The sequence below is a fragment of the Cyrtonyx montezumae genome, unplaced genomic scaffold (assembly GCF_038088225.1).
Source record: "Cyrtonyx montezumae isolate F1298 unplaced genomic scaffold, pur_monq_1.0 scaffold_25, whole genome shotgun sequence".
NCBI classification, from domain to species: domain Eukaryota; kingdom Metazoa; phylum Chordata; class Aves; order Galliformes; family Odontophoridae; genus Cyrtonyx; species Cyrtonyx montezumae.
The window spans coordinates 10,937,627-10,997,858 of record NW_027071992.1 but is presented as its reverse complement, the minus strand read 5'-3'; the positions used below and the strand labels follow the sequence as shown (position 1 = coordinate 10,997,858).

The 60,232-nt window shown below is 39.2% G+C and overlaps 2 protein-coding genes across 5 annotated transcripts; one reads left to right on the top strand and one right to left on the bottom strand.

Moving 5' to 3' along the window:
* The first annotated feature begins 625 nt into the window (after window positions 1-625).
* Window positions 626-22,180, top strand: C7 (complement C7). Its single transcript, XM_065739934.1, has 18 exons — window positions 626-1,261; window positions 1,561-1,616; window positions 2,295-2,370; window positions 3,298-3,439; window positions 4,246-4,387; window positions 5,202-5,340; window positions 6,471-6,605; window positions 7,489-7,732; window positions 8,351-8,464; window positions 8,859-9,025; window positions 9,993-10,221; window positions 10,799-10,970; window positions 11,346-11,433; window positions 12,782-12,914; window positions 13,769-13,960; window positions 15,010-15,106; window positions 20,253-20,437; window positions 21,882-22,180. Exons 1-18 carry the CDS (start codon window positions 1,256-1,258, stop codon window positions 22,067-22,069), a joined length of 2,505 nt encoding a protein of 834 aa, XP_065596006.1. The 5' UTR covers window positions 626-1,255; the 3' UTR covers window positions 22,070-22,180.
* C6 (complement C6) lies at window positions 21,968-52,710 on the bottom strand. Of its 4 annotated transcripts, XR_010622428.1 has the most exons (19): window positions 52,559-52,691; window positions 51,726-51,882; window positions 49,908-50,052; window positions 49,094-49,235; window positions 48,211-48,349; window positions 47,439-47,639; window positions 43,357-43,597; window positions 42,199-42,321; window positions 40,151-40,317; window positions 39,697-39,922; window positions 38,199-38,370; window positions 37,086-37,197; window positions 36,584-36,716; window positions 35,319-35,510; window positions 34,737-34,827; window positions 33,619-33,860; window positions 27,515-27,602; window positions 24,823-24,925; window positions 21,968-22,047 (listed from the first exon to the last, which is right to left on the bottom strand). XR_010622428.1 is itself a non-coding variant. In XM_065739933.1 (17 exons), the coding sequence occupies exons 1-17, from the start codon at window positions 52,699-52,701 to the stop codon at window positions 31,522-31,524; spliced, it is 2,808 nt and encodes a 935-aa protein (XP_065596005.1). In that variant the 5' UTR covers window positions 52,702-52,710; the 3' UTR covers window positions 31,214-31,521. The 4 variants fall into 4 exon arrangements, 1 of the variants encoding a protein (XP_065596005.1); XR_010622429.1 differs by lacking the exon at window positions 24,823-24,925 and having other exon boundaries at window positions 21,971-22,047; XR_010622430.1 differs by lacking the exons at window positions 21,968-22,047; window positions 24,823-24,925 and adding an exon at window positions 26,643-26,923.
* Between the last annotated feature and the right edge of the window lie 7,522 nt (window positions 52,711-60,232).

The following is a 60,232-nucleotide window of genomic DNA, read 5'->3' as shown; positions in this document are numbered from 1 at the left end:
CTGAACTCGGTTTTAATCATTCCTTACCAAGGCAAATGAACCCTAATAATGTTGCACAAATCAGCAACTTAACAGGAACATGAGGATTTCAACTGGAAGCAATAAAATATATTTAGAAATGAAGAAAGCATATAAATCACAGTACAAAAGAGATTCATAGTTAACAAAAATGGAAAGTATCAAATATAGCCTCTGCTTTATCTAAATGAGCTCTGTGGTTCCCAGCTTCTGAAAAATGGGCACAGTGCCTCTGACACGGATGGAGTAACTTGACTGAAGGTCTGGGCATCTTCTCAAAGAAAACAGACCATGCCAAAGGAGTGCAGGATTTAAAAGTGTCCGTAGAGGAATAATACGATGTGAAACATTTTTTGTGAAAACTGTGCTAAACAGTGCAAAACAGATGTAGTACCTGAGATGTAGTATCTGAAGATATTTCAAATAGAGGAGCTGCTTTTCCATGAGGACCTCGTGCAGGCTCTGCTAGGATAAATTCACACAAAGTTTTGTGTTGTTCTGTTAATAGTTTAATATTTTTAATTTAAAAAATTAAAAATAATTTTTAAATAATTCTTGAAAATGAAAAAAAAAAATCAAATGAAAAAGAAAATAAGAGAGGATAGCAAGGTGAGGAAACAAAAAACAGCTGTTGATGTGGTGGGGATACCAGTGGCTTTCACAGCAGTACTATAATAAAAACAGGATAAAACTGTATTCATATCCATTAGCTGATTTTCAGTATGAGAACCAATACACAGAAATCGGCATGACTGCAGAAGAGGACTGAATGTTCATGATCAGAATTAAACTTTGGCAACACCAGCTTAAATCCAAAGCATCTCTTCCTGTTAGAGGCAGGGACCAGCTGTGATCCAGTGTATGTGACACCAGGACTGGCCTGAAAAGTCTCCTTCAGAGGAAAGAAACGATGATAGAGAAGATAAAGGCATTCTTCCAGTAAGCACTCCTCACAACTCTCTGCCAGCCCCATTCTGCCCAGCCAAGCCTTGATTTATGTGTCTTAAAAACACTGAGGAGCTCCAAGAGCAGGCTGTATCCCTAGAGAGCACTAGCTGAATTAAGATAAAATTCCTCAGCAGTGCTTAGCCTTTGGGGAGAAAGAAAAGCTGAACAGAAAACCAGAATGAGGAGAGACATACAGTAGCAGACAGACTGACTGACTCCTTCAGCTGTTGAGCTGAGTGGATGTGCATTTTCCGTGGTAATTGCTGGATGTCTGAGTACTTCATCTAACATGAAGGTAAGACAATTGCTTACTTAATTTGTACTGATGAAGTGAATATGGCAAATGCAATGAAATATTAATGTATATGGAAAGATTCTTGGCTGAAAATGTGACTGGGCAGTATTGGAAGAAAGATGAAAACTGAAAAATAGTACTTTGCACAACAAAGCTGAGGAAAATCAGTGCACCATTCTCCCTTACTTCTCCAGAGAAGTGTAAAGACTGCAAAGAAAGTTGGAATAGCTGCATGAAGTATTGGAAAAATTAGGAAAAGAAACAAGTAAGTTTGATTTGCTCCTTTTTTTTTTTTTCAGATGCTGGGGATTTTTCTGCTGCTGGAAGTTTCAGGCTTCTTTCCCATTTTTTCTAGGTGAATATTTTTTTAGAAAATAGCATGGTACAAACTAGGCATGGATAATTTAACAGACAATGACCGTTGCATGTCATAGTGCTGGGTTTAAAGATGTTTTCAGATGAATTTCCTGACATAGAATACACTGTTGGGTGTCAGCACTGCCACTACTGTCCATGGTGACAGGAAGAAATTATGGTGTCCCTTATCTCTCTGTTCAGTGGAGAAAGAGCAAGCAGTGGTGTGAATCTGCAAACCACAGCTGCCCAGAGCCAGCCCCGTGTGGGCAGGTCAAACTGTCACACTGCTATGCTTCCTGCTTATCCTGGAGGTATTGCAGCCCTGACTGGTGCCCAGACACCTTTGAACATGGTCTGCATGCTCTCTACTTCGCAATGTGGAGCTGACCTTTGAAGTTAGCAATAGATTCCCAGAGCCTTACTGACCTTACTGACCTTCAGGACAAGAGAACATGCCAAGTTTCTTCCTGATCAGTGACTAGACAGGTTGAGTATGAACTGATACTCTTATACATGAAAAGCAAATCTCAGAAGTTTTAGAAGGAACCTGATGGCTCCCCTCATTTTCTTTGGAGGTCTGCTTTGCTGTTTAAGGATGTTTTCGCTGATGCTTTTGAATGGAAATTGACAATACTTCACTTTTGCTTTTATAATGCAAAAAACTCTCCCGGGACAGCCCTTCCCATCCTGTCAATTGCCGTTGGAATTCCTTTGGCCCTTGGTCTGAGTGTGATGGCTGTACCCAAAAACAGGTATAATCAGACACACTTTTAGGTATGCATGATTTCACAAACATTTTTTTTTTTCCATAGTAGTGAATAATCTGTTCTATCTTTACACCAAAACAAGTTTCAAACCTGAAGTGCCTTTCCACAGAAGAGCAAGAAAGTTAGCTGGACCCTAGAGAAAGGAATTCTCTGGTCTGTCTCCTCTTCGCACTCTTTCAAAGCTGTAGTATTTGTGTTGTAAAATAATCTGTGCTGTTTTTGTTTTGGTGAAGGTTCCAAGAAGCTTGACTGAAGCATTTAGTGCACCAAACCATTCCTCAGCTGATGCTGACTTGTACCGCTTCCATTCATTTTTCATCAGAGGGGTTATATGTCAAGGGAAGAAAACTTTGTTGCAAAATATTACACAAAATGAAAATGAGTTGATGATTTTCACTGTATAATTCTATTGGTGCTACCTTTCTTTTTCATTTACTTTTAAGTTGCATTAGTTAGGGAGGTATTGGTCAAGATTAAAGACACGCTATGGGACTGTACTTAGGCTTTTTAAAATCCAAAGGAAACCCACTTGATGCTAGATTTTGTTATATTTCTCAATAGCATCTTCATTTGGAAGAACTCTAGCAAATTCATATCAGGTATGAGTAGCCCTATTAATAATATTAAACAAAACTGAAATCTGTTCAGCACTTTTCTCCTTTCAGTTTATTGTGTCAGATTATTGAACAGACCAACTGAGTTTATGGCTCAGTCTAAAGACCACCTAGTTTTCTTCTTATTAACTTGTGGGTTTGTTACCATATTGTGGGAATATGAAGTGTAGTTAGTCTTAGAAAAAATAGTGAATGCCTCATTCTTTACAGCAGTAGAGCATCATCCATGTCTTGACACCAGTAAACTGTTTCTGCTTTGCCTTTTGATTTTCTAAGATGTCTCTTGATTTGCATTCAGATACGGAGACGGACAGTAGCAGTTTATGGGCAGTATGGGGGAAACCCCTGCTCTGGTGATGCCTTTGAAACAAGACCCTGCACCCCAACAAGGGGATGCCCAACAGAGGATGGCTGTGGTGATCGGTTCAGGTGCTCTTCAGGTACCATCCAAGAACTTTTACACCATTTTCTGGACTTTGAAGTTAAGAAATGTAACTTTGTTGTCTTTGAAGTTTATAAATGAGCCATGCCACTGGAGAAAACTTGACCTACAAATACATTTAATTTAGCAGGAAGTTCTTTTTTGTTTGTTTGTTTGTTTGTTTTTATCAGCCTCTGATGTGCTTGATTTTAATTTTCAATTTACTGAATTGCATCAGAGTATGGGTGGGTTTTTTTTGTTGTTTGTTTGTTTTTTTTCCATTTAATTAATAAAAGGCAATTAAGGAATGCAACCTTAGATGACACTGGTCGGAACTCTTCTGGCTATATTCAAATGTCTTAGAAAATCACCTGGATCCTGGACGCTGAGGGACCCCAAACTAACATTAGCATCCAAACAACTTCTGTTGCTTTCACAAAAAGACACACAACCTCAGTAGGTAGATATTTATCCTAGAGAAATATGATAAAACTTGTTTTGGTGCTATCAGAGAGATAATAAGATGTAATCACATGTGATAGGGCCAAAAGATGAAAGTGTAGAAAGTAAACTTAGAAATAAACTGTTTTATTAATGTATCATAGGACTTGATTGGCTGTGGTTTTCTTGCACAGTACTATGCACAGTTTTTTTGTGTCTACATTTACTGTGGTTTCACAATCCCTCCTGAGCACAGATAGTCCACAGTGGGAATGGCAAACTAATTAACATCATAGGTAAGTGGAGCAGACACATTGATTTTAGATGATATTTAATTTTAAACAAACATTTTATCTTTCCCCATGCATTTTTATTTTCTCTTAGGTCAGTGTATTAGCAGATCTCTTGTGTGCAATGGAGATCAGGATTGTGAGGAAGATGGTACTGATGAAGATCAGTGTGAAGAGAAGCTGACTGTATGTGATACTGATAAAACACCTCCAAATTCAGAACTTACAGGAAAAGGGTAATGTACTGTTCGGACCTCAGTAGTACTAGTGCCAAATGCTTTCATATTTTTTTCATATTTACAAGCTCCTGCTATACAGACAGAATTCCTGAGACAATGGTAGAGCATCCAATGTGGAAAAGTGTTCCTTACAGCTGCTTCCATCATCCTAGTGGTCAGTGCAACTGAAATGTACTAGCTATTCTATTTGAAGCAAATAATAAAGCTTTCAATTCTACTATTTAAATATATCTTCTAATATGTGAAATAAAATGTAAGCCACTAAACTATCAGAATGGAAAAAAATGAGCCAGCAACATTCATTATGTTTGTTTGTAGTTTTTTTTTGTTTAGTACTGTGGATCTGTATCTATTTCTAGATGTGCAGTCTACCTGCAACCTAACAGAATAATTATCTCATGTTTCTTTAGCATAGTTTTATCACTTGGAATGTGATAATATTCACCTGTAATATAAAAACATTTTTCAATTAGTGTCCTTTTGTCACAGTTTCACATCAATTGCTGGAAAAATAAAAATAAAATCACTTGTGATAGACATAAAATATCTTAATCAATGTGTATTTTTGTTGAAAAATTTTTTGTGCATTTTTGTTGAAAAATTGAGAACATTTTTTTCTTGTGCTTATGTGTTCCTGTTGTTCTACAGATGAAGGGTTCTGTGAGTCAAGTTCCCCTTCTCTTGGTAAATTAGATTATGAGCCTAGCTGCAGATAAAGCGTTAAGTTATGACAGGTTGGTAATTTTTAACTCCTGTATAGGAATTTTCTGCCTCTCTATCTTAATGATTTTTCATGCTTTTATTCTTATAGCTTTGATGCAGTCACTGGAGAGACTAGGGGAAGAGTTATTCATACAAAAAACTTTGGAGGACAATGCAGAAAAGTCTTCAGTGGTGATGGGAGAGAATACTACAGGCTGAGTGAAAGTGTTCTTGCTTATACCTTCCAGGTATGTTTCTATTAAGTACAGCTTTATATTTAGGGTAATGATCATAATGGGGAGAATGAGAAAACTTGCAGGGTCCCTTGGCAGTTAGGCTTCCCTAAATGCAGTTGAGTTAGGCCTGTTCCCTCTCTGCAGAAACCCCAGTAACTGTGGCTGTACTTCAACTCTCACAGAATTAAAGGTAGAGGGAAGAATCCTGTGCCACTCTATAGGGCTGTCTGCTGCCTGGAGTTATATCAAGCTAAAACTACTGCCAATAGCAAAAAGTTTCAGTGTCACCACAGTGTTGTGGGTCACATGAGACCAGATGCTCTGTGAACATTGTGTCAGTTCATGCTAGAAGAATGTGGTATATTAAAAGCTAAAATAAATAAATTAGGGCATGTAACTATTTTAAAGGTGCATACATAAGCTTATTATTTTGAAATAAGCTAGCTTGCTAAAATGGAAAGAAAAAGAATTAATTTCTTAGATATGATTTCAAATTCTATCACAGTTAGAACATAAAACTATCTCTTTAGAATAAGTTGCAACTTGAATTACCTTAGGAAATATGATGTACAACTGGCTTTGGAATACTCTGAGGAGATCTTCCATTGAGATGCTTTATTTCAAATCACTGTCTCAGGGATTTGGTTTATCTCCTTGTATGCCAATCAATCATTTATGTACTTTACTATGTAACATAAATACTTTATATAAAAACTTATATGCATATACATAGACAGAGGGATGTCATAGAATCATATAATTATTAAAGTTGGAAAAGATCACTAAGATCATCTAGCCCAACCATCAACCCATCACCACCATGCCTGTTAAACCATGTCCTTTAGTACTATGTCTACATGTTTCTTGAACACCTCCAGGGACAGTAACTCTACCATCTCCCTAGGCAGCATGGTACCATGCATTACCACACCCTAATATCCATTATGAACCTCCCCTGGTGCAACATGAGGCCACTGTGTCTCATCCTATATGTAATGCACTTTCCAGTAGTTTTCACTACACTTTGTGAAATCTGAAAGCCTCAGATTTTTTTGTATCAGGAAGGACTAGCTCTACTCTATACCATTTTTAACATCCTTCGTGAAGCTCTTTCTTGCAGAATTCTATCTTCCATTTTCTAGGTTAAAATTCAGAATGATTTCAGTTATGAATTTTTCAACAGTAGCTGGTCATATATGAAACACACAGAAAAGAAGAAAAACTCAAACAGTGGACATAGTTATTCAGAGAAGAAAAATGAGCAACACAGTCATAAGGTATGTATGTATTGTTGGTGTAATGGTATTTTGCATAAATATTTCAGTCATTTTTTTTTCATGCACATTAATAGAGAGAGGCACAAATTCATTCTACTCAGATATTTTTGGCAGAAAGGGCATGGCAGAAAGGAAATCCCTTAAAATCTTTTTCAAGAGATCAATGGTTTGTTTGCCAATTAAGATGGTTTGGCTGCTGTTTTTTTTTCTTTCTCCTTTTTACCTCTTTAACAGTAATCAGTTTATTTACTAGTTATTTTTCTCTATATTTGAGGAAGAAAAGCATCAGCTTCTTGCCATAATCAATTAATCTTTTCCATTTTCTTCTGCACGTTCTTTCAACTATCTTTGTGATAATGCTGTGATTAAATTATTTTATAATATCTTTTCCTGTAATAGCACTCCATTAAGAGAGAACTTTCCTTTGTCATATATAAAATGAAGCATTTGATAAGTAATTTGCAAGTGGCTCTTGATTAAGAAGTAAAACTTTTATCTTATAGAAAATAAAATCAAACAACAAATATATAAATTTTATAGCCTCCATACTGACAGAAGATAAGCTTGTGTTACTGCTCTAACAGTGCATTCTGAGATTTAATCTAAGAAAATTCAAAAATAACTATGGGAGGCTGAGGTGGCGATTACTGTGGAAGCATATAGAGTTTTACTTTCAGTATCGTCTTCAAAATGGTCATAGCACCGTAGAAGGCTCCTCTAGATAAAATCAGAGTGCAAAGGAAAATTGTTCTGGTGCCTCCAATTTGCTTTCAACAATTCTGTAAAGCTTTGCTTGGTATCTGATATCATGTCCTCATCATCTGGCTGGTAGAAAACATCCTGTTAGTAATGAAGCGTGACTGATTTATTTTCCTTTCCCCAGAGTAGACAGATGATGGTTGTTGAGAACACTGTCGAAGTTGCTCAGTTTATTAACAACAACCCAGAGTTTCTTAGTCTTGCGGAACCATTCTGGAAAGAACTTGCCAACCTTCCTGTTTTCTATGAGTACAATGCCTACCGAAGATTTATTGAGAATTTTGGGACTCATTTCCTACACTCTGGATCTCTAGGAGGACAATACAAAGTTATATTTTACATGGATACTGACAAAATGAAAGCAGAAGGTAGAGTAACAAGTGTTTGTTACCGGAAACAAAGCGAACACACTAGAATAAAAATTTCTTTGGATGTTCTTCCTGCTAATATCTAAAATCTAGAAGGAGACCTGTACTTGTCACCACATTCTCTTCATGGGCAAATGACAGATGATAAAAAGTTTTGAACTGCAATGTTTAGTCAAAAATGTGCCTCTGTGGCCCAAGGTGCTCGGGGGAGCCAGGTTATCCCAATTGTTTCAAGACCTGACCAGGCAAAAACAGAGTTGTAGGGCCAATCTGAATATCAATTAATGTTAATGCTTAAAAGTTGCTTAACAGTGGAGGCTGGGTAAAATATAAAAAGCAGAATAAACAGAGCAAACACTGGAGTGACATCATGCTCCATGAGGAGCAATATTGTGTTATTAGAGATTGCTGAGAAAAAGAGAGAAGCAATAAGCCTTTTCCAGGTATGCCTCTCATCTATAGACTCTATGAACATGTGGACCTTCCGACATAACCTGCTTTTTAGCTGCCTTCTTATCCTTTTCTTTCTAAAACACATTTGAAGTCAATAGACAAGTCAGAAATGACCCCAACACACTCTCTGTGTGTATTATTGTTAATGGATGGATTTATCTGCAGATATGAGCATAACAGACATGTATCAGTGCACTACATCAGGCTGGAACTTATTCATAGTGAAAAAGAAGAAGACAAAGTGCTCCAAGCTGGATGAACTGCTACAGACTTCTTCAGGTAAGTGTTCAAAAGTGACTTGTACAGTAATGTCTACAGCTTCCATGTCCCCTTAAATATCTGTCAAAATGAGAAGCAGGTGTTGAGCGCTTGTTGAACTGCATCTTGATGTGTTGAACTCAGATCCAAATGTCCAGTTTAAAAGGCTCCCCAGTGCCAGTAAAATGTAGCTAATGCTTTCCCAATAGCTATTAATTTATCTGGACACATGCAAAACCAGGTATTTCTTGTATATTATCCATGTAGGACTGCTTGATGCAGGCACAGATGGTTGATCTGCATCAATGAGTCCTTTGACTACTTGTTAGTACAGATTTTGCATGTATCATTTCTATTTCCATTTGCAAATATCACAACAATGGTGTTTTCTTTATTTTTCATCCCAAATCTTCAGGAAGGAGTAGCAATAAGATTAGAGGAGATCCCTACATAGAAGGAGGAAGCCCAAGTGCTGTTGCTGCCCTTAGTTATCTAGACCTGGATGATCCTGCTGGGAACAGTCAGAGATACTCCTCTTGGGCCAGATCTGTGACAGATTATCCCAGAGTAATTAAACAAAAGGTAAGGATAGTTTCCTGAAGTGGAGTTGAGCAGATGGGATTACCCCAAGGGGAGAAATGATTAAGCTGTAGCTGGTGATTAATCAGGCAATAGTCTGAAATCATTTTGTATTCCAATTAATTTATAAACTAAATAAAAATTCACAGGAAATAAATTCCATGAAGTTAACATGAAATGATATCTGTATCATCAGCCCAGCCTTTGGCAAGTCAGTACTTAAACTTCTAAAAGCCTTCAGTAACTTTAGTAGAGTTCTACCTAGGGATAAGGGATCTCCCTAACACCGGAAAAAGCCCTGTTTTCTGATAGCCCCATTTCTGAAATGCATATTGGCAGGTTTGTGCAGCTTCCACTCAGCTTGTTGGCTTCTCTGTATCATTTTTATCCCTCTTCCTTTTCTCTGCATGCAGAAATTTCATATAACAGGGTATTCTGGTACCCAAACACACAAAGTTGATCATGACCATTCTCACCACTACCTTGTTTAAACTCCTTTTGGAAGCAGTCCATATAATGAGGAAAGGTATGATACTAGTGGAATTGTCAGGGGATTTTCAGTTAATGCAAAATGTTTTTGCTTATTGTTGCCTTCAGTCATTGCTCAGTGTAATTAAATGATATCCAGGCTTTTGGGCTGGGAATAGTTTGGTGAGGATTAGCGTTTTTGTACCTTGGTGATCTGTTTTATGGTACACATTTATCTCAACTGTAATATCTCAAATACTTATAAACATGTCTAAGGTAACTAGTAGCTCTAAGGGATGTCGTTTCAGAAAAAAAAAATCCAGAAAAAAAGGTTAACATTAAATATTAATATAAGAATTTATATACATAGGAAATTAGAGCATCTTTCAAGTCACATGAGCAGGAACATACGTCACCAACTGTCTTACATGACAAAATATGCTTATACACTCTTCTATCTCTAGTATAGCTATTAATATAAATGTTTCTCTATTGTGTGCAGCTAACACCATTATATGAGCTGGTAAAGGAAGTGCCCTGCTCCTCAGTCAAAAAGCATCATTTAAAACAATCCATTGAAGAATATATGGCTGAAAATGATCCCTGCAAATGTCAGCCGTGCCAGAATGGGGGTGAGGTGGCTGTGGAAGGAACTCAGTGCACATGCTACTGCAAGCCTTACACCTTTGGAGTAGCCTGTGAGCTGGGAACTCTCGTGCAAGATCAGCCAGGTCAGCACTTCTAAGCTTATGGGAGTTCAGAATTGGCATGTGTTCTCTTGCTTCTTGAGTTTCTCTCTCCGGCTGCATGAACCACTGCTGCCCAGCATTCAGCACAGGAGGGTCTTCACATGAGCCTGAGGCTTGCTTAGCACGTCCAAGCAGTACTTCACAAATAATTGATTGTGTTATTATTGTTAAATTCAGTGGACAATATTAATTACTCAAAATGCAACCTTCTAAAAGTAAATAAATAAATAGTAAGGAATATTAACATAAATAGGAAGGAATATATTCTGAATGACCAGGTATCAGTAACGTTTAAAAATTGTGTTCTTTAATTATTTTACATAGCTGTAGCTGTCTTTATGTTGTCTTAGATGGGTAAGTAATTTCAAGACCATGGAATTACAGTTACAGAAATGGTGAGTTCAGAAGAAATTAGATCGTTGCTGTCTGGACCTTTCTGTAAGGTCATACTGTGACTCATTGTTAGCTTGTTGTTTTGTTTATTTGTTTGTTTGTTTGTTTTTAAGGACAACAACTCAATTGAGCCATTTAATGTGAAACATTCTCAAATGTTACATAGGTGTTGTTGATGGACACTGGAGCTGCTGGTCTTCCTGGAGCTCTTGTTCAGGGGAAAGGAAAACCAGGAGCAGAACCTGCAGCAACCCCCCCCCAAGTGGTGGAGGGAAGGATTGTGTAGGAGAACAGCATGACAGCAAGCCCTGTGAGGATGAAGAGCTGCAGCACTTTCGGTAAGCAGAAAAGGAACATGTGGAGCATGAATACAGGGAGCATTAAAAAAATCCAAAATCTAACCCAAAACACCAAGTAAGCTATTGAATTCAGGGAGAAGATCACTTGTTGGGCTTTCACGTTTAAGCTGAAACAAATGAAATCCAGAAGTCACTATTCTGATAGAAAGTATGAATAGAAAATGGGGTAAAAACCAGTAAATGGGACAGCATTCTGTCCAGTACTCTCTCAGACATCTGGGCAGTGCCTGCTTTATGTATAATCATGATGTAAATGGAACATATGGCAGTCTTGAAATTAGGCTTCTTTGGAATGGTAGCATTTTGGAAGGAAAGCCGAACTCAAACTTAACCATACTTTTGTTTACTTTATAGCTTTATTGAGCCACATTGTTTTGATACATCCATAACTCCTACAGGCTTCTGTTCACCTCCTCCTCTCTTGGCAAATGGATTTGTTCGAGTAAGTTATATCAACTACTCCATTATTTGTGCTATCCCTGCCAGCTGTGTTTCAACTTCAGTAACTGCAGAGATCCACTTGCAACTATGTGTTTATCCTGGTAAGCTCAGTATCGCAAATACTGCGTAGCAGCTTTCTCAGTAGTTTTCCTTGGCTGAAATTTACAAGACATTTGCCAAGACTTTTTATTAAGAATAAAAGCAAACCAGAAAGTCATCCAGAAAACAGAAAATCTGTTTTCAGTAGCATGCTGCCTATAGAATAAAGACATCTACTTGTACCATATTCTAAAGACAGATTAAAAAACATCTCCGCCTTGTGAATTACATATTAATATAGAGAAAATAAGAGAGAAAACAGCACAGAGACTATGCAAGGTCATCCAGCAAGCCCACAGCAAAATTGTAAGCAGATTTTAGGAACCTTCAGTTTATACCCTGTGATTCACCATACATTTTCTTATTCTCTGTTGAAATTATGATCTGTAAAGGTATTTGTGCTGGTTAAATTGGGACTGTATATCAAGGGGAAAAAAATTATTCGGAGTATGGATTACCTCTTCTTTATTTCTGCTCAATAAATAGATAGAAGTATTCGTTACAAACCCATTAGTTGTCTTTGCACAACTGCAACCTGAGGCAAGTTCCTAAATTTTGTGCTCTTTCTTTTGCTAGTGATTTTTTTCTGTAATCAACAGTTGTCTCCCATATCAGTACTTTTGGTTCAAAAGTTTTGCACTTTGACATGTAGTCTCATTTTTTTGTAACAGGGAGATTTTTCACATAGTGGAGGGATATATAAAATGACAAATGATGTGTGTCCTGAAATTCAGCTTTTATGAGTGACTGTTATCACATTTACCTTGAAGGAACTGATAATACATCTTCCTAAGAATTAGCAAAGCCATATATTGTTTACTGATCCACTTGTAAGGCTGGCTGTTTAGGAGTTTGTATTCCTCCTCTAATGCTTGATGATAGGTATATTTGCAGACAGCTTACACACTAGCATGATAGCACTGTTCATTACTGATGTGTCACTATCAGATCCCTGCAAAAAGTGCTCTCAAACCTAATGCTATTTTAATTTGATAAATTAAGATAGCTGGAATACTCTGTATTTTGCTGATTTTTTTTTTTTTTTTTTTTTTGCAACATCTCCATTTTGATCACATCTTCTTACTATTGATAACCAACACTGCCCAGAGTATTCCAGAGACTCTCAGTAGTATGCTGTGGAATAACATTAATCCTTCTCATCCTCAGCATTCCAGGATCAGGTGAAGTTCAATGCTGCTGATGGTTTTTAGATTATATATGTTAAATGACATCTATTTATTTTCTCGCAGAATGCTGAAAACTCATATCCTGTTGGGAAAAGCATTGTTTATGCTTGCAGACATGGATATTCTCTCATTGGTAATCCTGTTGCTAAGTGTGGCAGTAATTTGGAGTGGCAAGTTGGAGACAGATATTGCCAGGGTATGCCTGTTTCTCTTTTTGAAATACAACTTAATTTTTGAGTGGCAGTGAAACTTATCTGACTGTCTTCTTTCCAGTAGTAACAGGGGAAATGCATACTTGTATTTCCTAGGTCCCTAGTAAGAGTTTGGTCTATGTAAAACATACACAACCACATTTATCGTGTATAATAGAAACACGTTCATGAAGTCTGGATTTAAGGAAGGCGGGAAGTGAAACAAGGAGAAAAGTCGAGTCCAAGGATTGCTATCTGAGGGAAAAACTTCAGCACTGGACAACCACAAAGCTCTCAAGTAACCAACTTGTCAGGAAAGCACAGTTCCAGGGATTACTTTACATCCTGTACAGTCTCCTCACTCCTCTCTTTTTCTCTTAACCAGACAGTCATCCTTAGGGTTTCTTTTTGCCACAAGCATTTTTTATGATTCACTATTGAGTGGGATTAGATACTTTCTTCCTTCCTTTCCCCCTTCCAACTGTAACTGACTGCCACAAAGGCTAGTCCACATTGATTGAACACCACCTAACTGTGCATCAGAACTAAGTCCTTGGGAAGTTCCAGGGCCCTGTTTATATGACCTTTCTGTACTATTGTTACTCACTCGTATGAATACTCAGCAGAAGCGTGGGCCAGACCTGCAGGTAGCAGAAGATATCATCATTGGATCCTTGGTACTGCACATACACTTTCCTGGTGTGATGAGTTAATAGCTCATGCTAACACGACCAGTATTTACCTACAGGAGCATCAGCTAATCTTATGATTCAATTTCTTAAGATATTTAGGAGGAGATAAAACCTTTTTCTGCAGCCCAGTGTCTCACTGTGGCTATCTCAAATGCTTCACTCCTTAGAAACTGCTTGTCTCCTGCCACTCCTGGAGGGAGGGCTGCAAGGACAGCCATGGAAACCTTCATATGAGATTGGTGAAAGAATAACTCTGTCCTGTCCACATGGCATGCATCTAGAGGGGGCACACTCCATTTTGTGCGAGCCTAGTCTCAGGTGGACTCCTGACATGAAAACTATCCATTGCAAAAAGGCAGGTAAGCCATTGCAATCATCCGAATACAACACAGGAGTTTATTTTCTGGGGAGACCATTGGTGGTATAGATAGGTGATATAACTGTAACTGGCATGGCTGTTACCCAGGCACATCTCTTACCTTTCATGCATGTTGTCTTCTGGTCAGCCAGCTGCTGCCTGAGGTGGCCTGAGCTAAGGTGAAGGGCAGGTGAGAATCAGGCTTAGACCAAAAGGGCAGCAACCTCTGAGTTTCCCATTCTCAGTCTTTTATCATTGTATCAAATCTACAAGTACATCAACCACAAGAATTTCTGAGATTAGCATATCTGTGCATTGCTCAGCTTACCACTGCTGAAGTATGAAAATACTAGATCTAAAGTACCACTGATGCTAACATCCCAACTCTTTAATCTTAGCATTAGGGACCTTTTTTTTACATCATGTATTGAAATTCCAGTAATAATTAGAAAGACTTTCAAATGCTTCCATCTTTAGATACAGCTTGTGCCTTGCTTGTGGGAGCATTACATTTGTGCAAGGGTTAGAAAAAATAGTATGGACTAAGGTCTGTAAGATGGAACTTCAGTTTTCATTACCATCAGCACATAACTATTTTAAGACTCACTATTCTGACATAGGGCTTTGGAGCCTTAGCTTTTCTGGTGACAGTAGTGAAGCCATAACCCTGAAAGCTAATGATAAAGCTGTTGCTAGCTATGATTCAGCATTGCCAAGATTAGCAGAGACAAACAGCTGTTGTAGAAACGAGGTGGATATTTGAGCTTGAACATAGTACCACACTCCTTCCATCTGACTCATGACCTATGGATAAATTAATGTTCAGTTACTTTGTAAAGCATATCATATATTTTAAACTATATCATATCAATATAGTTTTAATTCCTTCTATGTAGTAGATACATTTAATGAACATGAAAGATGTGATTTTGTGTTAAGGCTGTATAATGCAGCACCTTTTATGCTCAGCTGATAGGATTCTTTAAAGAGTAAAGCATTAGCAGCCCTTGTTTTCTGACCCTTGGCATTGTTTGTATTCTTTTACTTCAGTTCCTAGTGTGAAACCAGAAGTGACAGAGCCTAAATGTCAGCCATGGGAGAAAGTGCAGCAGTCGCAATGTGTGTGCAAATTGCCCTATGAGTGTGGGTAAGTTCAGGCTGGATTTAGCAATGACCTTCTCATTTTATTCAAGTCCAATTAAATTTCTTAAGTTTTCATTCCATGACAGTTTAGAAAGCTTTACTCATGAGAAACAGACATTGTACATTGTTTGCTTTACAGCTCAATCCATGTCCTGCTCATCACTTACCTGCCCTGTCAGAGCTGTCAGTGGTTTTTAGCAATGATGGAATTTGGTTAGATGACAGAAGGTGAAGGGATAATTTGAGTTCCACTCGATCTGTGAGATAGATGGAAAAAGATAAAATTATATTTTGAAGATTTTGAAGATGGAGAAAAAGTTAGAACAGAGACCCTTGGGACATAAAGCATCAAAATAGTAAGGTAGGGAAATAAAGCAGCTTTCTTTTCCCTGCTAGGGACTGGAGCACTGCTAACAGCACAATAATCCAATTTCCCATTTGTACAGACATTGTGCAGATCAGTTATGTCACCTTTCCTGACCTCATAACTTGCAGACCAAGGTTTATTTCATATTTGATCTAAGCCTACATTCAGCAATAAGCAAGACAGGACAAAGGTATGGAAATGAGTCAAGCTGTCAGTTCCTTGCAAAATGTTGAAGTAACAGAATCAAAACAGAGAATTAACAGGAAAAGGCCCCTCAGACCATACTGTGCTGACAGCCAGGTGTGCCAAAGAATTCAGCATTCCAACATCTGGTTTTCAGAGATCAGATAAAGTTCCTTATGAAGTCACTGCTGAGCTTTAGACATGAAATCCAGTCAGCTTAGGTCACAGCAGGAGCTAAGAAGTTTGGAAACTTTAGGACAACAGACTGGATTTGTCCTTTTGTTGTATAGCAGGGAGAAGATATTTTGAAGTCCTCTCCAGCGATTTGAAAGTAGCAGAATTTCTCAGTGAAGTAGATGTACTTTTCCCATCAGCCTCAGAGCTCAGTAATGCCATGTGCGGTGACTCTAGGTGTAAGCTGAAATTAACACAATTTTAATATCTTAGAATTACAATTGGTCATTTTTGTTCTGGTTTTGTAGATCCACTGGATTCTTCTCTTTTATTTGAAGACATTGCTTTGCACAAGTTTATGCTTAAGGTTTATAATAAGCCTGTTAAAAGTCTGTTCCTATATTTAAAGTAGTCGGTTGTTTTATTAACCTAGTCCTACACATTTTGTCTCAGTACTCTCTAAAGTGAGGCAATGATATCTTCTCTGGTTCATGGATGCACTGAAGTTATTTTGGGGGAGTCCACAACATTGGGAAGGGCTTAGATAAGATCACAATAACATTGTAAATTTAATGAAGTATGCTTAGTTATGCATTGAAGCTTCAGTTAGAATTAATCTACTGCCTCCTGTTTCTATTTTTTTAATTACATTTAAAATGGCAGGAAGATAGATAGCAGTCATTTCTGTTGCTGATGCTGTCTTTTTGCTGTCTTGAAATAACACATCTAATAATAGAAGGATAAGTCATCATCTGTCAGAACAGACCAATCTGCCAGCCTATTAATGCTGTAGGACAAAGGCATGTCAGTAGATCTTGGTCCTTCCTCAGAATGCAGAAGTAACCCAGTTTGCTCTGCTGTGGTAGTGACACTCAGCAGCAGCCACTGCGTAAGAGGTGGGAACAGCCCACATGGGAAGAACCACCGTGGCTTTAGAGCCATCACAAACCCAGTGACAGCACAAAAACCTCACAACAATGTGGTGAGGAGTCATTTATCTCTCATGACACAGTGCCTTAGGTTACATCTACTTTCACCAACTACAGCCAGAGGATGACTGGTCAATAGAGCTGTTGAATCACTAAAGCAGCTCCTAGCAGAGGTTTTGAAAAGGGTCATCTACCATGTAGCTCCAAATACAGCTCAGAAATTGTGACTGCGAGGGACCAACTCTGACAGACCAACGGTGTTGGTCTCCCTTCGTGGACAGAGAACATAACAGTATGAACACAAGCTTTTCTGTTTGGAAGAGTCTGAGGTTAGGAAAGGGTCATAGCACAGCTAGTGCATTAAGATGGATGAAACCTCAGCTACTGGATGCAAAAGACTATCACCACGCCGAAGCACAAGATTTAAGAATTTTTCAGGACTCCCCCATCTTGTTTTTCCTTTTATTTATTTATACACTTTCGTTAGACACATTTATTTGCATAGCATCCACTTCATGGCTTATATTGTATTAAAACTTATGGTCTTGGATACAGTTTTAAGAAGTTAATCGTTTCCAATTCAGTTTCTCTCTTAGTTTCAACTAAAAGTTGCCCATCTCTCAGAGCATGGAGAAGAAAGGGAGAGAAAGTATATGCTGACTTAAGCTGCAATTTCATTTTTCATAATAAGTACTTCAGTAATGGCGTGTTTGTTCACCCTACCCAGGCAGAAGTTGTTGAACTTTTTCAGGTTCCCTTTCCACAAGGACTCTTCCTTGGCTCTAATGATTTTTATTGCATTGCTCTGAGCCCTTTGTAACAGTCTTCCTAAATGGGTAAAAACTATAGAACTCTCCCTTTAAGTACAGATGTGCTATCCTTTTTCTTACGTATCTGAACATGTTGATTTCCACAGACTTCTCCCCAGCTGATCCTACCATAGCGAATAGGTACAGCAGTCTCAAAATAACTTGAAGTATTACTACACTGCAACTACAGATTGGCAAAATGGAGCATTCATTTCTTGTTTCTTTCCCAGCAATCAGATTTTCCTGTGTTCAACCAAGCAGTGAAATCAGCCTCCCCTCCGCTGCTGATAAAGTGGTGAAAAGGAAAGACACTAACACACTCCTATCTGACTTTTTAATTAACCTGCCTCTTCTACAAATTTTTGTCCTTCAGGCTCAGATACTGAAATTTACCATTCTCAGGCAAAGATAAAGGTCTCTGAGCAATTTTAAACATAATAAACATCTTAAAGATTACATCCTTCCACTGGATCACACATTGTTATTCCAAATTTAAGCTGATATTCAAAAATTAAGAAGTTCCTGTACCCTTACCTGCAAAGATAACTTCGACATCAAAAATCAGTGCACCAGCATCTCATAGGCTGTGCAGCCATACAAGAAATTGATGTAACGGAGAGAGATGCACGTTTTCTGATATTAGCTGCTTGGCATTATGAATCTGTTGGGATCTTGCTGTGCCTCAGAATAGAAGAGTTAAACTGATTTTTTATATTAACAGAAGATCAGTAAAGAAAATACAGACAAGAAATTTAGCTACCAATATTTTGACTCAGCACCATAGTTAAGGGGCCTGTGGCAAGTGAGGACAGTAATATCTCAGGGGATACAGTACAAATAGTAAACCTTGAAGGCATATGCAGTTGCAGGAAGTTGCAGAAAGTTCACAGGATCAGCTGATAAACTGTGCCAAACTGCGTAAGTCTTAAAGGTGCACACAATGTTACAAATAATTTAAACTTTCCATAAATCCAACCCTTTTAGGAGGCTTCAGAACTACCTAAGAATAATTCCCAGATGCTGGAGCAGGTACTTTTTTCCAGTCTCTCATTCAGAGATCTACCAAAGAATTCCTAAACCTTTCTTATCTCCCAGGGGAGAAATGAAGGGAAAAAAAAAAAAAAAAAAAAAAAAAAAAAGGAAAAGAAAGGAATTCAGTGCTTTCAGTACTTGATCAGTTGCATTGTTGGAGTAAGGACTTTCATACTAGAACTTCTCTCTTCCAGATTCCTCTTCCTCTCTCTGACAAACCACTGTCATAGCAACCTGTTTCCCTCCCCTACAGCCTTGTGACACTTACTGTGTCCATTTACCCATTCCTCGTCATCCTCTCCTCCCCATTACACCTGCTTTGCTGAGACTGAGCCTCAGAACTGATCCATAGGAGCTTAATTTTTCTGTAAGAGTGTTTGTGAGCTCAAAAGTTGATGTGCAGAATGAGCGGAGTCTTGGAAGATGTACTTGGAGCTCTCTGTCCCCCAGGAGCATCTCCACTCTTACACCCTGTGCACTGTGTGGGTAAATGGAAAGCAGGGTTCTGAGCACCCCACACAGATGTCAGTAGCTGAACTGAGAACAAGTGGAGGAGTCTGGGTTTTAAGATTAAAGTGCAGTAATAATATAAAGGCTTTTTCTATTCCTCCTACACTTAAAGCATGAAACATACATGATAATAATTTCCTGGAACTGTCCTCACAGAAAATATTGTTAAAGGTTGTTTAAGAGTTGTTATTACTATGCTTACAAGCTAATTTTAGGTGGGTGTTGGTACAACATCTGAATTTCAGGGAACAAAAAGCTGAGCTTCCTGGGTAAATAAAGCAGATTGCTCCTAAAATTTCTGTGGATATGTATCCATATCTTGAAAAATATCTGTGCTCTCTAATGTTGGATCATTTTATATGGTAAATGCTCAGGCTTTGAACGAACAGTGGAGGAAAGTTCCTTCACTATATTCTCATCACTTATACTTAAGAAAAATAAGTCTCTCTAAAAGTAATACCTCTTATTCATTTCCACAGAAACTGCAACAGATACAAGGAACACAAAAGCATTATTTGATAGTGCCATTTTTTCTGCATGGAGGAATTCAGTGACACACCTTTGCTTCATTTGCACTTCCATGTCAGACACCATTGTATCAGGCTGCCCCTCTGCTGCTGTCTAACAACAACAAAATGGAATGGGATATTGGTGGGATGGTTCAGCCTGTTCTGCCATACCATTAATATCCATCTCTGACATAATGAAATAAGAGGCATTACTTTCAGAGCAGCCCTTGTAATTACAGAATATTTTAATTTATAAATGTTAATACATATAATTATATGTATATGAAATGTTGCAAGTATGGACTTGTGTGTATGCATGTACAGCACAGTAGAGAGCAGCTGAGGTCTGAACTCTTCTAAATGAGAAGTCTCGTCCTAACTGCTGCTGATACCAATGGTAAAATACCCAGTGATATCTCTGTCCTTCAGAGGGGACAGGTGCAGCATCATGTGGAAAACAAAAGTCTGAATTATTCATGGATCTCAGTCTCAAGTTCACCACTGCTTTCTTAGGATGTACCTCAGTGAAAGGCAAAAACAGAATTGAACAGTGAACGTTTTCCATTCTCTCAGCGCTTTTAAAGACATACCAAGATAAACACTTCTAAATGATGTGATCCCTGTTTTTTATTTTCAGTCCTTCCCTGGACATCTGTGCCACAGATCCAAGAACAGAAAGAAGTATACCTTTAACTGTTTGTAAGATGTATGCCTTAGAGTGCATGGGCAGAAAATATTCTCTTACTAAAGCAGCAAATTGCAAAGCACCTCAGGCAGCTGAGAAATCATGTGGGTCATGCCGCTCATGGGAAAAATGTGAAGGTGAGAGATTCTTCATGATTTTAAGTGAAATTTTTTATATGAACAAAGTGAAGTCCATATCCCCATTTACACAGTGGCAGTGGCCCTGTGCTGGTGCAGCACCTCCAACCCTCCAGCAGCATGGGGCACACACAAATGCTGGGCAGGTTCAAACCATTCACCCAGGGTTTGGTGTTCAAGTATGGCAGGAAGGAAAAGAAACTCTTGTGGGAGATAGTAACAGAATGAGTAGTCTACAGGAAAAGCTTATACATACTCCCTGCCCAGTGTGTTCCCTGATTTCATGTTCCTCAGGATGATTTGGTTGAAGCTCTTGCCTTACACTTTTCTCACTGTTTTAAATCTCCCAACTCAATACAAGCAGGAGTCTTCACTGCCTTCAGGAACAGTGAGGCTTTTCCTGGAACAGGATGAGCTGTCTCCCCAGCTGTATCATGTGGCAAGAAATTGAATGTTTCATTCTGTACCATCTAGAAAAGCCACTTGTTTTCGTTTGTACTTTGCTGCATATCCCCAGTTTCTTATATTGTGAGCAAAGGTGAAGGAATATTCCCCCAGAGAAAAGAGGCCCAGTCTATTGCAATCTTGTGTTTAGTGGAAGTTCTCAAATTCCCTGATCTAATTTCCCTGAGTGTCCTCCATTACAGTGCATTTAATGGAGGGCTGGAAGAAATGGGAAGATAAAGGAGTAAATTACATTTCCAGAAGTGCTCCAGATAGAAGTCAAGTTACTGTCATATTTTGACAGTAAAAAAGATTGCTTGATAGGAATTTGTCTGTTTTGTCTACCAACATTGGACAAAAATTATACCAAAAACAAAGAAAAAGATAACAAAATTGGATGGAGCTTCAGCAGAGATGAACTTAAACATAGTACACTGAAACAAAGATATGGTTGTGAAAAGTAAATCTCAGACCCCCTTACATGATTATTTAGATGTTGGCACTGATACAACTATGCACATTTATTTGTAGGAGCAAATCCTTTTATTGTAGTGACACTGCCTATAGATAAGTAAAAGTACAGGTTGTGTGTGTATGATTGGTTTGTTACTTTCCAAGGACAGACCTCTCACTGTACGTGGTATCCGGAATCCAGAGCAGTAGTCTCACAAGCTGGTGTTAGCAGACTTCCAGCAGTAACATCAGAGGTGTATCTGAGGGCAGTAAGCCACGCAGCTGATGAAGCTTTCCCACAGTGCAGCCAGGCTAGCTGAGGAGGAAGGCCTGCTGTCTGCACTGGGCCGCTGTTGCAGCCAGCACCTCCTGTTGGTGCTTCTTTTCTCATCAGACCTGAATGTCAGCTCCTGTTCCATTTGGCTGGGAAGAGCACCCTCCACACATCGCTGTCACTCCCAGTAACGTTTAGCTAGGAATATCTTGGTTTGCTTTGTGTTGAGCGAGATGCCATCCTGAGCACTTTCTCCTCTGTGCCCTTGCTCAGTGCAATCCAACAGCTGTGTGTGCGACGAAGATGCGCCGTGTGAGGAGGGCGGCATCCAGCTCTGTGCTGCCACGAGTGACTTCACTGCCCACCAGACCATGACCGAGTGCGAGGCCGGGCGGCTCCAGTGCCGGGGGCTGAATGTCACCCTCGTCAGCATCAGGCCCTGTGACGCGCAGAGCAAATGAGTTGTGTTATGGTTCATTTTGTTTATTGCCATGGGATATGTCAAAATGTGTCAACTCTTGGACAGGACATACTTCAGATCTTGCTCTATCAAATGTAAGCTGTGCTGTGAAGACCACAGTATATAGAACTGCAAATGCATTTTTCTGAGAGCAGCACAACAATATGCATGTACTGACTAGATATATGCTCCTAGAAAAATAACAGGCCTTACAAAATAAGACTTATGATTCTTCATTTTTCATAGAGTAACTTCTTCCTGCTGTGCCCCATTCAGCTGTGCAAACAGCATCTACAGTATTTGACCTGTTGCTGAGCCTGAAGCTTTTAAAGGTCAAAACAACATGCATTAGCAACAAAGTCAGCTTTAAGTATTGAGAAGGATGTCTTTGCTCAGTTTCTTCTATGCAGAAACACTTCAAGAAAAAACACAATTTTACATTGTCGTAGCTATCACCATGAGCTATATTTTTAATTGCAGATAACTGCATTTATTTGTCACATACATTTATGCTTGTGCCAAGACCTGTTTGCTCACAGACCACTGCACGTGGAAGTTTTGTACCACAGCACATCTTTCTCAGAGGGAGCTATCAGGGAAAATACATCCTTGTGGGAATGGAGAGAGCATACGATCCCTTGGAGACAGCCCTGGAGGAAAGACATTTATGAAAAGCTAGGAGTCTCCCATAGTCCTCCCATATGCGCTCGTCAGGAAGTGACACCTTTCTTCACTTAGGGGGTACTTTGCAAGTCAGCTGAGATGCCTCTCCCAGCTGTCCTTAAAAGCAGTGCCCATAACAATGAAGGGGTGGGTAGTGAGCAGCAGGATGAGTGATTGAGTGCAGTTCTCTCAGCAGGAAACTTGTGTGCTTTGTAAGTAACAGATGTTGTTTTTTTACTATGAATAAATGCCTGCCAGAATATACATCTCCCTTGGTTTTCATATTTGTATCTGCAACTTACATAACCATTGTAAACCCTATCCTCAGCTGAAAATGCTTTGCTTTCTCTGGTGCGGGCAGTAAGGATTAAGTCTGTATCTTAATAATTATTTTAATTACTCTTCTTCTTATTTTTTTTATGGAATTGTAAATTGTTACAAACAGCTTACAAATTAAAATAAGCAGAATAAAGGACAAATTAATCAGTTATTTGCTCTGAATTATTTGCTAAATATGAAGGAGCTTCTGAGTCCCATGTTTATTCCCAGCTTTCTAACATGGAGTTTCTAACCTTTTTCTTGAGGCACAACACAAGTTTTGACAATGAGCCCATTGGGTATCATTAGTCTCCATACCTGCTAGAGGCAAGAGAAAAACACCTGGAAATGTTCTGATTGAGAATAAAAAGAAGGGTGACTTGGTAACTTGTGCCTTCACAGGGCATCAAGAAACCTTCAGATTTTCTGATAAAGAAACAGTTAACAAAAAAAAATCAAGTTGTCTGTTGTTCATCTTCAAATATCAGTAGGAACATATTCCCATGTCCATAAAATAAATTAGTCTGAGTTAAGAGAGATAAAATGTTAATGACGATTGCATCTCAAATGCTTCATCCAGTCCCTTATATCTCACTACTCATCTGACACATCGAAATCTCTGCAGTGCTCCTGTGTTCCTCCTCCTTTTCTAATTATCTACTCCATCTTCCCCGCTCCTCAACTCAGCCAGGTCCTGCCCTGTAGATGCCTTGGGGAACCTTTCCTTCCCAGCTTCCTGCTCACAGGTTTCCAGCACAGCTCTGTGTAGCTCTGTGCTGTGACATCACAGTCCCTTCCCTGCTGGAATTCTGTCACTTACTGTTCTCAGTCTCGTATTTGCCTAGGTCAGAATGTACTTCATCTGTCCTGAAAATCTCAAGATATCTTATGGCATTTTAGAAAGGACATTAAGCCTTTTCAAAAGTAGAACAGAACAACAAAAAAATCCAGCTGAGTGCTGTAAAGCTGGAGAGGAGGAAATAGTATTAGGAGTAGGTAGAAGTCTTTTTCAAAGTAGTATGACTATTTAATAAACCCTCTGGACACTAGCAGAGCTTGCAGAAGAGCCATTTCTCAATGGAAAAATTTGGGGGCAGTATCTACTGAATAGCTGGAGTTTTATTTTCTTTTCTTCTTTTTTTTTTTTTTTCTCTACCAGATTTTATGGCAGCTCATCAGTAACAACCTTTTCCAAGAAGCCCAAATCCCCCAAAGTCACAAAGTTGGCTTCAGGCTATGTGTACATAGTCTCCCTGCTCTTTAAGCTGTCTAGACAGAAGACAGCCTGATCTGGGGACCATATAGCTGTGCCAGGGTAATATAGAGGCAAAGCTAGTAAGTTCTGGGGAGATCAGAATGGATTAACTTAAGAACAGTGCAATGCTTTGAGACTTAAGCCAGCATTCAGGAGGAAAAGAAGTGGCACAAATACAGAGCCAAGTTTGGCAGTGACAGCCACATCTGTATCCGGCAACAACTGATTGCTCATAGCACAATGCTGCTGCACTCAAGACGTATCTCAATATTCACAAGATTTTAGAATTAGAGAGCAAATATCACAAGGCTGAATGACAAGCCAAAATCGTGCCACTGAGTGTCAAGAGCAATGAAAACTCCGGTGCTGTCGTGCATGCCCACACAGACAGACTAGCTGCAGTCTGAAGAGGGACTGCAGTATCTGTGGTTAGACGAGTAATAGGAGAAGGTGGTGGTGCAAAAGCAATTCTTGTCCCTCTAGTAAGCATGTTTATACATATGTATGAAGACACATACCTGCACTCACTAAGTTAATAAGGAATGTTTTTTTCTTGTCTCTGCACATGGTGTCAGACAAGAAAAAAGTAACATTTACAGGAAACCCACTGCTGTTCTCAACCTGTTTCACAGTAAATAACAGCATTGCACAATGAATTTTGAGGAAGCAGCTCACAGAGGAGTTTCACAGACAAAACAAACACGTAGCCAGGGATGATAACAAAACAAACTGGGATTTCTCATGTATTTATGCAGAAATTATACTGAAGAAAAATAAATTAGATGATTATAATAAATCATCTTATCCCATCACATGTTGTACTTTGCAGACTTAAGGTGAAGGAATACATAAAGCAAAGATTTCCCAGTCTTACTGACAGAACCCTCGTGGTTGTGTTAGGTTTTGTTTATACTTCAAAACCTGGAACATTTCTCTGTCCCTGAACACTGACCCTTTGGACTGTTGTCTGTCCCTAATGCATGACAAAGAGTTTGAAAACAGATAGGAGCATGCAAATAAAGTAAATCAAGTCTAGGAGTTCCTGGGAAAGATCAGATAGCCTGTGTTAGTACCAGTAAATTAAACAGATCAGATATTTTACAGCCCCAGAGTTAAAGGGGCTTGTGTCAATTCACATCCAGCGAGCTAACCTCCTACCACAGGATGAGTTGTCCTCCTGGAAACAGCTCTTGGTCCACATGTGTTAATGCACTGGGCCCAAATTCAGTTTGGGGGAGGACTGGCTAGCACAGACCACAACCACATTAAGTAATTCAACAGTAAGGATGATCATGTGCTCTTTCCTAAATCCTCTGCCATAATGGTCCTTAGATAGACACAACCAGAATGCTTGACAGAGGACAGAAACATGCTCAGTCATCTGCTGCATTACAGTGAGCCAATTCTGATGCTTCTGAGGGCATGGGAATAAAAATGCTCCACTCACACGATAGCCTGAACTTAAATGAGCAATGAAATCTGAAGTGCAATTGCTTTACAAAGTAATAGTTATGAAGTAATTTCAGAAAAATAACCTTTGCTAAGGTTCAGTTCTGAAGTGCCACTTACTGGGTCATTTTTTTAATTCTGAGAGTCACCACTGATGAATCTGAAGACAGGTCATCATATTGGCATTGAAAATATAAGAACTAAACCAAGACATTTGAATGTGAAACCTAACACATTTCCCAGTTGTAGGAGTTGTCATATCTGCACTATTGTTTCCTTCAATCCTCACTGTAGATTTTGTATTTTGAGTAGCACAGTGCATGTCAATGTCATGATTACAGGGACCAGGAAGCAGAATTAGTGGTCATTCAGTCATTTTCAGCTAAGTCCTGGCAAAGTGGCTTCACTGTCTTCTATTCTGGGACTTAGACAATAACACAAATGCCTCCAGAGCTGTGACTGTCAAAAGAGAAAAACTTAAAATGAAGAGAAAAACCCCTCAGTCCCCCAACACCGACAAAAAAAAAGTGAACCGACAGTTCACTTCTGCCTCCTGAAATCTAAAGCATGCTTGCTGAATCTGGCAGCTTGACTAGTGTGTGTCACTGTTCTTTGTCTCTGCTCCTTGTGCAGTCCTTAGACACAGTTTTTTGCAAAAATGTTTTTCCTAGTGCACTGCCCTGGTGAAACAATTCCATCATTCTGGTTAATTTCTGTAATGCAGTCTAACATCAACCAGGACACATTTGATGCAGAAATAATGTCACTCTGCCTGAATGTATGGTTCACTTTTAGTGGACATTTTAATGAACTTTTCTATTTATTTATTTATTTATTTATTTAGGACCAGCAGTTAGTTTCAGGGCTTTTTTATTTCCTTTAACCTAATGCAGTGGCAATCTCAGGGAATGGGAATACTTCAACCTCCCTGTGCTCCTATCCCAAGTCTTCAGCTGTAGTCAAGTAGATACATTAGAATCCAACCTGCTATTTTTCAAAATTGCAATTATCCCTTAAGTGCAAACGAAAGGCAGCAGTAGGAGGGATGCAGCAAACCTTGCAGTTGGCTGCTGGTGTAAGTGGAGACCATCAGTAGTCACCAGTGAGGTCAGTCTTGCTCCCCAAAGGGAGGCGGCTGGTGGCACATTCAGTCGTTCATTTCTGGAGAGACTGTGGCAATGGCATTTATGCACTTACATGTTACAACCTTCATTACACTGACTGTATTGCATGACAGATGTTAATTATGAACATTAGAAGGAAAAATCAAATGTTTTTAGCCAGTTCATATTTAAATAAATAATTGCTTACTTTGCTACGCCTTTTGTTTTCTCCAGCTGAATTGATTTCCAGGAACAGATCCTGTAATTTTTGCTGTTATTTGCAATCACATCCTATAGGCTGACAACCTGAACCTACAGCTGGTCTACTTTGCAGTGCCTTGTCAGAAGGACTTTCTGAGACACAAGTGAACAGTGAGTGGGCTGAGGAAACTGCAATTAATTTTATTTTTTCCCTGAGTAGCTTTTAACACATAGGTCATATTGATCAGGTCTTGAAGACAGCATCTGATTGGACCAATCTGTTCATTAAGGGCCTGAAATTCCTACTTGATGTCCCATACCAGCAGACACATGTATATGATAGCTTTTGTACTTGATTTGTCTGAAAAATAACGTATTATTACGGGTGAAAGGCTCTGCTGCCCTGAAATTTATGGCAGCAACAAATTCCAAGAACAAAATGGGAACATCAGCTTACCTCTCTGCAATAATTTCTTGGTTTCCTTAAAGCTCATTTGTGTCCCATTAAAGACTCCTTGACTATCAACTTAAGTCAGAACTTGCCTCTAGGGAGAAAAAAGTAAAAGTTTCATCTAAAGCAATGTACTTTTTGGATCAAGACCAAAGCACTTCTCCTGCAAAGTGCAAGCAAACATGGCTGTGATCTATAAGATCAAACAACCCAGTACTGGAAATTAAACATTAGGATATAGATATAAAATAAACAGAGAGAGAGAGTTTTAAAAGTAGAAGAATTATTCATCAATTTTTAGATATCTATAACATAAATATTTGCATTTTTACTAGCCACTTCCATCTCACTTCACATTAAACCTTTAGGGCCTAATTCATACGGCCTGTTTTCAGTAGTAATGCCCTCTAAGGGACAGTTTTTCCCATTCCTTGACTAAAAGGACAGCCAAAGATTATTAGCTTGGATACATATACACAAGAAGGAAGATCAGTGTACCCAAACCTCTCAACATCAGAAACCTTCAGACTTATGCCCATAAAAATGCATAGAACCTTCAGATCTTGTTAAATTAACAGTTAAGTTTTAAATGACTGTTATTTGTAGCATTTTGTCCCATATGACCTCACCATCAGAGCTGAGTCATAGTTGTATTTGAACCCCCTCTTATCTGACAATAACTACCTAAAGTGTAATGCTTAGAGCTCTCTGAGCAGAAAATGTGGTTGAATGCTTCCTCTTAAATATGTTGAACTGGATCTAACATGAATACTACAAGTTATGCCACTGTTGGAGATTCACCACTCAGTGCCAGCCAGGGTGCACTCTGGATAACAGAGAACTCCACGGGAACCCAGAGTGAACTACTACTTGATGCCACCTTCTTATTGTTCTCTGCATTTTGTATACACTGGTAGTAGCGACTGTCTTATTTTGCACCAAATTCGTAAGAGGTATCTAACTCTACATAACAGTTGAAATAAAGACAATGTATTTAGTACAAGATGTTTTCTCTCACTTCTGTAAGCAGAAATAGTAACTGCAGTAATTATGTACTGGCCCACTGTGACAGATTTGCCAGTTACTATTGAAGCCTGTACCTACCCCATTTTCAGTGCTTTTGAAGCAAACTCTGAATTGCTCCTTTCTCATAAGGACAAAACTTGAACAATATATATTCATTTCTTTTCTATATTTGGTCAGATTTTGCATTCTACATTACAATTGCAATGACTTTATACAAAAGCCCAGAACAGCAGCTGCTAATTGTCCAGCCTTTGAATCAGACCTCAGCTGTTGAGCTGTAGTATGCTTATTCTACATAACACTCAACATACTGTTGTGGTAGAGAAAAATTAAATATGAAACATTGTATGGAAGTTCTTGCGTTGGTGGAAATGCTCATAATATTCATTCTGAGTAATGCCTCCTCTCTGACGTTAGGAACGAATAGATGAGATTTTTTTTCTGAGCAGTGGAGATGCTGCATTACTGAGGCAGCTGTCCTTTGAGAATTGGTATGTTCCCCATGACTCTGGTTACCCTGACAGATTCAGTTCGGGTGTTGCTTCATCTTTCCCAATTATAATTTATGACCCAAGGCAGTGATCCATCAAACTAGATAATGTTACTTGGAGCTTACAATGGCAAAGAAGGGCAGACATTTCCTGCCACCAGTGAACAGGAAATCTCTATAATTACCTAATATATGTTATCACAGTAGGAGAAGAGAACTCACTCTAAGAAAAATATTTATGTTACAGGAAATATCCAGAAGCTGCAGTATTTGATGTGAAGATTACAGACCTCTGTCACAAAGCATAGCAATGAGTCTGAAGTCATTGCAAGTGCTATCTTCATCCTACTGAAACCAACAGTAGAACTCACACTGATTTCAACAAACTGAAAATTTCCTCTGGATTCAGGTTATGGCTGTCACCACCTTATTAGTGAGCAGCACATGATGTCTCCACTATGTGTCATCATGCTCGACTGTAAAACTGAAACTATGGGAATTGTCCCCATCAGCATGAGAGAACATCACAGGTCTCAATGTGAATGCTCACAGCCACTCAGACTACAGGTGTCAGAGAAATGGGGGCAGTCAGGTAGCTATGGTTTGCTTCTGTTTGTCAGAAAACAACTTAATCTTGCAATTTGTTATGGTGAAAAGCTTTAAGGAAAAAGAATTCCTCCCATCACAACATACACTGCCAGATAGTCACAGTGGAATCAGAATCTTATAATGAAAAGCTAGTATTGAGGATAGAGGGCCAGAAGCGAGAAATCTTCAGTGTTTGCTGAGGGTGAGGAAGGCATACACAGCCATTCTGAGTGATTATTCCCCTACACAATGTTAACAGCAGTAAGAAATAAGGGTATAAAAACAGAAGCCAGGGACAATGAAATCTGCAACATTTTCCTGGAACATTGCCAGCGTATCAGTATAAACGTTCAGTTTGATGAAAGAAGAATAGAAGTACAAAGGCAAAACTGTATTTTTATTAAAATCATTTTGACTACGTTTTAGGCAAAATAGTAATGCTTTATTGTATTTAGCTGAAGGATTCAATATGTCTTTTTCTTGAGCTCCATCCAGCTCAAACTAACTGCTGTTGATTTAGGGAAACAGGCAGCATCACAAATGCATGGGATTTATGGGGAAAGGAAATAATCATTTCACGTGCAGCCCTCTTTGTGTTCCCATGTGACTCTACCCATTCCCTAGCCCATTGTGACAGTTATACATTGGATATGTCATTCACAAACAGGCACTTTTTTGTATGCTTCTCCCCTGCCACCTCCTGATTTTCATTGTTCAGCTCACTGCTAATTGAGGAAAGTAATTGTCAAGTTTCCCCTGTTTTGAAGGCAAGTTTCTAATCCTCTGGCTTGTAAAATCCTGAGCCTGAGGATCAAAACAAAGAAACCCAGAAAGCAAACTACTCCTCCATTCAGTTACTCTTATTGAAAAAAAACATCATGGTTTTGAAAGCTTCACTCAATCACTAAATATTTGTGGATTTTGGTATTTTGTATTGCTCCCTGCATTTGCATAGTGAGTGCCTGCAGGTGTAGACTCCTTTGTGACACTGCTATGTATCAGAGGGAATATGAAATGATGTTCCCCCAGCACAGGAAGGTCATTGAGCTGTTGGATCAGGTCCAGAAGAGGGCCAGAAGCACCTTCCCTACAAGGACAGGTTGAGAGAGCTGGAGCTATTCAGCCTGGAGAAGGCTCTGAGGAGACCTTATAGTGGCCTTCCAGTATCAGAAGGCAGCCTACAGGAAAGATGGGGAGGGATTTTTTATAAGGGCATGTAGTGACAGGATGAGGGGAATTGTTTTATGGTAGGTTTAGACTTGATATTAGGAAGAAATTCTTTACTGTGAGGGTGGTGTGACAGAAAGGTTGTGGATATGCCCTCTATGGAAGCATTCCAGACCAGGCTGGATGGGACTTTGAGCAACCTGGTCTAGAGGAAGGTATCCCTGCCTATAGCGGGGAGTTGGAACTAGATGATCTTAAAGGCCCCTTCCAGCCCAAACCTTCCTGTGATTCATTCTATGAACTTCTGTGTTGAAGTGCCCAGTCTACCCAGGGTGCTCTCAGCCATCAAGGCAGAATAGTGAAGAATACCAAGGTGCAGAATAATGAAACCAGTGAAGAGACATAGCAACAAATGGATGATGAAAGGCAGTCTTGTCCAATACCAGAGAGACCAGAGGCAGAGCCTCCCTTTCTCTTTACCCATTTTCTCTCTTCTCTCCCTCTACCCATGCAGAATTATCAACAATGAAAGCAGTCCCCTACAGCTCAAGTCATTTTCAAAGTGAAATAAAAATCCCACTGCCACTCTTCTCCCATTAAATTAGCTCACTTTTACAATCATTATTATTTTTCCATTCTTTCTGAATCCACTTGTCCTTTTATAACCAGTTGAGTTTTCCTTATGGTGGCTCACCCCATTTGTGGTGGGATGACAGCGGTGGCCACTAGGAGAGCCATTGATTTACCCCAGGCAGCTCTCCTCCTCCAGCACCTCCAGTCTGATGCCAGCACACTTCATGGCTGCCAGCACACAGTGACTGACTGTCTTTCTTCTCCCTGTCGACTCCATCCGGATGCAGTGAAGCTGGCTGTCTTCTCTTGGGCACTGGTAAGGCATTAGGCAGGAGCACTGCGTCTGTGACTCTGGTAATGAATGTGTTGGAGTTTTAGCTGCAAATTTTATGACTGAAAACATTTTATAGTTTGACAGCCTTTCAAAAGCCAACAGGGAAAAATGCTATTGCAGTTTCATGATACCTTAGTCAGAAAGCTTATAGTGCGTACACTAGGTAGCAGGATATTGGGAACAGAGACAATAGGAGCTTTAAGTATCAGCTTTTGCAGCAATGACTACAGCGGAAGAAATGAAGTATCTAACTATTTTTATCCACTAGTTTACCTTGACCTTTCTTCTAAACAAAAAGATATTAAGTTGACTTTCTGTTCCCAATTATCTTTGCACTCAATGTTGCTGTGAAATGGAGTCTTAAGGTCCATATTGTGCCAGCTCCTGTTTCATTAGAGCTCCCTTTATGAATGCTAAGCTACCTGCTGCTGGCCTGTGGTAAAACTCAGTCCTGCCGTTTATTTCATTACCCATTTCTGATCTAATCAGATTCTGACTCTTTATATTCTTTCCCAGAAATTCACTGGGCAGGAAACTAAGTTCCTGCCTCCCTTTTCTTAAAACAAATGAAAAATATGCATTTTACTGAGTTCAGCTTCTTCCATGTGGTACTGCTGTAAAAACTGCTTCTGTGCTGATACAGTCATGAGCACAACTACTTATTAATTTCCATATCCTAATTGTGCATACTCATGGGAAAGAAGATTTTTGAGTAGATGGTGAGGAAGAAGGTCCAGTTCAAACCTCCTGAGTACCACAATGAAAACTTAATGTCTATTCCTCCCAAGACTCTTGCTCATTGTCATTTTTGCTTACTAACAAGGCTTCTATTGTGGGTCTCTGAATGAAAAACAGTGAGGTGATGGCACAGAATCCAGTCTTAAGCCAGTTTCATAGTAGGAACAGAACTAGGCTTCTTAGGGGCTCTGGAATAGGTAAGCTAAATGTTTTTTGAAATTATGATCACCTACACAGGAGCCCACCCTGCCACACCCCCTGAAGGGCACATCTGGTCCTGTTCAGTGCTTCAGCCCCACTTGAAGCAATACCTTGTGCAGTAGCTTTAAGCCACCTACTTCAAATCCTGTGCTACATAAATCATCTTGCAAAGCAGGATTTTAAGAGTGCTTCACACTGCTGTTACTTTTTTTTTTTTTTTTTCCACAAGCAGATGAAGTGCGATGGGATCATATTTGTCTCTGGAAGCAAGTGGGGGAACAAGTGTGGCTGCCACTCAGCCTTCTCTTGGCAAGCGCACGATGTGCGTGGAGCCAGCCAACACCTCAGACACTTACAGGAAATCCTACTGCTGTTATCACCCAGTTAAAAAGTAAATAGCCAAGTTGCACAACAGTGTTTATAAAATAATCCTCTTAGGGATTTCACCAAACAGCTTAGCTAGTTCATTAAAACTCTTAATAAACACAGCTTTCACATATGGGTGTTAGCAAATTTTACCATTAAAATCCCATTAAGGCTGATGGCCCCTGTCTTACAGAGTAGTTTTATGATTAGTTTCATAATTTAATTACATGCTACAGAAGGTGTGGCCCAGATTTACTCCTGAAGTATAAGCAGGTAGTTATAGTAGACTCGTGGGGAGTAGGTGATAACATTTTTGGCTGCGTCTCTGTGATTAAGGATACAAATATTAATTCTTCCCAAATAATTCCCTTAATCTTCAAATTTCTTTTATCCCTTAATTATGGGAAGTGGCTACACCACTTGTGCCTAAGGGAGAAGACACATATCTGAGTGCAACACCTGTTAGCAGGGACACAGTACTGACTGCACTTCCACACTTCTCTGACAGTAACTTGCTGAAGAGGATCACAGTGTCTGTAAATCCCATTCTTACACAGTGAAGGAGCCAGCACATTTAATTTTCAGGGCCTGTGCACAGGGATAAATGCCACCATTTAGAAGCCATACCTGGACATTCCTCCCAGTCATAGCAGGTGTCGTAGCCACAGGGCACTTTCCTCAAGCTGTTTGCAGAGAGCTTTGCTCTTTCAATAGCCCAGTCTAATTTGGACCTACTGTGGCAAGGGCCAGCATGCAAGAAATGAAATGACTGCTCTCCAAGGCACTTTTCAGCTGAAAACTGGCAGCTGGACTTCGTCACGTGCTGTTCAGAAAGAACATGTAGCACACAAATGTCTTCTGAGTAGTGGCTGCCCCAAGGAAAAAGAATAATTATTTCAACAGGCTGTGATGCAATAATACTTAAATACTCCAACAACATAAGATGAAAAACAGCAAACCCATGACCAGGCTGGATATGTCTAAAGACCTAAAGCTTTCCCAACTATTGCTTGGGAAGGCCCTGATACTGCATAGTGCTATGACCTGAAGTGGCTTTGGTCCCATCCAAGAGATGAGAAGTCAGGGATGAGACTGCACGAGAAAACAGGAAGTACTGATATTTCCACAAGGCAAAGAACACTTCCACAGACCCTGCACTGACTTCAGTGCTACAGCAATCTGGCTCATTCTCAAGCCATGTTCATCTGTCTTATCTCCAGCCCTACACCATACCTCCACCCTGGCCAGCCATTTACTAAAAATTCTCTGGGATAACCCTTTATTCACTTGAAGGTTCGAATGTCTGTGCAGGAGGTGTTCTGCTAAAAGACAGTAAGTCCAATTCTTATGTATTCTCTTATGCTCTGAATATTGAAGTGTACAGTGCACTCTGCAGCGTGTTCACGTGAAAAAGGTGGATATCAAGCAGAAGTAATATGCCACATTAGGGTAAGGTGATGACTATGAAAGTGTAGAAATTGAAGGGAAAAGGAAGGCAGAAGAGTGGGGTTATCCAATAGCAGATGTCAGAAGATTAGAAGGATGGACTGTGGTGTGCCATGTGGTTAATTTTCATTTATTTCATGGATTATAAAGAGGGCTGTAATTTGGATACAGAGGCATAACTGATTAATCAGAGACCAGGAATCATCATGTTGCTGTTGTCTTTTGCTACTCTTTGTTTTGTCTTCACAATGTCTGTTGTTGGGGAAACTGGCTTTTTCAAATGAAATTGTTTAACTTACCCACAGTCTTCTTCCGGAGTCATACAAACACACTCAGAGCCAACCTGTTTTTGTCCTGGATTGCAGAACCCTCTGATTTTGGATTGCTCATCTGAAACAAGAGTAAGAGTTCTTGTAACTGGAGAGGGCTAAATTGTATTTATTACAGTTTTTCCTGTTGGACTAGATGATCACTACAGATCACTTTGAACCCCTACAGTTCCGTGATTCACTCTTCAACAGGTGCAATGGCTCACTTTCCACTAGTATACATCAATCTTTGCAAGAGTCATTGGAAAAGCTTGCACATGAAGTTTCAAAAGAATGAATTCTCCTGCTTAACTTTCATAAAGCATTGTTAAAAAAGCTTTTTCCCAAAGCTTTTTTTTTTCTCCAAGATTATAGTTTCTGTGTTGCAATTTCATAATTACAAAGTGCAGTACATTGCACCCAAAAAGTCTGAAAAAGTAAATCCAAGTCTATTGAACAGTTCCTATACATCTGAAAACTAGTAATCTGCTTTCTAGTTATATCTAGTTATAACAAATCAAGCTGTGGATAGCAGCACTATAGAAACAGTAATGCATCTGCAGAGATACTAACCTTTTTCACATGTAATAGACCTCAAAATAGAAGGGAACCAGGACAGGTCTTTTCCACAGGTATACTGTGTTTGACCAGTGACTACAAACCCAGCTCGGCAGCTTAGCTTCACAGTTTCACCAACGTTGTAGTGTTGCTTAAATGGGGAAATTTCAACACTGTCAGATGTCGGTGGCCTGAGACATAATGAGGCTGCATTAAAAAAATAAAAGAATATAATTCTGGTCATTTTCATGGAGTAGGGATACTTACAGCAAATCATAATGCTTCCGGTGAAGAGCTACGAAAGCACTCACAATAACACCAAACACTTCACTGACATTCAAATATAATATTTGTCATAATTAAATCTAGGTATTTTCAATGCCTGTAAATGTATTTTGTAAAAATACTTTTTGATCAGTAGCTAAATAACTAAAATCCTTTACTAATGTATGCTATTAAGAGTAATTTAATTTCACAATTTGTTAAAATATGACTGGCATTTACAGAATATTTTAATCTTGCTTTTGTAAATTAAGCTATTGACAAAACAATTAAAACCATTGTCATTAGAGAACTTGGAAGTATAATCAAAGAAATTATTCTGATAAAATGAATAGTAAGTCAATAAAATTACACTTAGTTTTAACAAGCTATTAGAAACTCTCCTGTCAGCAAGATCAGGATGATTCTCACCCATATTTGATGAATCGACTCATCTATAAATAGTCTGAGGCATTCATTTTCTGTGGAGATTTTCAAGGCAGTGTAAAGGTGATTTTAAAGACATAAGTTCATAAGTTCATAAGGTTGGAAAGGACCTATAAGATCATCTAGTCCAACCATCCTCCTATCACTATCTCTACCCAACTACTAAATTATTAATAATTAATTTAATATAAAAATGGTAGTCAAACTCCTCCAAGAACACTTCATTCAGCCTAACTGTCAAACATAAAAATTATCTGTATGAATCTGGATAGAAAAGATGAGTCCTCTCTCAAAGATATTTAAAACTGGAAGAGAGAAGAACCTTACAAAATTGAGTGTTTTCTAAAACATTTAACATTGCAATATCCTTGCACACCACAGGGCAGCAACACTTTGGAATTCAAAGAACTGAACGATGTAACAACTCAGTAGGTTTTCGACAGGTCTAGTGTGAATGCTTTAAGTTAGATATCACTACAGATTCTTATGTTAAAAACTGTATTATAGTCTATTTTGGGTATTTTTCCATGACTTGTTTTGTTGATGAGCAAAACTAGTTTGCTGTTTCTTACGTTGGCATTCAACAGGTTGTTGTGTCCAAGTTTGATCAGGCAAACATCGAAGGAACTGATAGCCAGTGAGGACATGACCACTCACACAGACAATTTCAGCTTCTTCCCCCACCGCATACTGGTTCTTCTCATTCTACCAAAATAAAAACCCCAAAAGTAAGAAGTCTGTAAAAAATCTTGAATGAAAATATATGTTGTCAAAAAAATCAGTGCTAAAAGTCTTGCATTTAGTGCTTTTCCTTCTCTGAAACAGGAGTCATCCAGTCTCCTAGGGAATATTTGTCCAGCAATGCTAAATAATGCAATGGCTACAAAATATTCAGTGAGTGGTTTTCACTTTTTTTTTTATTCACTTGCTCATGGATGCTGGTGAACTGGAGTCCCACAGCATACCATATACAGCAACATTCTCACTAGCACACTACTTAGCTTGGGTGTCAAGCTAGGAAAGAGACTGCAGCTAGTATGTTTTCCTTCCATCTCAATCATTTTTCATGCTCACCCTGATAAATCCATTTTCTGGTGGGTCCGGGCGGAAGCATCCAGACTCAAGTTCACCAGCCACAGCATCCACTTCTCTCTTTGCTTCATCATCATTAATACAAGGAGCTCCTCTGAAAAGTAAAAGTTGCTGGTAAGGATACATCCTAAGCAGTTGTCAAAGTAACAGTGGCAGAATATAAGAAGCTTTGGTCAGGAATGCTCAGAGTATTTTCCTCTTCAAATAATAATTAAAAAAAAAAATATATATATATATATATATGTATATGTGAAGAAGCCAGTTTGGTTAGGTTTATGAGTAATAATATGGTGATTCAGTAGGTTTTTGTCATATCTAATGTGAATGCTTAAAATACCCCCTTAAAATGCTTATATGGTCGAAACCCAATTGTTGCTATCAGGCAATGGTTAAAGGAGGCTGGTTTCTATCAGTGCAGAGTGGTCAAGCCTGGTCTCTAAGGTAAGCAACAAAGAACCACATGGTCCATTGCTTTTCATCCTCTTCAATCTGCTCCATAATCTTCTCTGCTTTCATTACAACAGGGATAATGAAAATACTGGCTCATCTGTTTCTGCTTGTGACTCTTAGCAGAAAAACTGAACCTGTTCAAATTCTTACTCTTAAAGGTGCAAGAAACTGAGTCACTTTTGGCACTGGAATTATGATTACGAGTTGAAACCATGTAAAACTTGTACATTAGATGCAATCAAAGCAAGAATATGAACAGCTCATTAATTTCAGTGGAATTCTCTCCAAGGCACTGAGCTCAGACTTAAACCTTTAAGAGAATGTAGCACTAAGATAAAGAAACTACCAATTCCGGTGAGTATAAGTAGATGAATTCTTCATAGTTTTGGTGAAATAGCCATAAAAATAGCTTAGATCTACAGACATAATATAGGATGTAATTAATCAGTCATTTTTCTAGGAATAAACAGTGAGTAAATCTCAACATGAAAGGAGTTGCAAAAATTTTCCAATATTTCCTTTTCTCAGCCCATACCACATAAGTTCAAAAAGGAGAGCTGTCTGCCATTTCTCCTTGGTCACAAAGCCACTCTGGAGGGCTCCATAACTTTGCCTGAAGAGTCTTTTGATCAATGATCTTCTTACTTGTCTGAGAACACAGAGACATAACAGTCCTCCTCTTCTTCCCATTCACCTTGGCAGGGCTTTCCACCATTCATTGGGGTTGGGTTATTACACTCCCGGATCCTTCTTCTCTTGAAAGAAGCATTGCATGAACTCCATTCAGACCAGCAACCCCAGCGACCATCTACAGCAACTGCAAGATATAAAAGAAAGACCCATTTTTTTATAAATCTGTACTATGCTGAGTCCACAAATGAGTGATAGTAAATTCACAATAGCCATTTTCATAGAATTTAAAATTGTTACTGTTAACAGAGTAGATTATCTCTAGAGTGTGAAGTTTTCCAAAGAGATAGGCAAATTTCAGGTTGCTTCATGAGAGCCCATAGCCCATCTTTTCCAGTTTTGATTGCAAGTCACATTTCAGTCCAGAAGTAGCATATATTCTACTGCACACACAGGTGTTTGCTTTTTCATGGTGCTGACAACCTGCTTAGATGACCCATGAAATGATAAGTTATCAAATTAAATATTAATAATTTTCTATTAGTAGTTGTTCCTTTATTTCAATACCTTCTGATTATCACGATGGGCTAAGAAGTGGCATGGATTGTAAGAGAAGATTATGCTGTATTATCTTTGATGAAATTGACAGGATTTTTAAGTAAAAGTTATGATGTGAATTTATGATATCCTGGTAAGATGACAGTGGTATGAATGTAAAAATTTAACAACATTGGGGATCTGACCCTGAATGCAGCTGTGAACAGCCCTCCCCCACATGTCTAATGCTTCCCTGGCCAAAGACATCCTCAGGTCTTTGAGGGAAAGGATACAAACTACTGCTTATCCTATTATCTTGATAAATCCTAGGTATTTTTTGTGTATGTTGTCTAACAGATAACATCCTTGCAGACATAAATTTTCCTGCCTAGGGAGTCTGAGCACTGTGAAAGATGCCTGAGACCAGCCCAGCAAGGGGAAGGACAGGCTACATCAGGACTAAATCTTTAATATTTCTGCAATGTCCACAGTCCTGATTACAAGAGCTTTTCAGTTGCTTTAAAGGTAGGACTAAACACCACTGTGCTCAGAAAGATACTTTTTGATAGACACTGGAAAGAAAAGTGGAAACAACATGGAAAAGAAATATTTAGGTATTAGACAGCTAACTGCATGAAATGTGTATATGTTACATGTATTTATGCATAAAGTGATACATCTCTCGTTGTGCAAATAAATGCATTTGTATATAAAATTATATATAAAAATATTTGTGTTTCTTTATGTTTATACATCTATAGATGCATTTATAAAATCATTCACATTTTTATTTTTCAGTGTCTTTTCAGAGTTTTATTCTGTAGAAAATACAGCAAATTTAATTTTCAAGCATCTAAGAAAGCAATGAATTAGCCTTCTCAGTTCTTCTGTACTGCAGGAATTCTTAACTACAGCCTGCTATGCACTTTGTATCAGAAAGACCCCATTTACACCACGGCAGTATCAACACACACACCTGACTCATAGCCTGGAGCTCGGACCTCGCAGTTTGTGCCATAGGTGCCTGCCTGGCACAAGCAGAGGCACTCTGTCCCAGAAAGCACAGGCCTGCCATTGTTGGGGCACGGAGCACACTGACATGGGTCAAACCTGCTTGCATATTCCCTCAGGGCCCTTCTCAGGTTGCGTCGCCTGGTCACGGCACATGGTATGTTCTTCACCAGGTCCACAATGGATGACACCTGGAAAATAGCCATTCAGTTAGCACTTACCTTTGATTTAACTGTATGCCATATTTTGCAATGTAGATTCAACCAGGAAAAGCACATATTTTTCTTTATATCTTGCCTGGATGTGTGTGCATTTGTGATTCACCTCACATTCAACATCATCTGGATTTAAGACAGTTATCACTTGCATAGCTGCTGACTGTTGGGTGTTCATCGATACTTTTCTTAACCTTCTCTTACCTCAAAGTCGATCACCACAGGATTGTCCTTCGTCGATTCCAGCCAGTCTGTGAAGATTGTGTTCCCTGGAAAAGCCCCTTTTTTCTTCCAGGCCAGAGCTGCAGCATACTCTGATCTGCCACCTTTAACCAGTGAGATTGACCGTTCTGCTGACTGCAAAATGGACCCTGAAGGGATTTCAGTGCAGAATTGTCAAACAGAGGCCTTCAAAGACAGCAACAGCATTACAGGAAAAAGTTTAAGAGGATAGAAAAAAATGTGGTGAAATTTGATATAGTTACTCTTGGAAGAAATGAGTCTAATCTCAGAAAAAAAAAACAAAAAACCCTATTCTGCTTAGTGATGTATCAGCTTCCCAAACAAAGCTGTGCAAGATTGCTGCCGTGGAAATATTCAGAACTATACAAGAGACATGCAGAATTTGCATGGGATACAGCAGGCTTATCTAAAAGATCAGTGCACTGCAAGACAGGATCTTTGGTCTCAGTTAAAAATGTCTGATGAACTGAACTTGATAACAGAATGAGTGCAAAAGCAGTGGAGGTGATATTATACCTGTTTTTAGTGATGCAGAACATGACCCTTATCATTCTTTCAGAAATTGCACCAACCTTCTGCAGCATGACATGCATCAGTGGGGGATTCCTGATCTCTATTTGATATGAGCAAGATTGGAGGGGAGTGTCAGGAAGCATTATATTGCCCAACTCTCTAAGCAGCTCTGAGCAATCTCTGGAGAAGATCAGGATCTCGATCATGATGACACATTTCTCATTTCAGAGGGTCTGGCTCTGGCAGTGTTTGTCAGATCCATGACTGCCAGAAAGAGTCAGTGACACAGGATCCCAAGATGCACTCCAGAGCAGAGAGTGAGAGCTCCTCTATCATAATTTTGCAAGCACAAAGATGTTTCTGATGCTTGCTTCAGTGAAACAGTAGAACACTTTCAATGCCAGGCAAAACAAGGGGTTGTTCCCCAGGGGTTGGTACTGGGACCTGTCTTCTCTATGTCCTTTCTGATGACCTGGACAAGGGAACTGAGAGCACCCTCAGTAAGTTCACAAATGACACTAAGTTGACAGGAGGTATTGATCTGCCTGGGGGTAAGAAGGCCCTACTGAGGGATTAGGATAGGTTGGAAATCTGGGCTGAAGCCAATGGGATGAAGTTCAACAAGATCAAATGCCAGGTCCTGTACTTTGGCCACAACAACCCCTGGCAACACAACAGGCTTAGGGCACAGTGGCTGGAAGACTGTGTGAAAGAAATGGATCTGGATGTGCTGGTCATCATTTGGCTGATCATGAATCAGCAGCCAAGAAGGCCAACAACATCCTGTCTTGCGTCAGAAATAGTGTTGCCAGCAGGAGCAGCAAAGTGATTGTCCCTCTGTACTCTGTCCTGGTGAGGTCAAACCTCAAGTGCTTTGTTCAGTTTTGGGCCCCTCACTACAAGAAAGATTTTGAGGCTCTGAAGTGTGTTCAGGAAAGGGCAGCAAAACTGGTGAAGGGTCTGGAGCACAAGTCTTACAAGGAGTAGCTGAGGGAACAGGGATTTTTTACTCTGGAGGAAGCTCAGGGGAAACTTTATTGCTCTCTACAACCACTCAGAAAGAGGCTGTGGTGAAGTGGTGGCTGTCCTCCCACATAACTAGTGATAGGACTAGAGGGGACCGCCTGAAGTTGTGATGGGAGATTCAGGTTGGATATTAGGAAATATTTCCTCTCCAAAAGAGCAGTTAGATGCTAGAACAGCCTGCCCGTGATGGTAGTGGAGTCACTCTTCCTGGAGGTGTTCAATAAAGATTTAGATGTTGTACTAAGGGATATAATATAGTGGGGAAATATAGTAGGTGGATGGTTGGAATAGATAATCTTGGAGGTCTTTTCCAACCTTGCTGATTTTATGATTCTATGTCCACTAGCTTCTCTAACAGTTTTGGAAGAACACCTCTAGTTCAAAGCCAGGAGGACCTGGTATGCCTTGCAGGGGAGTGGCATCTCTCAGGATAACTAAAAGAATAGGAGCCCTGTTATTATTATAGTTACCTTCATGTTTCATAGTCATCTTGTTTGTAACACATTCTGTACTGACTTTCTTCTTCTTTCGGAAGAACACACGCCTTGTTGTTTCTGTTCGAATACACTCCATTGATTCATCCACTGACAGACCTAAAAGTAAAATAGTAGCAGCTGCATCACCACAGATCTGTTACATCACAGGCCTCCCTGCCCACTGGTTTCTTTCTGACCTCTTTACTGCACTCAAGCTTCTGATTCACCACTGTCTCTGCTTCCAGGCACTCTTCTGCTCCTCGTCAAACTGGTCCCATCAGGTGCTGACCATAGACTCTCCTAAACACGGCCTATTCCTGTCTGAGTATTCCTCCTATATCGCCCCTTCTATTGTATCTGACAATCCTTCCTCGTTCTGGAACATCATAGAACAGACCTTTGCTGTTCAAAGTCAAAACCTGCTTGCCAAAGGTTCTACTCTGCAGAAGTCAGTGGTGGTGGGAACGGCAAACCTTCATCTCAGCCCAGGTCATATCAAGGGACTGCTCTGTCTAGGGCAGTAACTACCACTTATTCAGCAGCACTTTGGACGAAGATCACCAATAGTGAAGGAGAAGACATTGCTCAAGCAGGTACTCAATTCCATGGCTACAAACAGCAGTAGAATGAGTCATACTTACCAGACTCTGTAGCTTTCCTCCCCTACTCATACAAGTTAGATTGGTGGCATTAAGTATCACAATTATTAACCAAGAATTTCTGCTTCTGTAATACTATTTTTAGTCTGACAATCTAGCAGTCATGGGTTAAGATTCAGCCTAAATTCTTATCAATATCTATAGTTCTAAAACTGTAGCCCAGGAGGTGACACACTTCTCAGGCCTCAGTCCAAGAATGGAACATGTTGGAACACCTTCCTAGTGTCAAACTACTTAGACTTGAAGGTCTTAAATACTGATCCTGAACACAATGACATTCACCAATTAAAGATGTTCAATTTTTTCAAAATAAAGAGTGGAGTAGAAGTTCCTTCTTGCATTATATTAGGGCAGTGTGAGTAATTCCTCTGTCTATGCAAGACTAAAGAATTTTTTTGCTGTTCAGTTTTTTATGTAGTGTAGGACCTAAAAATAGACAATGATAAGAAGAGCGGTAAGCAAATGATGATATTTTCTTCAAAAGATTACATACCTGAGTTCTTCAATTCCTCTGAACTATACTGGTAAAGAATGTCATATGAACCACCCATCCTTCCAGAAGTGTAGTAATGAGTGCCAAAATCATCAAATATTCTGCTGTATAAAGCATAGTTGTATTCCAGAGGCAGCTGGTTTAGTGCTTTCAGAAAGACATCCGAGAGCTGTAGATTTGACTCTTTCATTGTGAAGTTTGCAACAGAGATGACTTTATGGACTCTAACAAAGTTGGAATTCTAGATATAAAATAAATAAAATAAAGTAAAATAAAAGAAAATAATATAGAGTCTTGCCACTTTCACATGTAGTTGATAGTAGAAAATAGAGTGGCCGAGAGTATGACCTGAGCTACATTGCAAAACCTATTTCATCCAGTCCATCATGATGCTTTAACCATGATAAAACTCACACAGACTAGCCCTGGAATTTCCAAGCATCCTGTGAGGTTCTCAGGGACAACACTCATTACTGCTTTGCATTGTGGGAGTATATAGCATTCCACTTCAGTCCCTAAGCAGTGGAAAAACAGAAAACAAAATGATTTCTTTTATATCAAACACACCAGTAATTGATAAGACGGCCAAAATACTAGGAGGAATGGCTGGAGCTTGTAAGTATCTGTGAGCTGTTTGCAACTAACCTTGAGTGGGTATTTTGGATACTACCTTGCTGTTATGAGGTCTCAAATGTTATTTATCCATTTGCTAAAACTAAACTCACAGGAATAAAGATTTAATTCAGTGTCAGGCTGTTAACAGGCAAGGTCTGAAGTGTGATATGAGGAAAAAGCGAAGAAGAAAGCTCAGAAACTGGAAATATCACCTCTTACTCTCAGAAAACTCATGTTTTTGAGACAGCTATTTTTTTTTTTGTTTGTTTTCAGTGTTGGAGGTTGTTAATGAGAGAGTTTAACTAAAAATGGAGGAGAATGGGGAGACAGGTATGGTGTCAAAAAAAAAAAAAAAAAGTAACCAAGAAAAAGCTGAAGCAAAGAGATCAAGAGCAAAAGGAGTGATGGGAAAGAGAAACAAATGAGTAATCTGCAGACAGAAAAAAAAAAAAACCAAAGCATTATAAATAATTTATATTGATCTATATATGGGTTCTTCTGTTGAATGTTCATGTTGGTAGGTTGATTCTGCTCCTCTTCTGTCTTCAGGTTTGTGTGGCATAGCAGACACAAGACTGCATCTAGATATGGAGTTTCTTCAGTCAGAAGCCAGCAACATAACGTGTGAGATGGACCTCAGCCCTCAGATGTGCACAGCACTGTTCATTTCAGTGCTCTCATTGCACGCTGGAAGATAAACTAAGGGCACTCAGCTTTCTGCAACACTGAGAATAAGAATGGAAGAAATAGGGTATGCAATATTCCCTGAGCTGTACTCTGCTCCAAAAATATCCTGAGGTAATACCATTTCTCAGAAAATGACTTCCAGGTGATTTGGGCTCAATTTGCAGTCATACCGTAATATAGAGCCATAATATTTCAGTTATGATGCACAAAATTACAGGCCACTTTGGCAAATATTAATTCTAAATGCTCAGGTGGATATAATGGTCCCGCTTGCAAAAAAAAAAAAAAATAATAATAATTCTTGACATGCATCACACATTTATATTTCCTAATACTGAAAGTACCTTAAGTTCTTCTCTTGCTAGTGATGTCCCTTATAGTTGTCAAATCCAGTGATTTCCGTATTAAATCCCTGAGGCTTGAAATAACTTGGAAACTTTTACTTGAAGAAGAAATTCAGGAAACTGGATTCCAAAGTCTCCAGTTATCTCTGGTCACATGCCTAAACATACTGGTAACCCCTGGTGCCTGTGGCAGTCTTCATCTGTGAATATCAGGTATTAATACCAAATGCAGTGCAGTATATCAGAGCTGATTATTCCCAAAGTTATTCAGTCAAAATCTTGGTCTAAATCAAGTGCAAATACTCAAATAAGTTCAGAAATGATACAAAAACTACTCAGCTGACAAAAGAAAAAAACAGTTAGACACAAGCTGAGCTGGACTGATGTAACCAATAGTCTTAACTAATCAGAATACTTCTAATAAGATTATCATTAGAAATACTGGTTAATTAAATAATGTTTAATTACAATTAATGCAAACATGGAATCTTGCCTCTCTGTGCCTGACATCCCCAGGGATGGGGATGACTATCTTTCAGATCTCAATTTTTGAATTGTGGTTCAAATTATCCAACTCAATGAGCTGCAGCCAAGAATATTAGGAGCATGAGCCAATGGGTTGAGTACAAATACTTCAGCAGTCTTTGAATGACTGGAATGCACATGCTATCAGAGAGGTACCAGCATGCCATTTCTAAGATATCTTCTCTATCTCAAAGGAACATGGGGTTTGAAAAAAATTTATGAAATTCCATAACAGAAAGAAAATAAAAGCAAAGAAAATGGAATATAAAATTAACAACATGCAGCATAATGGGCAAGATTAATCAACAAGCTTATAATGAAATGGGTAACATAATAGTAATTCATAATATTAAAGTTTCACTTTATGAGTCTTACCTTATCTTTAATAATGAAGAGTGAGAGCTGGTCACTGGGAGTCCCTTAAGCATCCCTATTGGAATGCTATTCAGAAAACTCATATTTATGTAAAAATCTAACCCATTTCTTTTAACTGATACAAAATGAAGGCAACTAGCTGAGATGCAGGGTTCTGTAGTCTACAGATATGCAAGATGTATCCCACCCAAAATGCTTATTTTGATGCAAACAGAAGACTTCAACGAGGTTATGATTGTCATAAAAATGATTTAAAAATGAGAATACGAGATTATGTACTAAAGTGCCTAAATATTAGCTTACTGACAAATAAATAAATAGACAAACAAAAATAAACATCAGAAACATCATATTCATATTTCCTTCTAAGAACATGGAAAAATTGTTAAGACCTTTCAAGTCACTGAGGCTTTACAGTGACTGTGTGATGCTCATGTGAAGCTATTCTGCTTGCAGTTTGAAATTGGTCTGAATTTCACCTCTCAGATTATGAGTTCCCAATCATTGTCTGTGATCTATGTGAACTATTTTCACTTTATAAATGAATATTTTAAATGTATAGATTAGCTTTGTATACTTATATAAGTAGATATCTATTGATGTATACACCTATAAATAAACTATGCAGGTAGGTACAGGATAAAACAGGCTTCCTGTAACACATGGTAAAGAACCTGAGGAATATCAAAATTAGAACTCTTGCCATGCACACAGTCAGGAGGGAATTAAAACACTTAAGCCATCTACAGTCAACAGCAGACTATGTTATGAACTTTTCCATGTGTTTCTGAGACTTCATGACAATGAAGTTCAAAACAAATTTAAGTTCAATAAATTAAGAAGACGTCATTCTATCAAAATAAACTTACCACTTCTACAAAAAAAAAACAAAACAATTTGATACATATAACTACATGGGAATGAAATCAAATAGATTTCCAGTAGAAGGAACTTAATCACAGATTTATTCAGGCTAGAAATAATGGACTATTTAATCCGTCCTGTCACTTAACAACTAAGACAAGTCTTCAGGGCTTGTAATAAATATTTTGTTGTAGAAAACATTAAAATTAAGGTGGATATTTTTATAAAAGATTCACTCTAATTTTATTACAACTCTTGGGTTTCAACAAGCTTTAATTTTGATCAGTTTTATGCCCTCTGCCAGGCATGATTGCAGATAAAAGAATAGTTGATCTTTCACTATCATTAAACTCTAGAAGTATGTGAACATTATATTTCACAGTATTTACCTGAACTATGGGAAGTAGCTGTCTGTTTCAGAAACCTTTCTCTTGATGTGTTATTTCTGAGATTATTTTTGTGACTCTTTGCAGCTTAACAGAAGGTATTCAACAACCAAGAACAACCTGTAGTACCAGGAGAGGACCTTCTTGACTTTTAATTCTAGTAGTTTTGCAAAGTGTAATGTCAATATGCCTTGTTAGTGGATAGTGACCCTTTGTAGCTCAGTTCCCCAAAACAAGAGGATGGAAACTCAAAGGAAGGAAGAAATTGATGTCAACATTCAATTACCTTTTCATGTGAGGCTTCAATGGCTTTCTTGAAGGAGGAAGATGATGTGAATTGAACTTTTTTCTTTTTTGAGAATAGACCTGGTATGCCAGATCTTCTCCGAGAAGAATGAGAGGATGAGCTACTTCCTGCATCACTGTCACTCAGAGGCGTTAAATCCCTGTAGAAATCTGATTTTACATCATCCTCTTCATCTATTACCTAGAAATTCGGTAAATCAAAATCAATTTTCCCTATCAACTACTTGAAATAGAGCAATCAAATAAATGATGAATTCTTGTCTTCTTCTGGAGTAGACATGTCTGATGCATGGGAACATCGCAGTAAGATGAAAAGCTGTTCTAGGGCATGGTTATACTGTAGGCAGTTATACAAGAAAAAAAAAAAAAAAGAAGTCATGTTCTTCTCAAATTCCCCAGTCCCAAACCCAACGTCTTTCTGTTCTTGTCCTGTCTTGCAAGACTTCTTCCCAGACTTTTGTCCTTCTGCCTTGCAGACTCTATCTGCCTCTTCTCACTGCTAATTGGAAGGGCTGGTTAGGGAATAGGCAGGACTGAGAGGTTGAAACAGCTAAGGGAGGAGCTGCTCCCAAGGCTGCATGCAAATGCCTCAACAGGAGGCTTGTGCTGGGAGAGCTGTTGGTACTGGGAGGATACATCACATCAGTCCTCAACGGGCTGAGAAATCTTATCTTAAGACTTCCTAAGACATAAGCACATAACTTGGACTACAGGTATGGAAGTTTTTGCTGAAAGTTGCTATTAGAGAGTACCTGAAAACTGACAGCCTCCAGGTTTGCAGGCACACGATATGATTTCCTTGTCTCATTGCGTCTCACTGTTCTGCATTCTCCTCCACTGAATGTGTTGCCTAAGACTTCCCCTCGGCTCTCTCCCGACAGAATGTGAAATCTAATAACAGCAAAAAAAGGAATTTCCAGAAATAAAATGGTCTCAGAGAGATATAAATATATATCATTCACTGTGTACAGCTGTGTCAAGGATGCTTTATGTTTGAATGAGAAGACATAAGTGTTAAGGCTCTGATTCACCCTGAATTCACCTGAAAAATTATACATCCAGGCTATACACCAAGGTCAATGTAAGACTTTCTTAGACAACCACATACTCAATTAGAGAAACACCCTGAAATAGTACATGAAAATTTACATGCTGTTCTCCAGCTCTGCCACGAGCGTTTAGTACCAGAGTGCACTGAGTTCATTCAGGGCAGGCATCACATGCATGTAAGTGTTGCTTGGAAATGGTGGTGGCTGGCATTATGAGAGATGTATCATGCACAGCCAAACATCTATAGAGGAACATCCTCCAAATTTCTGAAATGCTTTGGAATACGTGAGCTGGAGTTTGTCAATAAGAGGTGTTCTGGTCACTGTGAGGGTATGCAATGTCCCTCAGACAGCTGTACTCCCCAGTGGCTCCTGCTGCAAGAGCAGGGCAGAGTAGAACTGGCAGACATAGCAGACAAGTCCTAGCCTGGCTGTTCTACTACATTCTTACAATCTTTTACTACTTTTCATTTCAGAGATCATGTGTTTTAATGGAATACTCTCACATGCAAATTTGTCTTTTTTATTTAAGTTACTGAAAAGCAACTTAAACATAATGTCTGTAAAAAAAACAAAGCTGGCTTACCCACTGCCAATTAAATGCACACCTGGGATGTTCTCATACTTTCTGCTACACACCACCTTTTTCCTCCCACAGTGTCTTTCATCAGAGTTGTCCCCACAGTCATTTTCTCCATTACATTCCAATTTTTTTGCAATACAGCGGCCTGCATCAGAGAAAAAGCAACAGCAAGAGGACTTTTGCAATGATTAATCACATCTGAATGCAAAAAACAAAAAACAAAAAAACAACAATCAGCATTTTGTCTCCCTAGCACTGGTGTGAACTCACAGCAGAATTAACACAGCAAGGCACTTTTACACCTACAGTACTGCAATACTTGTTTCTGTTCTGCCAGTTTGCGTTACTTTGAAGCCATAATGGCAAAAGTTAAAGTTTAGCAAAAGGGAATCAGGATAAAATTATCAAACCTAATCAGGTATACTTAAAATAAAGCAAGAACTAACAACAAAATGATTTAAAAGTTTAATAAAAAGAATGCGAGTTTGATTTCAGACAAACCATGAAGATATGTTTGTTCATTAAATATTTGTGAAAAAAGAAATCTCACTGGAACAGTGCTACATTCTAGCAGCCAAGGTGACACTCCCATCCTACAATAAAGACCACACCACCCTGAATTCCTTTTAGCTAAAGAAAAAATGCAAATATGAGTTCCCCTCAAACATTAAATCCTCATCTCCCTGCTCCTTTTTTTTAGTCTGTGCACAGAATATATACAGATGATCTGGACCTTTTTTTTTTTGTGTGTGTGTCTCAGACAGTATTTATTGTCTACTGAATAATGCACAAGTTAAGGTATGATGACTATCATTACCACTTTCACACTGGAATTTATTATTGCAGTCAACATCCACGATGTTGCAGAGCTTAGCTGGAAAGCATGGGCGGGATTGCACCAGCAGCTCGGTGCAGGCCTGACCCCCAAACTGGGATGGCCGCAGGAGTTTCCGGACACGAAACTGAGGGCAGAAAAATAAGAACTTGTAATGTGTGAACTGGAGACTTTTTCCTGTTCCTTATCAATTCAGTTGCAAAAGAACTACTCTAATGGGGCATGCATCCCTATTCCCTAATCTACTGGTTTGGCTCCCTCTGACAAGGCATCTTGTCTGATAACTGAGCAGGAGAGAATATGTTTTCCTGAAATTTTCCACTGTTAAACATCTAGGAGTAATATCTCAAGCTCATCTCTTTTTCTTTCCCCAAATCAGAACCCACCTTGCAGAATATTGATTCTGAATCTTGCTAGAAAATCATTTCAGTTATATTTTCCATCCCTGTCCCAGGGGCTGCTGAAGAAGCTTATCTGCTGCTGACTGAACTATTCTTTCCCTAAGGGTAGGAAAATTTTCCCCAATTGATATACAGTTTTTTGCAGACCTCATTTCTTCCCTGCCTCTAGACAGACCCTGAAGACAAACAATTCAATGGGACCTAAAAAATAAATAAATTTGTAACTGAGTGACTATGATCAGAGGGAACAAAGAGCAACACTTTCTAAAGGCTTTAATTCAATACAACACTTCTTGTATTCTGTTTGGAATCTACAACACATGTTATATTATTTGAGTGAGCTTTAACCTCTTCACCACTCCCATTCACTGGGAGCTTGGCTACAACAGTCTCTACATTTACCTTGAGGACACATCCTCTATTCTGAAGGCTGTTTATATTTATAAGGTCAGAAGCAGTGATCTTTATAGTTTGGAAGAAAAAATATGTTCAGCTTACAAAAACTTTTTTTTCTTTCTCAAAACAGCAAATACTTTGCATCAATAATTAAAGCTAATAAAAATGAGCTTTAAAACAAGGTTGTGTAGGTAAGAAACCCAGAAATTTAACTAGATAATAGGGATTACAAAAATGAGTTTAAATGAGAGCAAGATGAACCTTTCTAGTTCTTGCAATTTATTTGCTGTCTCCAGCCCCTTAACTATCCCCAAAAGCTTCTGACAACCTTATGTTTGCCAGGGCTTTTTATGTAATTCCCACTGTTCTTCCACCTCTTTTCTCGTTGCTAGGGTAGGTACATTTAACTCCAACCTCTGCTGTCAGGGAATTGACACAAGCCCAGGGACTCAGCCACAGGAGGATTTTGTCCTACAGATATTAAGCACATCCACACAGGTTTTGTGTAGACTATCAGCGTTAGAGAAAAGGTGCTAAGGATGTCTCATCTGCAATCTCAGATTGATCCTGACTATGGAACTGCATTCCTTAACAGTGCCATTTATGATTTGCCAATTATCTCTTTTCAAACTATGATTTAATCCTATTATATTTCATTTTCAAAACATATGTTATGCTGTGCGAAAGATTCCACAACAACCTCCTTCTGAATCAGAAACACAAACACTATAGTTTATGTAGAAAAGTCATCATTAATAATGGCAATGGTTCTTTTGAAGCAAGTTCTCATAAATGGATTTACACTACTAAATTACCCCTTCCTATTTTGATATACTTATTTTAATTTGTTCCCTCCAGCTCCTACTGTTACAACAGTTATAACCTTGTTAACTTAAACTGTCATTTTGCAGAACCAACTTCGGTATAGTCAAACATCTGAAGTAAAGAAACTTCTTAGTTACAAATTCCTGCATTTAACATGCAGAATACATAATCTACCTACTTGTTTTTTAATGCATGGGTCACATTCTGACCAAGGGCCAAAGTCTCCAAGTTGGCAGTTGATAGGACAGGTTTGTTGGTTACATGCACGAGATTCCTGCTTGGTGCACAGCTGGTCACAGAAGTTTTGGTTATAATATTCATCCATTTTAATTTGCCTAAATAAAGGTGATTGAAAGAGTTACACCAGGAAGGAAATAAACTGTAGATGTTGTGTGACTATAGGCTAAGGCTGATAATGTTTTAACCCAGTAAAATCTTCAATGGTAGTAGGTAATTCTGGAGTGATGTCTGAAAGTAAAATCTAAATACACCTTAAGCCAGGAATGAAATAAGGGATTTCTTGCAAGTTTAGAGTATGCTCCCGAATTGCCTCTGGTTTTGTGTTGCTGAATATTTAGCTAACTGATTGCAAAATTATTTGTACAAGAAGCAGTTTTCTGTTGGCTTGCCATGCTGGAACGCATACCTTCCAGAGCATTACTTGTAGCTGGGCAGAGCTCCCAGTGTGGGCACTGGGCACCAGCCCTGCTCACAAAGGCTGGCTGCTCAATGCCCACTGCTGGCAAGGCCACCCCAGGACCTGGCTGATCTTATTACATGTGTGCAGAAATAATAGGTTTGTTTGGAAGCACTGTAATATTCTATATACAACTTTAAGTCTTGCAGTTAAAATCCAGTCAGTATCCAAGCTAGACACTTGGATACTACCATTTTTCTTTCTTGATATGTTACGGATGCTGAACCATCAGACATGGTACCTACTTCTGAAAGTGATATTTTTCTTCAAACAAAAAATAAACATAGTAAATGCAGTAGACAAAGTTTCCCTACCTGTGCCTTGTCTGTATGCCATAGTTGCAGGTTTTTGAACAGCTGGACCATGATCCCCATGGGTAATGTTCACAGTAGCACCCCTGGCAGCTCGCAACTACCAGGCTAAGCAGGATCAGCTGTATTAGCATAGTTTTCTCCATAGCAGAGGTGTTTACCTACAGATAGTAAAAGCTCTGGAGGAAGTGTAATAGTCATAGTTACTGCATTCTATTGACTCATCTCTTCTGATTTGCTTGGTCAATAAATCTATTTTGCAATACAAATATTTCATTAAGCAGTGTACCTGGAAAGTGGTGATAATACACGAAAGAATATTAAGTAAACAAGTGTAATGTGAAGGAACACAAGTCAAAGGTGTGTCTTAGTAATAATCATGACTGCATGCTAATTCTATTTAAGAAAATTGTTTAGCAATTGTCTTGAATGTGACAAATAAAGACCTGCTACTACTCTTCATTGTTTCTAAGTGCTCTGAAAAATATTTTCTAGGAATACAAATAAAAGCATGAGTAAGAATTTTTCCCACTGGGCATGTAAAATATTAGAGACTTAACACTAACTAGCTCCAAATTCATTTTCATCCCACTTTACCAAACTGTTCTGCTGTAGTGAATCCTTCCTCTGGCTCTTGTGTTGCTCTTAGTCCTGACCAGACTGTCTAAACCACATATCATTAATTTTCAAAGTTCATCCCAAATTGCAAGACAGACCAGGCAGCCAATCCCTCATTTCAGTGATCAAACTTTATTTGATAAGACAGAAGGTTATGGAACAGTTTTGGAAAGGAATGATGCTTATTAATTTGAAAAAAAAAAGATTAAAAAATATTTTCAGGAAAAGCATTTATTCATTAAAAAATTTCAGAACATTTTTTTTCTTCATGCTGTCAGTGAACCAGCAACAAACCGTAAAGGCTGTTGCAGCAGAACATAGTAATTCTGTTTGGCCACAAAACAACAACAAAAAATAGGAAATGTAAAAACGGACTATTTATTTTAAAACAATATTCAAATATCTCATTTTGAAAATATTTAATTGAAATGTGAAATCATTATTTTATTTTTAATTATGTGGCCCATACTATTCTGATTTCTACAGCTTGCTGAGAAAAATATTTTTTTATGAAGTGAAAATATTGCTTGCTCCTTTAGCAGAGAAAGACAGTTGGTCTTCACACTGCTGTAGCAGTGAGTGCTCAGTGTGCTTTTTATGCAGTCATTTAGTCAACAAGTTTCTCAGGGAGTTAAGTGTAATCAACAGAGTATAATCAAACTGAAGGCAGAGATCTCAGCAATCTTGCCAATGAGCCAAAAGGAGAACAGATACTTGATCTTTTTCCTTACCTGGGCTCCTGGCTGCTTGTACCAATACTACCAACTTAGAAGAATGAAGAAGAAGCTCTACAAGGCTCTCTCAATTACTTTGTTCATTCTTCCAGAGTACTTTACACAGAAAATACTCTCATCTGGTAGTGAAATTCCAGCCAATCAGTACATCCGAATTGTATCAGCAACTATATAAATATAAGTACACAATCGAGACAAATTCAACCTTTCAAAGAAAGCAAACAAATAGCAAACAAACAAAAAACCCCAAAACTTCTCCATATGTCAATCTATATACACTGAAGCCAATAAAAATCTTCCTTATCAACTTACTGTAAGACTGTTGGCTGCAAATCCAACTCTGCGGACTGTCACGACATCAGCGTGGCTTGCTGCAGTCTCTGAAATGAGAAGTTGGAGGTTTTATTTGATCTGGTTACTTGTTAATGAAGACAGATCCTGTTTAGTGCCAGGAGGGGTCAGCACAGCACAGTCTCTACCAGCAGCAGACATTTTACAAAGAACTGTGCAAGAACATCTCTCCTCACGAACATATGTGCCCAATACGGGAAGATTAAAAAACATTTGCATTGGCTCACTGTGGATGGATGCAGGGCTCCTTGCAGTGCCTGGCAGATGTGCACCACCTCCCTGCTCCGAGAGCAGCTGATGTTCTCACCCCTAAATTCTTCTCAAGAGTGGAAACCCAGAACTCCAAAGAGCTGAAGGGAAGGAGCAAATATCACAGCGTTCTCTGGGAAATAAGAAAAATTGAACTCAAACAGCTCTTCAATTTAAATGTCATCTCTTGGGGCTCTCCAGTTGTCTGAGATACAGAGACAGGAAAAACTGTCCATTCTAACCCATAAAATTCACAGCTACAGATGGTTACCTTGTACCTCCAGCTCTTTTGAGTGGTGAATGGCAAAGAATTCTCCTTTTACATTTTCCCCATCAGCTCTCACGGATACTGCAGTTACAGCTTCAGCTTCTGCTCTCACCATCAGTATTGGCAAAGTCTGGACTTTTAAGAGAATAAAATGATACTATCCATTGGACATTTGTTTCCTCAAAATCTTCCTAAAAATGAAATAAAAAAAAAAAATCTCACCCCTACACAGTAGATTAAAGTTTACTATCTGTCTGGACTTGGACAAAAATACACTTAGCACTTCATTCAATAATTCACATAGGTATCTGTCCTCTTCTTCAAACTTTTATCAGCCTACATATCCCTCATGAGAAGACACATTGAAATGCAAGAAAAAACAAAGGCACCTTTAAGCACGAAAGGCCATCTGAACAGCCTCAATACTGAGCTGTTTTGACATACCCTGTGGCAATAATAGTGAACCATAAAATATCTTATTTATTCTGTCCACTGTTGGGTACTCTGATGAGAAGGGCAGCATACCCCAAGGCACTGCATGGTACAGTGTATGCAGTTAGGTACCCACCACTTGCCTCTTGGTCAGCAGGAATCCACAGCATCACATCCTCCTTTCCCTCCTCCCCACTTCTAACACTGGTCTGGAGGGGCTGGGGTTGCAGGCAGAGGATGTTGTGAAGAGGCAGAGAGAAATAAAAGAAATAAATCATTTTGGCAGATTTAGGTTTGGTGGAGCAGGGCTTGAAAGAATGAAGTTGCAGCCGCCATCTCTCGATGCTTTGCCAAATAAACAGGCAGACATTCCCTTTCCTACTTCTGAGTATTCTTGTTTTTAATTGACAATCAACCTCTTTAATATGAAGGTAGTAGCCAAAGGAATAACAGCCCACAGGTTTGCCGCAGTTCATATTTATTTAACTATAGAAGTTCTGCTGCAAGTATTTAAATACAACAAAGTTAGGTCTTGGATCTCCACAGAAACAGCAGCTTCTTGCCAGTCTATGCAGCATGGCCAGGTTCTGATACAGAAATGATATCACAGCTTTCCTTCCTGCATGGAGCCACTGGAGGGAAGTTATGCCAGCATGGAAGCTACTGCAGCCAGTGACACAGCAGCACCCAGCCATGCAACCACAGCATTTCCTGAGAAGGAGGCATCAAGTAGCCTTGGGAACAAGACTAGAAGGGCACAGCTGCGCCTGACATAGTAAGCAGCCTTCAATCCACCAGCAAAACAAGCTCCTGCAGTGCTGTGTGCTGTACATGGCCTTACTGTGCTGGCAGAGGAGGCCTAGCAACATGCACACACAAAATGAGGAGAAATAGAAATTTTCCTTTGCAGTCTGATTCCAGTTTGCCTCCAGTCCATCTGCTGATAGGTCTTGGCTTCCTGAAAGAGATAGGATGGTGCAGAAGACGATGAAAACAGAAGAAGAATATCCTTCCTGACAGAAGAGAAGCACAGAAGCTGCTTCAAAGGGAACAATGTGAAGCAAGAAGTACCCCTGAGGAACAATTGCATTTATGAACAGAAAGGTTCTGTGACCATCAACCAAAGCATCAGGTAGTCACCTTCTTTGGTCGTCAGTTGTTTTCCATGTTCCCAGCCCTGCCAGCTGTACAAGTGTGGGACCAAAGGCACTCTGCTCACTGGCTCTGCTCCATACAGGGGGAGGGAAGGAGCTGAGCATTTTCCTCTAGTTCACTATCTGATCCCAGAAAAGGAATGCTGCCTTCTGCCTAAGTGGAGAAACTTGACTGAGTGATGAACCTTTATTGAGTATTTTCAAATGAAAGGAAACAGAGAAATACAGAAGCTTCCTTAGGAGTGACATGTCAATGGCAGAAAAATGAAGAGGCTGAAGATACCTTTGTGTACTTAAGTCTAATAAAATATCATCCACAAGCTTAGAACTTTAAAAAAGTCATTAAAATGTGTTCTCACTTCCAGCCTCATGACCTGTGAATATTTCAGAAGACTTCTGAACAGAAGCCAAATATTTGCAGTCTGGTTTATACTTCGGTTCACAGTGTTCCCCTTCCTACATTTATCCCAGTCCTCCTCTAACTTTCTAGTGCTGCTATTATATGGAACAAACTATCTTGCAACAAAAATGTCTGTAAATGCTAAATTGGTCTCAGCAAAACAACACAAGCTCCCATGCTGTCTTCCTGCTCTACCCCAAATCAGGAAACTTTAGAGAATTAATACCATTGGGTCTGCCTGATAAAAGGTTTTTGAGTGTGACTGAAAAGTTCTGTGAAAACTGTGCCATTCAGCAAATTCAGTAAAATATCTTTCAAATGTTTTCTGACTAAGAGTTAATGAAAGTGCCACATTTCTTCAGAGACTCCATAGACCTGCAATCATCTGCCACAAGGGTGGGACAGAACTAACCTTTCCTTACTCTTCCAGATTATTCTTGTAAAACAGATTTTAATCTTATTGATGTAACCTTATCTAACACCAGCCTGTTGACAGCTGGCACAGCTGGTTGAGAAGCCTATAGAACCATTCCAGACATTGAGGCAATTTCTTTAATTGTTGTTTCACAGACATTCATTCACTAGCAAAAGGAGGAGTATAGACTCCTCCTAGGTCATGCTATTAGAGGTCATGAAAACATGCTTAATTTATCACAGTTAATTTTACAACTTAGTGTCGTTGCTCCTCCTGCTAGTAGAGTAAGATTCTCAAATCTCACTGTAGAGACAGATACGAAAGCTACCCTACTTTACTGCAGCTTATTTCTATGCCAAAATAAAACTTTTATTTAAAATTATTACTATTTTTCCTTTCCCATGTACCTCAAAATGAGAAGAAATGGCACAATTCCCTGTTTCTCCTTTGATGCCACAGGAGATACCCAGTAGGATCTCCTTGCATGAGTAGAAGCTCTGGACAGATCTTAGTGCTGGGAAACAAAGCTACAAAACTTGAATTTCCCCATCTAGATGTCTTGCTGCTGGGTTTCCTTCCTTGTTAAAAGTTTGCCATGTGGTCATTCATTATCTCTGAAACTCAAAATAGGGAGGAGGATGTATGAGAGCTACCACTGATATCACCAGAGAATTTGGTAAGAAAAGATTAAAATATGATCAGGTCTTGGGATGTCAGGTGTCATCAGGCTGGTGGCAAGGCATTTGCCATGCAAGAAGGTGCACATGTTTGAACTATCCTGCCCTATGAGAGGGGGAACAGCCAGACAGCCAGCACCAGTGGTGTCCTGGGGGCTGCAGAACACCCCTGGCCCATTCAGTATCCCTTCTTCAGCAGTGTTGGCACTGCTACCCAGGAACATCTTCCACCATGCATCTTCTTTCAGCCTTGCAAAAAATAATAAAAAAAAAAAAGCCCCAGAGACCATCAGGGTGTTCTTGCAGTCCAACCCTGCCTTCCATCTTTTGACACAACTACTTAACATTATTTTTTAATTCTTTAGAGAAAAAACACATCTCAACAGAATGTGTGAAACAGGGCATATTTCCCTGCAGACGTGGTGCGCATCAATGGGAGTGCTAGGTTCTTCAAAAACTGGTAAATATCTCACAGTTTGTGATGCTGAAGGCATGAGGTGTACCTGAGTTCCCCTTGAAAGCACCCTAAACATGTGTGATGCATTTGAGATTCAGGCAGGTCATTTGTATGCCAAGTTTTGATTTAATTTTGGTCAAAATCCTATATAGCTCAGATACTGTAATAGAATTTTTCCAGCTTGAGCACTGCAAGATAGGTCAGCATGGGGCTGCAATATAAAGAAGTTTAAATGCAATGTGATTATATTGGCAGAAATGTTCATGGGCTTTTGCAACAACTGATAGCATAGAAATATGTTTCCGTGCTTACTGTACTGTAAATTGAGTTTCATTTTAAATAAGGCAAAAGAAGGAACTTAACCACTGGCCTATTATTCCATCAGTTTGGCCAGGAAATATCGAGTGCTTCAGAAGTGAGTTTGATTGGAAAGGCAGGAGAGCAGAGGGAATGTGGCTGAGATTGTACTAGATTGTGTTATGTATAAATTAGTTATAGTCCAGTTAATTAAAAGTGATTCCTATTAATCTTCCTTTAACAAATCCTCATCACTTTCACCAAGCATTCCCACGCAGAACTTTTACCTCCCGCCATGTTTACTACAACCTGTCTCTTTTAGCAGAGCTGCTCTGCCGGCCAGGAGCTACAGGAGCAGTTTTACACCAGTTTTAAGACCAGGCAGTGCCTACAAAAGGCAGTGCTACAGAACCCACAGCTGGGGATCCGAAGCACTGAGCTGTTAAGAAGCAGCCCCCTATTCTAACCCAGTCTGAAGAATGACAAAATTACCATCTGAAGTCACATCAGTTCCACAACACAAGGGCTCGAGCGTGTGCCCTGGAAGCCGAGAGCTAATTTGCTAAGCTGTTGTACGCTACAGAATAGAACTAAGGCATTACTGCAAAACCTTCTCACTGTGAAATTTTCATCCACAGATAAAGTAAGGAATCGCAGCAGAAAACACGATCCTTCCAACGGGGCTCAGAAATTCAGCACCGGCTGGCTCAAATAATAATATCCTGCTCCTAGAAGGAGGGGCCTCCCCATGCTCAGACTCTGGGCAGCACCTCCCACCAGCCAGAGCTCGTCTGGGACAGATGAAATACATCAGGCTTTTGGTTAAAAGGAGTCCTGTCAGTCTTGTACACTAAGGGAAATTAACGGACCTCAGCCAGTGCCATTGCACTGGACTTGAGAATTTGAGAGGGCTGTAATTTAAAATTGATTTATCTTTTATAAATGTATATTTCACACATTTATTTAGAAGGTATGAAATCATGACTTACAAATGGCATGCATCTCTTATTTTATTCTTTCATTTGTCTGTGCAGATCTCAATCCCAGTGAGTTCTGGGGAAACCCAAAGGCAGTAGAGGGCTCCTGCTGGAGGAGTTTACACAGTGGGGCTTACTGGTGTGAATACAATTGCAAGGCTTTGCCTATGCAGCTGAGGCAGGCCAATTCCTGCAGCAGGACTGGAAGCAGAGGAAGGCAGAAGAAACCATTGTGGCTTAGTTTGTGTTGCTCGGGAGCAGCATGGTTATGCCAGGCTCCTGTTCCACATGTCCATCTGAATTTGGGAGTTGTGACACATGCAGGCATTTTGCAGGCATCAGGTTTGTGGATGTGAGTTCTACTCTCTCAGCTATTTGTCAGTTTGGCAAAGTTCAGCCCAAAAGAAAGACATTGGAGCTCTTTTAGGCAATGTTCTGCCTCCAAGCCCACCACAAGAGTGACATTCCCACCCCTGACTGCAGGAGCCCAACCGGTTTGTGGCCTAAGGGCAGAAGCATTCCCCTTGCCTCAGAGCATGCACATCCAGCTTTGCTGTGTTGATGTTTTACTTGATTCAGAATGTGGAAAGGAACAACAGTCTCTTATCTCATCTGATTTGAAAAGCTGTACAGGTCACACTAATACTA

Excerpts from the sequence above, each read along its gene's own strand:
- C7 (XM_065739934.1), top strand. Across the intron at positions 6,606-7,488 it reads ATGAGCAACACAGTCATAAG|AGTAGACAGATGATGGTTGT; the intron begins GTATGTATGTAT and ends TCCTTTCCCCAG. Across the intron at positions 10,222-10,798 it reads TCTCGTGCAAGATCAGCCAG|GTGTTGTTGATGGACACTGG; the intron begins GTCAGCACTTCT and ends AATGTTACATAG.
- C6 (XM_065739933.1), bottom strand. The coding sequence starts at position 52,701 with ATGGAGAAAACTATGCTAATACAGCTGATCCTGCTTAGCCTGGTAGTT. Across the intron at positions 35,511-36,583 it reads ACAACCTGTTGAATGCCAAC|CCTCATTATGTCTCAGGCCA; the intron begins GTAAGAAACAGC and ends TTTTTAATGCAG. Across the intron at positions 34,828-35,318 it reads GTCTATTACATGTGAAAAAG|ATGAGCAATCCAAAATCAGA; the intron begins GTTAGTATCTCT and ends CTCTTGTTTCAG.